The sequence below is a fragment of the Tachysurus fulvidraco genome, chromosome 19 (assembly GCF_022655615.1).
Source record: "Tachysurus fulvidraco isolate hzauxx_2018 chromosome 19, HZAU_PFXX_2.0, whole genome shotgun sequence".
NCBI classification, from domain to species: domain Eukaryota; kingdom Metazoa; phylum Chordata; class Actinopteri; order Siluriformes; family Bagridae; genus Tachysurus; species Tachysurus fulvidraco.
This window is the reverse complement of record NC_062536.1, coordinates 10,632,767-10,704,317: the sequence shown is the minus strand read 5'-3', so window position 1 is coordinate 10,704,317 and position 71,551 is coordinate 10,632,767. Positions and strand designations below refer to the sequence as shown.

General features: G+C 36.5%; 6 protein-coding genes across 12 annotated transcripts in view; 4 read left to right on the top strand and 2 right to left on the bottom strand.

Annotated features, from left to right (window-relative positions):
* LOC125139635 (zinc finger protein 35-like) overlaps positions 1-5,108 on the top strand; it is a 6,255-nt gene extending 1,147 nt beyond the window's left edge. For both annotated transcript variants that reach the window (XM_047804170.1, XM_047804171.1), the window contains exons 2-9: positions 448-650; positions 768-860; positions 994-1,089; positions 2,179-2,289; positions 2,387-2,507; positions 2,636-3,170; positions 3,271-3,299; positions 3,708-5,108. In XM_047804170.1, the coding sequence (XP_047660126.1) occupies positions 448-650; positions 768-860; positions 994-1,089; positions 2,179-2,289; positions 2,387-2,507; positions 2,636-3,170; positions 3,271-3,299; positions 3,708-4,942 (2,423 nt within the window). In that variant the 3' untranslated portion in view covers positions 4,943-5,108. The remainder of the gene's footprint in view (positions 1-447; positions 651-767; positions 861-993; positions 1,090-2,178; positions 2,290-2,386; positions 2,508-2,635; positions 3,171-3,270; positions 3,300-3,707) is intronic.
* A 623-nt stretch (positions 5,109-5,731) lies between these two features.
* Positions 5,732-13,148, top strand: LOC113645660 (zinc finger protein 37-like). The gene is made up of 9 exons (XM_027151382.2): positions 5,732-5,887; positions 6,941-7,140; positions 8,080-8,172; positions 8,357-8,452; positions 9,353-9,463; positions 9,965-10,085; positions 10,406-10,973; positions 11,085-11,134; positions 11,985-13,148. The coding sequence occupies exons 1-9, from the start codon at positions 5,884-5,886 to the stop codon at positions 13,025-13,027; spliced, it is 2,286 nt and encodes a 761-aa protein (XP_027007183.2). The 5' UTR covers positions 5,732-5,883; the 3' UTR covers positions 13,028-13,148.
* Positions 13,149-14,090: 942 nt separating this feature from the next.
* Positions 14,091-25,544, top strand: slc37a3 (solute carrier family 37 member 3). 4 transcript variants are annotated; one of them, XM_027151662.2, is made up of 15 exons: positions 14,091-14,194; positions 14,707-14,905; positions 15,547-15,661; positions 16,221-16,313; positions 17,359-17,442; positions 17,583-17,728; positions 18,569-18,665; positions 19,744-19,828; positions 20,389-20,597; positions 21,303-21,444; positions 22,354-22,455; positions 22,556-22,603; positions 23,776-23,927; positions 24,153-24,218; positions 24,320-25,544. In XM_027151662.2, the coding sequence occupies exons 2-15, from the start codon at positions 14,832-14,834 to the stop codon at positions 24,410-24,412; spliced, it is 1,506 nt and encodes a 501-aa protein (XP_027007463.1). In that variant the 5' UTR covers positions 14,091-14,194; positions 14,707-14,831; the 3' UTR covers positions 24,413-25,544. The 4 variants fall into 4 exon arrangements, with proteins under 4 accessions (XP_027007463.1, XP_027007464.1, XP_027007465.1 ...); XM_027151663.2 differs by having other exon boundaries at positions 14,098-14,194; positions 14,723-14,905; XM_027151664.2 differs by having other exon boundaries at positions 14,128-14,194; positions 14,830-14,905.
* Positions 25,545-28,472: 2,928 nt separating this feature from the next.
* cdkn1d (cyclin-dependent kinase inhibitor 1D) lies at positions 28,473-34,065 on the bottom strand. The gene is made up of 3 exons (XM_027151665.2): positions 33,623-34,065; positions 31,478-31,869; positions 28,473-31,143 (listed from the first exon to the last, which is right to left on the bottom strand). Exons 2-3 carry the CDS (start codon positions 31,863-31,865, stop codon positions 31,058-31,060), a joined length of 474 nt encoding a protein of 157 aa, XP_027007466.1. The 5' UTR covers positions 31,866-31,869; positions 33,623-34,065; the 3' UTR covers positions 28,473-31,057.
* Positions 34,066-41,876: 7,811 nt separating this feature from the next.
* On the top strand, positions 41,877-48,855 carry sapcd1 (suppressor APC domain containing 1). Of its 3 annotated transcripts, none has more exons than XM_027151234.2 (5): positions 41,877-42,115; positions 42,447-42,599; positions 43,666-43,782; positions 44,303-44,425; positions 47,530-48,855. In XM_027151234.2, the coding sequence occupies exons 1-4, from the start codon at positions 42,029-42,031 to the stop codon at positions 44,390-44,392; spliced, it is 447 nt and encodes a 148-aa protein (XP_027007035.1). In that variant the 5' UTR covers positions 41,877-42,028; the 3' UTR covers positions 44,393-44,425; positions 47,530-48,855. The 3 variants fall into 3 exon arrangements, with proteins under 3 accessions (XP_027007035.1, XP_047659649.1, XP_027007034.1); XM_047803693.1 differs by having other exon boundaries at positions 41,883-42,115; positions 43,630-43,782; positions 44,303-44,404; XM_027151233.2 differs by having other exon boundaries at positions 41,883-42,115; positions 43,630-43,782.
* A 2,285-nt stretch (positions 48,856-51,140) lies between these two features.
* LOC113645661 (achaete-scute homolog 4) lies at positions 51,141-55,755 on the bottom strand. The gene is made up of 2 exons (XM_047803722.1): positions 55,718-55,755; positions 51,141-51,699 (listed from the first exon to the last, which is right to left on the bottom strand). Exons 1-2 carry the CDS (start codon positions 55,753-55,755, stop codon positions 51,141-51,143), a joined length of 597 nt encoding a protein of 198 aa, XP_047659678.1.
* Positions 55,756-71,551: the final 15,796 nt, after the last annotated feature.

Below are 71,551 nucleotides of genomic sequence, written 5' to 3'. Positions count from 1 at the left end.
CCCGCCGACCCGTGTTGTCCAATTAGCGAGCTGCTCCTTAATACGAACTAGTGATTTATCCAATCATAGATAAGTAGGCGGGATTTCATTGGCATATGCATAGACGTGCAATAACGCGGTTTTAGGTCGTCAGTCAGCGCATGCGCATCATAATCTCTAGTTAATTTAGACGGATATTTAGTAAACGTTTTTGTTGACAGACATTGAGGAAGCCACAAAAACAGCATGGTGATGTCTGTGGCCACTGTGATCTATCTGAGAGATAGTTTGTAGGGTCAATAACATTCCTTTCCATTTATATCTGTATATGTATATACTATATTATTATTATTATGTATATATACACTATACTATTACTATATATATATATATTATGTATATAATGTACTATTACTGTATATATTATGTATATGCACATGTATATATATTGTTTTGTGCTCTTCCTAGGTTCCGTCCCACCGATTTCTTCACTGCGCTTACTGGTTCCACCTTTACGGTTAATGTCTGCCTTTATGTGGAAAATTGCCCAACAGCAACATCTGGAACATTATGGAAAACTAGAAGAATTTGTCTCCTTAGTCACAAGGCTCGTCCCGGAGGTGTTAACCACCAGACAGAAGGCCACTCTGGTAATGGGGCTCAGAGCAAAGGTGAGCAGAAACGGAGACCACAAGCGTATAGATTATTGTGCAGGAAGGTGACAGAGATGAGGTGTGGTGTTCAAGAAGATACAGATTTTATAGCGTGTTGCGTTTTTTTCCCCTCAGATGATTCTTGAGATGTGCCGAGGTGAACTACCGGCAGACCTTGAGACCGTCAAGTCACATATCCAGAGGATTCAATCTTCTCATTCATCAAAGGTAAGCGTGTTTTGAAAAAGTGTGCGGTAAGATGTTTTGTTGTGTTTTAACTTATGTGACGACTGAGTAATTTTGCTAGACAATATTGCCTTTGTTCGACTCCTCTTAATAAAAGGCTTTTTTGTGTTCTCAGGGAATTGATACAGAGGCAGACATCTTGCAGGCAAACCTTCTAACTCTTGTACTGGGTCTGCTGGAAGATCCTGCCAAAAAGGAATACTTCTTTCAGGTCAGAGCATGTCACATTATCACACTTGATTATTCACAGAACAGTTAAAGCAATACTGTCCGCGGGGGGGTGTCACATGCTCCGTTAGAAGCTGTAAGCAAGATATTTTTATAAGAAGAGTTCAAATATGGTGAGCCTGAATTATTTGACTTCATAGCCTAAGCTGAATGATTTTTGTAATGAGTTACAAAATCCTGTCTCTGGTCATTTATACAAAGTAACCTAGATAATATTTGGTAGGTTTTGTTCTGTCTGATAAAGAGGAAGGAGCAAGACATAGCACTATTTATTTTCAGTGGGTCTCTTCTTGGATTATTGAATTCTTTAGCTACTTCCTTCCTTATTACTTCCTTCCCTGTTTGTTGTATATGTGTGTGTGTGTATATATATACAGGGCATCTGCCAAATGCTGTAAATGTATTATTAAAAGATAAGAGGAGTAGTAGTACAGTAGTGCTGCTGATGTTTGAGCCGTGTGGTCTTGCTTCTCTTTACTATTAAGCATCGGAGGAAGTAGAGGGCCATAAATGGTAATTGCTAAATCAATACCTAATGTTTGTATTGCTTTTTTGAAACATGAATGTAACTGTGTATTTTTCCTCTTTACTTGCACTGTGAATGATCTGTTTTAAGACTCGTAATTGTTAACTATTTACAGCTCTTCTAATTACTGTTAATTGTTACTTCTAATCTCATATTAGAACCACAGGGTTGACCTTTGTGTTGAAATTGACTTGTAAATCAAAGCTGGGAACTGCCACATGGTACATTGCAGGTTTCACTGGGATCTGGAAAGTGAGTGTATCTGTTGCAGTGAGTGGTGTGTCTGCACACTCCATGTCTAAGCAGAATGTCATATACATATTCACTTGCTCACAATCACTTGAAAGTAAAAAGCTCCAATTTTCCAATGCACACCACCGCTCCAAAGACTTAGTGTAGTTATTCACCATGTGATGTCCACAATGACCGATTTTTCAGTATAGAAAATTATTCACTCTGACCCTGAGTCTACCATCCACTTTGTGTGGGTACACAGTTTTAGAAATACTGACGTCATTGTACTGTATTATATTATGTGTGTTCTAGGAGGTGTTCCCACATGAGTATGGTCCAGAATTTGATCAAGCACTGCAAGTCCTGGTTGGCCATTTTCTCTCCAGACTGGAACAGCTGCTTCCAGTACCCAGTTTTAAACAGGTACCCACCATGTTCACAACCTTCACTGTAGGTTTGTGCAATACACCACATTACTGTCATGCTTTAAATGTGTGAAACCTACATTATCCCCCCCCAGACTTCATCGTGGCTCAGTGCCTGCCCCTGGGAGTGGAATGAGTACCTGGAGTCTGTGTGCAGGACAGAGAGTTTATCACCCTTGATGCAAATTGGCATTTGTGGGACTTTGGAGGATAATGGTAAGGTTTACTCTGTCTATTGTAATTATCCTGAAAATGAATTCTTCATTTGTCATGCTTTAGTAATAAATGCTTAAGTGTGTGTATATATAACACATCAGTAATGCTTTTTTTGTTTACCACTTTAGCACTCCCATCGATTGTGGAGGACAGAATCCTCTCCTCATTGTCCCTAACCGACATGGTGATAACCACCCAAACCCAGCCTTCCTCCCAGGGGCCTCAGGATGTGGACAGGGAGAGTGGCCCAGAAGATGGTGTCCAGGATGAAGATGTCAGTTCAGGTCTTGATGGAGCTGTAGCTGTAGAATACATAGGAGCCAACGTTGGTGCAATGGAGGAAGATTCTGAGAGGCAGACCTTTGAGAGAGAGATCAAGGAGGCTATTAAACATTTGGAAAAGGAGAGCGATTTATCAGCCGAGGTGGCCGGGAGTCTGCAGAGCACAGAGGAGCCAGCAGTTGACTCCGAATTGAAGACTGCTGATGAAACAGCAGGTGAAATAACTGAAGCAGAACCTGCAGAAGGAGATATTGCAGCTGAACAGCAAACTGTGATTCCCAGAGTTGCACACACGAAGATCACTCAACCACTGGAAGTTTCACACACTGCAGCAAACAGAGGGAGTGACGAGGAGGGAAATGACCAATGTGATCCACAGCAGTAAGTCACTGAAACGCTAAACCTCTCTTAAGGAACTTTTATTAAACATATATCATTTTTATCATCATCAATATTGAGTCCAATGTTTGTCTTTTTGTAGGATTCTTTTGGAGGAAGCCACTCCAGGAGGTGGGTGCTATAATGTACTTTTTGTACACATTCCATTAACAGCACAAGAATTAGTGAAAGAAATATATTTAAAGGCCTTGCTAGAAGACACTCCTATAAAAGAAGAATAATGTCTAACTGACAACCTTTTATTCTTGTGTTCTGGGTCAGGCTACATTACACCACCTGAGTTATTTTCCCATATTAACATGCACTGTCATCTTTTATTCCTTGTGTAATCACTAATCTGGGGTTCCGCTAAGCCTAAAAATGAAATTACCCACTGTACATAAAGTCTTAACCACTGGAATATAATTGATTAATCTTTTGGGTATACATTAGACCCCACACATATGTATAGTGTGGCGATTTTATGTGTGTTTTGTACAAATTGACATTTTGTTTTGAGACCTGCCTTGTGATTTGCAGAAGAAACTACTGAAGCACCAGGATCAGAGCAGTCTCCCAGCAATCCATTGGCAGCTGACGCCCCAAAGATACCTATTAAGAGTTCTTATGTCATTGGCAGGCTTTTACACAAGTGTCTGAAATGTGGCAAGCGTTTTGCTTTTCGTTCCGAGCTCCATAAACACCAGGAGAGTCACCGACTTGCAGCATCCATCAAGTGCTGTGAATGTGGGCAAATTTTCAGAGATACGAAACTCCTGGCTCTGCACCGGCAGAGAGGCTGTCGTATGAGGACGTACAAATGCATCAAGTGTGGGGCAGCCTTCCGGTCTCTGTCAAACTGGTACAAACACCAGCAAGCCCACAAAGTGGTGTGCACACACAAATGCCCGGAGTGTGGGAAGGTGTTTCAGAGTCTTACAGGTTTAGTGGCTCACAGACGAGAGCACATGGGTCCTGCAGTAAACGGTGTTTACACCTGTGACAAGTGCGACATGACTTTTGGCTCATATCGAGGCAGGGTGCTGCACCAGAGGGTCCATACAGATAAATCCAAGCAGCCTTCTCGAAAGGAACGTGAACCGGGAAAGTGCCGCTTCTGCGATGAGTCGTTTGTCCTGCTCAGCGATTTGAGAGTTCATCTGAAAACTCACCCCGAGTACAGACCACATCAGTGCGACCAGTGTGGGAAGTGCTTTGCGCTCCACCACAGTCTGCTTGCACATCTCTCAAACCACACAGGAGACAAGCCATACCTCTGTACGCAGTGCGGCAAGCGCTTCTTCAGCAAGGTCCAGCTGAAATCGCACATGAGATGTCACTCAGGTGAGCGGCCACACATGTGCCCTCACTGCGGGAAATGCTTCTCACTGCTGGGCAACCTGAACATACACGTACGGATCCATACTGGCGAGAAGCCCTACTTGTGCCGTCATTGCGGAAAAGGTTTTATCTCTGCTGGAGAGCTGCAGGTGCATGAGCGTAGTCACACTGGTGAGAAGCCCTACTGCTGCAGCATTTGTGATAAAAGATTTGTGGTGTCGAGCCACCTGACGGCTCACAAGCGCGTCCACACGGGGGAGCGCCCATACTCCTGCACTCAGTGTAGCAAGACCTTCATACGGCGATATGACTGGAATAAACACATGTATACTCACTCAGGAGTGAAGCCCTTCCCCTGTACTATTTGCCAAAAGAGCTACACACGTCGCACACACTTGAACAGACACATGCAGAGTCACGGTGCAGGCCATTAGTAACATCAGTCTGAATGACCGGAGTAGATGTTGGTTGATGTGCGAAAGTACATAATTTGAATAAGGACATTCCAGTGCAAATTTTCAGAAGCACATTGCTTATGTTTTGTTTGACCAAATGCAGATATAATTAATCAATAAATGTTGGCCTTCTAGTTTATCAAAATACTGTGTATGTGTGTATGAATATCTGTTCATCTCTTTCAGGAATAAGAAATTTGAATGATAATGCTATAAATATGACTACTCTGAGATAAACATATAGATTTTTTCCTATTTTTTAACCATTTTCATTTGTTTTGCCAGCCATGATTATTTTTTTTAATTGCCAATGTATGCAATTTAAGTTGTAAATTTGCAGTAAACACACACACACTCTCTTGCTCTAAAAAAAAAAAAAGCTTTTATTTGCATTTATTGGCATAGGTTTAACGCCGGATTTTCTTCCTGATGCAACCCTACAATTTTGCAATGAGGTAATACTTCAGTGACTCATGAAGTGATTGAGTTACTCAGCAAATATTATCAGTAGAATAAAGACATGATGAGGCAGTAGAATAAGTACATGACAAGGCAGTAAAATATAGATATGTTGAGGCAGTAAAATAAAGACATTATGAGGCAGTAGAATATAGACATGATGAGGCAGTAAAATAGACATGATGAGGCAGTAGAATATAGATATGTTGAGGCAGTAGAATATAGATATGTTGAGGCAGTAAAAATAAAGTTACGTTGCAGTAATATTCATAAACACCAACACACAGATTGTGTTCATCTCCAACCCAGTAGATGGCGCTAATCTATACTTAAACTAGTTTTTTTTTTTTTTTTTAGTAACATTCAGTCAGGGGAAGAAAAAAGGGAACCACAGCAGGCGTAGTTGTGTTTCTGCAGTGATTAAAGTTTTCAGACAGCAGCTATACACTGACAACAACAGCATGGGTATGCACTAAAACACCTCACACGGTTTAGTTTATCGTATGTTACAGTACATTATATGCTGTTTTGCTTGCTCTTGCTGTTTAGCGACAGTTTAGCTTTAGCACAACAACAACGGAGAAGTTTGGTTAGCATGTAGGACATTACAAACACACTATTCTTTAGACTGCCTGCTAGTTTTGGGTGTTTCTCCCTTGTTTGTGACCTTATTTGTAGCGAGATAAACTACCAACACAGGGCCATTTCATGACAGCTCAGTTTGGCTGTGCAGGTTTGGGGATTTTAATGTCATTTCCTGTAAGAAGAGCAATTGTGTGATGAGAAAATTTAGAGCTGCCATTTTGTTAAACCTGTACCTGTTTGTTAAACAACAACAACACAACCTTAGGTTAGTCAAAGATGGCTTGTTGGTCTTTGCTGGGTTCAGGGTGGTGTTGGGGTGGTCTACGTGGTGTTTGGGTGGTCTACGTGGTGGTGGGGTGGTCTAGGTGACGTCGGGGTGGTCTAGGTGTTGTCGGGGTGGTCTAGGTGTTGTCGGGGTGGTCTAGGTGTTGTCGGGGTGGTCTAGGTGGTGTCGGGGTGGTCTAGGTGGTGTCGGGGTGGTCTATGTGTCGGGGTGGTCTAGGTGGCATTGGGCTGGTCTAGATGGTGTTGGCTTTGTCTAGTTGCTTGGCCAATTTGCCTCCCAGGATGATGGATGATGGTCAACTTGACTATCTAGAACCAGTCAGACCAACAAAGCTGACTGTCAAGAACCAGCATGTAAATGTTTAAAATCTTCAGTTAAACCACTAAACAGTTAAAATGCCAGCCACCTGACCCAGCTCACTGGCCTAGCAGGGTAGTCATACATTTAGTTGTGAGACATTTATATATTATTAGTAATATATAATGTTCGGTTTGCAAAATATACATCTCACTTTTATCGCATTTAGATTATAAACACTCTTGCAGTCCTGATTATTACATTCTGGCTTAGCAATATCCCGTTACAAACCACTATCTTCTGTGTTTTATGATGAACTTTTAAGTTTGAAGTGTAAATGCATGTTGCAGGCTCTCTCCCTCTGTGCTCTGTGCGGATGCTGGTGCCTCCGCTGCGTCTCATGTCCGCCTTCATGTGGCGAGTTGTCCAGCAGCAGAACCTGGAGTATTTTGACAAGCTTGAAGAGTACATCCTCTGTATAACAAGAATGGTCCCTGATATTTTGAGCGAAAGACAGAGGAGTGTGCTTATTATGGGACTACGAGCAAAGGTGAGATACACGGGGTGCTTCTCATATCTATAATTGATGCTTTCTTATTTCCTCTATATTACCTCTTTCAGCCTGTAACTTGTAAATTGTTACAAAATCAAAACATGTAACAGTTCCTAAAATGCAGAAGAATTAAGGAGAGAGATGTGTATCTTTGTTCGAGAAGCTGTTTGTTATTCCAAAGCAGTATTTTATTGTTGTAGCACCTGACAAACTATAAATGATATAACAATAATAATAAATAAATAAAATAATAAAAAAAAACCCCAAAATGTTACAATGCAAATAAAAAAGGGACCAAGAAAATTAACATGCCTTGAATTAAAAAGATAAACAGAGAAGTCATTTGGTAAAATATTAATATATAAGCATGCGATTAAATGTGCAATATTGTATTAAGCATGTAATAATTGTTCTTGTATATGCATCTCTGTCTATATGTCTCTATCTCTCTATCTATCTGTCTGTCTGTCTGTCTCTATCTCTATCTGTCTGTTTCTCTATCTATCTATCTATCTATCTATCTATCTATCTATCTATCTATCTATCTACCTACCTACCTACCTACCTACCTACCTACCTACCTACCAACCAACAAACCCAACTAACTAACACCGCTCATGAAAAGCCATCATTAAGTCAGTTCTCTACAGTCAGTTTAACATGAAGCTGCAGCAAACAAGAACGCCTCATTCAGTACATATGTGGTTTTCTCGACTCCTCAACCTCCTTGGTTCCTTTTCGAACATCTTTTCTCCACTTCATCAGTGGGCGGAACTAAGAAGAAGAGACATATAGACATATAGACATTGTAAAGAATTGAGAAGTAGCAATGATAACACTTTCAAATGAATTGTTGGTCTGTCATCATTCCATATGTTACTGGGCTGCAATATATCTCGTTTTTTTTTGTTTTTTTTTCGTCCTTTCTCCACACAGATGATTCTTGAAATGTGTAAAGATGAGATCCCGACCGACCTAAAGAGTGTCAGGATGCGTCTTCACACTGCTGAGTCATTCAATATGTCTAAGGTGAGGATGATCACTGAAAGTGCTGCTTCTTATCCTTAATGAGAGATGATGAACAGTTTCACTAGACTGCCTTTCTCTGCCATTTGTAATACTCCAAGTCTAGTATTTTTGTACAATTTTACATCTGGTATATAAGTGTCAAAAAATGAACATATAGATAATTTATTTCCTCCATTTTTCTTAGAGCACTGGTTCAGAGGTTGAAGTGTTACAGGGCAGATTGTTAAAGCTGGTCATAAGCCTTGTTGAGGACCCAGTTAAAAAGGAACATTTCTTTCAGGTAAGACTTTTGTGTTAAAGAGGAGAATTATAGAGGAAGTAAAACATGACACCTTGTTTTTCAGCTATACTCTGAAATCAGTTTATGGTTCAGAAGGAAAAATGATAAACTTTACAGCTAATGGCACAAAGTGTTCATGCTTAATTGACATGACACACATTGTAAAAACCAGTACCAAACAAGCTTTTTTTTTTCTTTCCTTACTTCTATACCGAACAGGGAAGAAATGTTCTGCCGATGTATGGTGGAAAGTAAAAATCTTTCACTTCATGTCGTAGAAATAGGGTTATGGTAAAGTGTGACACATTACGGCTCTCATCAAGCATACAGCATTTATTTCTTTATTTTAAGTGTAGTTTGTCTCCAGTGTCATTTAATGAAAATGTTTGACATTCGTAATTGAAAAAATAACAAATCACAATTGATCACAACTGTTTACCAATGTAGGAAACAAATGCTCGTTTTGTTCTTTCAAACGAACAGAAAAATGTAATCGTTTTCCTGTGATTTTCTTTTCAAGCCATGAATCTCTTCACATCATGTCTGTGACTCAAAACAAAAATTCTACCTTGTCATGTTAACTGTACTAACTGTACTTACATTTATAAACTCATAAATACGTTCGCCTAAACGTCTTAGCTTGTTTTTCGCTAGCAAATTCAACAAATATCTGATATATACGTTAATTGGTTATCTTCAGCTAAGTGTATCATAAATTATCAGTAATTTATAGCAGGTATTTGTGTGTAATTAACTGAGGACACAATTTAAATAAACTGTAATCAGACTAGCATTTTATTTGTTTGGAAAAAAAAACATCCAAACGAACCGATACAGGATAATGACTGCAAATTCATTTTGAATGTTAGAGACCAATGTGCTATGTCCCTGTTTCTGCAGGAGGTTTTCCCACATGAGTATGGTCCTGAATTTGATAAAGCACTGCAGGTCCTAGTTGGCCATTTTCTCTCCAGACTGGAACAGCTGCTGCCAGTTCCCAGCTTCAAACAGGTAATTGAGATGGAACACACTTTGGTGTATGCGGTTTTCAGAATGCTATCAAAAAGAAGATGAAAAAACTTATGATGGTTATTCTACAAAAACAGCATTTACTGTTTGCTGCATTTTCGCTGGTGGCAGCAGTGCGTTTTTAGACCCAACGAGACACCTGGGTGAAAGATCACTTGCAAGTGACGTACTTCCGTTTGGGAGGAGTATAGCGCTGACGTATGTGGCTTGAACAACCACATTCATTTACACCTGTCCAGTTTCATCTGAAATGCGTCCCAGACCACCTCCTGAAGTGGTTTGAACGATCGGATTTATATCTGTCTCGAAAATGTTTCGGAGGGCATTTACACCTGCTCTTTTTACGATTGGATAGCTATCTGATCACAGAAAACGCATGAAGTGACCAGGTGTAAAAACCCCCACCATGAAATTTATTCTGATTCAAAGAAAATGTGATTCTTGAGAATATTTCAGATTTTTTGTTTGTTTGTTTGTTTTCAGGCTGCCCAGTGGCTAGATACTGAATCAACAGGGTGGGAGGATTTAATACAGATGAGCTGTGATCCCACCCTCCTGCTTCCCCTGCTACAAAGTGACTATCATGGAAACTTGGATAGAAATGGTAAGGCATTTTGAGTCAAGCCTACACAGGGGAAAATATCAAACTAGCAAGTGTAACTAGTCATACATGTTGTTTGTGATTCTCTTCTGAAGGTGTGCAGTGTGTACTATTAAGTTGTTGCTTCTTGGTCTGCACTGTCTGGTTCTAATAAGATACAACTGGAAACAAAAGAACTAAATTATGTACTATTCAGTGTGAAAACCAGTTTGATAAATGCAGTTGGAAACTAGCTTTGTTGGAAGAATTCTTAGTGTTAAGTACAATTAAAGTTTGGTGTAATGAACATAATATATTTTTTGCTTGACACATTTTACTGTCAGGACTCCCATCTGTCGTGGAGGAAAGAATCATCTCATCTTTGTCTCTTGCTTCTTTGACCGAGGAGGACGTCCCAGGTGAGAGCAAGGCAGATGATCGATCTGAACCATCCGACAGCATGGACTGTGCCTCACAGACAGACCAGGATGTGATTCAGGACAGTAAGATAGATATTTCAGGCAACGTGGTTGTCACTTCAGAACAAGCCGCGTGTCATACTGAGACTGAGTGTGAAGACCTGGAATTACTTCCAAACAGCACACAAGAAGAATGGGATTTAAATGAGAATGGTGTTGATGAAAACAGAGAGGAGATGAAAAAATCCTCTCAGACAGTAAGTGAGGATGAATCATCAGCAGAGGTTGAAAGCTCTGAGCCAAATGCAGTGATCACTGATCTAGGAACTGTGGGTGAAGGAAGTGCTGAGAATTTATTCACTGGATCTGAGGGAAACGGTGGACAGATGCTTAAAGTGATTGTTCCAAAGCATCTGATACCTGCAATTAAACAGATCAGCCTGCCGTCTGTTTTACTCTCACGCTGCCCGAGCAGTGAACCAGTTCCACTTAAGTGAGTGCATCTAAAGCTTTGCTTTTCTGTGCAGAGTATGACTATTATTCTGACATTGTCTTTTTGTCATACGTGAATAAATAACCTGTTCTGTGCCATGTTCCTTGACAGAGTTGTTCCTGCTTCAGGCACCTCGTCCTCCCTGAATTCAGGTGTTTCAGGTATGTAACGTGCAAGATAAATGGAGAAATTTTGTGACCTCTTACAGAACTGGGGCAGAGTGTTGCTTACTTGTTGCAAAACTTGCTTACTTGTAAATCAGTTTTAATGGATGTATCTGTTAACCTCTGTCAGTAAGTTTAAAATAGGTCAACTTATTGTATATCCTGATTGATTATCATGACTTTCTGTAGACTCAGGTGTGGCTTCTGCTTGGTCGGAATAAAAACCTGTACCCACACCGGCCCACTGCTGGATAAGATCGGACACCTCTTAGGAATAAATGTATTTTATAAGTATTAGTTTTTGGGAAACTTCAGGCATAGACAAAGCATAATCTTTTGTAGAAATGTGAGGTAGTAATGTATAGTGAGTTCACTAGCTGGTTAATGGCATTAATCCAGACTACAGTTAGATGGCTTTGTGTTAGTTATTTTAATTAGTTTCATTAGTACATGTGCATTAAGTTTCAACATGTTTATAAAAAGTCAGTAAGTAGTAGAGTTTTTTCTTTTTTACGGGTTGAGGAGTCCACTTGTCTGTTTGGTAACTATGTTTAAAAAATCCACAATATATAAGGGACAAAACACTGAGGACGCTTTGAGCTTTACAACTATAAAGAGTTTTTACTAAAGAAAACATGAAAGCATTTTACAATAAAAAAAAAATTTAATTAATGTTTTTTAATTAGATGTTTATTAGCATATTCCACTAGGCTTCAGTTTTAAGCGTGTTTAGAGTAAAGAGCTTTTAGTCTGTGGTATTCTCATACATACGCTCCAGAAAAACAAAATGGTACGTGTGTTTAAATGTTCATTAACGGTTTTACCGTGACTGTTTCCCCTCCTTTAGAAAATACCAGAAAGTTGAAGCGGAGGCAGCTGAGAGCACAGCATACTAGTACAGGCAACTACAAATGTGTAGCCTGTAAAATGAGCTTTAAAACACATTTCCAGGCTTCTGTGCACCAGCGTAAAAGGCACAGGAAGTTAATTTATTCCTGCCCCAACTGTGAAAAGAGTTTTGAGTCTATGAAGGCTTGGACGAGACACCGAACAGAACACAAAGAAGAAAAGCCCCAGCGGTGCACTGACTGTGGGGAAGAATATGCGAGTCTGCAGGCTCTAGTGGCCCATTCCAAAACCCATAACCATGTGGTGAGCGAGAACATGCCGACTACTGAGAAAGCGGCACCTCCTCCAAAACCAGCACCAGGAGAGTGTAAATTTTGCGGGGAGACGTTTTCTCCGATAGAGCTGAGAACCCACTTAAAAACTCATCCAGAGTTCCGACCTCACCAGTGTGACCACTGCGGGAGGTGTTTTGCCAACCTGAGCAACTTGTTGGCTCACATTTCCAACCACACAGGAGAAAAGCCTCACGTCTGCTTAAACTGCGGCAAGAAGTTCTTCAGCAAGTCGCAGCTAAAGTCCCACATGAAGTCTCATTCGAAAGAGCGACCATACTGCTGCTCTTACTGCGGGAAATGCTTCCACACTGCTGGGAACCTTAACATCCACACCAGGATACACACTGGAGAGAAACCCTACACCTGCATTGAGTGCGGGAAAGCCTTCTGCTCGGCTGGCCGTCTGCAGGTTCACCGCCGATGCCACACTGGAGAGAAACCTTATCAATGTGATGTGTGCGGAAGAGGATTCATCGTGTCCAGTCATCGCACCATACACATGAGGTCACATACTGGGGTGCGACCTTTCACTTGTGAAATCTGCGGCAAAACCTTTTCAAGGAGGAACTGCTGGAGCGAACACATGTACAGTCACACAGACTTAAAACCGTTTCCTTGCCCCGTTTGCTCGAAGAGCTTTATACGGCGTAGTCATTTGAAGAGACACATGCAGAGTCATAGTGGTGACCAAAGCAAAGCTGTTTAGAATGATCGATCTATAAAAGTCTACAAACTGCTGTATAATTGATAGCTATGGAGACTGTTGGCTCCAGATTAACATGAAAGTACTACTTTATAGCAATAAATCTAATTTCTTCTTTAGAATAGCCTTGCCTCACACCTGTTACTTTGTGTAGAATAATGTATTGGTGTTTGACTGCATGTGGTCTAAGTGATGCAGGTTTCAGCGGTATGTCTCCAATTGCCTGTCTGTTGTGGCGGATTTTCATCATTCTATCACACAGTGAACTTGCATTTTACACACTGTTACAGAATGTAGCAAGATTTTAATGTTACAGTCTCATAGGGTGTGAGGGAACGATCGTAAGCCTGCTGAAATTGCAGTGGAGTGGAATTCACTGTTCCTTCACTGCTTATATTGTGACATAAAAACAACATATCTGCCCACAAAAACTTCTATGCTTTGCATTAGGGCAGTCAGCATGTACACGTAGTTGTCTCTTAAATCTAAATCATCACTCACTCACACTTAGCAACAAACTATGAACACGAGGCATCCATGTTTTCCCCCTATTTTGTATGCTGATTTTCCTGAGGTCAAAAAATGACATTTATGACTTACAGGTTACAATTTATGAGACAGTCATTCAGCATTAGCCTGCACTCGTTTCGAGGGTCTAACCGCAAACCCTTCCTTATGTTTGACATCATTGAGTACTTTATCATAATAAACATCATTGTAACTGGACTGGAAAGTCTCCCTGTGACCTCAGCATGGCACACGTCCTCTATTTCCTCGTAGGAATAACAAAAACATATCTTTAAAACCGACAGGCTATAATCAGAATCGCCAAATGCATCACAAATATTTAAAGTTAGAATATTTTCAGTTTAAGACTTTTTCCTTTTAATGTTGTTTATGTCCACAACATATTTATATCTTATATAAAGTTATAAAGCAGACAATTTGTCTACATAACACCTTAATTATGTTTTTAATCATGTGTGTGTATATGTGGTGTGTATATATATCAACACAATAACGTTACAAGGTTAATAGAAAATATATACTGTATATATGTTTATTGTGTAAACACACAAGCGTCGTGCTGAGGAGCAAAACAGTGACGTCACTTCCGGACATATTTTGTTCAACAGCTGGTGCCGGAAACATCGCACAGAGAAAATACAGGTAACTGCTGCGTGTTTATATGGCAATGTTTTGCTTATTCATTAAACAAGGCCTCAGGTGGTGAATACATGAACATCCTGAGAGTACAACCCGGATAGAATAACACACTGATTCTTAACTAGACATAATAATATGTCTTTCGGAGCGGGATGCTAACTCCACTAGCCGAGCTAATGCTAATTGTATTCATATAAGTCCCGCCTCCGTTGCTATGATTGGCTGGTTATTCCACCGTATCTTAGTTACGATTGGCTAATAGCGAACGTACGTGGTGAATATTTTAACTACAAGCCAATGGAAGTCGAGAAGGCTGGAGTTTATGGAATTAGAATGAGCTATCTATTTGTAGGTTTAATTCTAATAGTAATAATAAATCAGATCTTCTCAAAAAATGTATTGTTTCCTATATGAAAAAATGTTTATTAAATGGCAACTTAAAATTAAATATACTTGCATGCAATGTTTTAAAGCTCTTGTGGTTTGACCAATAAAGTTGTGTCCTGTATTATTAGTGCTGTGTGTCTGTAGCTCCAGATGATCCATTGCTGGAGAGTGAGAGTGAGCTGTGCTCCCTCCCTCTACTGAACACTTCCCTTCCCTCTCGCTTCTCCTTTTTCCTTCTCTACATCCATCAGTGATGCTTCCCTGCTGTTCCTGCCTCTCACGCTACACTCACCATCACCTGGTTGCCTTCCTCCTCACCTTCTGTAGGTAGGCTGAATGCTCTCCGTTGCTCTGTTACTGAATCATGCAGCTCATTTGCTGGGCAAATTTCATTGGGTAAAACGTAGCACTTGGTATGTGTTGCAGCTTCTAGTTAAGATGAATATTTAACATACACAGCATGAAAATGTTCTATTTAGGAATGTCTTAACACTAGAACATATTTATGCTGGAAAGGCACGATCGAAAATGTATGTGTTTTAAATGTTTGTAAAGCTTTAGTGTCAGATTTAATCCAAATTGATTCCTTTCAGTTCCTCTCTGAACTGAAGTTACAGTTTACAGAATGTTTGTTTTCTGTTTATGTCTGTTTCCCAATTGAAAGACTGGAGTGAAAATTTCAAATTTCCACAATAATTCTTCGGGAAACATTTCTGAATCATGGAAAAATATCAAGATATTTCCTCTGTTTTTGAGTACAGTGTTTTAGATCGGATGCTTTAAATGTTGTCAGAGTGTCAAATCGTACACTGTAAATCTTTTCTGGTACTGGCTTCCATCCGCACATGTCCATTCATGAGTCTTGATCTTATATCGTCATATATCATCATATGGATTTGTTCAGACAGAAATTCTATTGTTCATACTCACTAAATGTTTTTCTTTTTTGTTGTTTATTTCTCACACAGCTATGTGTTGCTGCATGCTTCACGTAAGACTTTCAGCAATGTGAAAGTGAGCATCTCTGCACAATGGACCCCTTCAGTGCAGAATGGCAGCTCTTCTGAGTTTTCCCCTGGAGAGGTAGGCACACACTGTGGCTTTATGTCTCAGCTTTTGCCTACTGAAGAACTAAGACCACGTTTGGCTCATGCAGAAATAAGGAGTTTTACAGACATTAATTCCTGGATTATGCTTCATGTAATCAGAAAACACTAACTGAAGTTTTTTCAAAGCTATGTTAAAACAAAATCTATCTGTCACATAGTGCCTTAAATGACCTTGTTGTCAGGACTTGTGGCTATGTCTAGGCAAAAAATAAAACAACCTTCACTAGAAAGAGATTAGATAAAAAATTGAACCACTTTTAGCAAGCTAGTTTCAAGAAGCAGGTTTTAACAACAAACCATAAATATTACAAAACTGACAAATCTTGGAGAATTTGTTTTCTTCTTCTTTTAAAGCTAGTGTAAAAATGAGTGAATGTATTGAAACAGAGCAGAATCAAGAGTTGATAAAAAGTTGATAATTGTGACCTGGACATGCATTACATAAGTATATGCTGCAAATATTCAGTACATGCAGCAGTCGTACAGAGTCAAAGTAAATTGTGTGCATTTCTTTTTTGTGTGAATGCTAACAGACATGGGAAGATAATCGTCTGTTTGCAAATGCTGATCAGGCCACACTGTTTCTGGGTGTCCTGGACACTGTATTTCTCTTCTCTTATGCTGTGGTGAGTGACACTAAATGAGTAAAATTCGACGATGTTGGGTTTAAAATGTTTTGCTGACCTCACAACCTTATTTTAAGCATTGATATTTTGTATAAAGTATAAAAAAGAGTAGATACAGGGCTGCACAGTTTATAACATTTTATTTTGCAATTACTTTGAATTAAACATGACAATTTGTACTGTTATTGAAAAATAATCAGTAATGAGTCATAGTTGGGTCATCACTGTAATAGTTACATTTAATGTTATGGAAAATTGTTTAATTTCTGTTTAATCATAATAATTAAATGTCACAAAGTTCTCCATCCTAAAACCTAGACTTAGTTACAGCTGTTCCTCAAACTGTTGCACAGTAATGACACTGATGTATTCTTAAAAAAATAATAAATGAAAAAACTTCACAATTATGCATGCTTTTTAAATTGTTAATATGGATCATTCTTTGTTAATGTCCTTTTTGTAAGTTGATACTATAGAGCCATTAGAACCAGTCTATTAATAAACCTACTCCAAGCTGCTGTAGTCAGAGTCTTCTGATCAATCAGAGTTGACAATTCAACGGTGTTGTGACATAATTATTTAACAGTAATGATTCATTAATTGTGACACCTCTGACAGGACATAACGCATAGTTAACAGGGTTATAATGTACCATGTAAAAGAAGGTGCTGTTCATTCAGTTGCGATTAACATATAATCTTAAATCGATGAATAATAGTACTGTTGTGCAGCTCTGTGTGTGAAATACAGAGTAGTAATTACACACACACACACACACACACACACACACACACACACACACACACACACACACACACACACACACACACACACACACACACACACACATATTCAGACATCCCTCACTTACTGTTACTTGCATACAGCATGTATGTACATGTATTTTCCTAATGAATGGACACACACTCATACACACTAACAGATACAGTAGCATGCTGATTCAGTACTCTTTTAATCATGTTGTTAAACAAGGCACTATTTAAAAAGTGTTTGGTTCTAAAATTGTGTTATTTTTGTCTAACAGGGTTTGTACATTAGTGGCATTATAGGTGACCGTCTGGACCTTCGGTATGTTCTCTCCTTTGGGCTGTGTGGCTCGGCTGTGGTGGTATGATAATGTATTCCTTACATTGTTTTCAAAGAGTTGTTAATGATTAATAGAAAGCCATTATGAAGTTCAAGGTTAATGAGATGAAAAGTTATAAAATACAGATATGGACCTGTGTCTGTTTTTTTCCCTCTCTATAGGAGTTTGTTTTTGGCACTCTGACAGAATGGCTGCAGTTTTATAACGTGTATTTCTACTGCGGTCTGTGGGTGTTGAATGGCTTGTTGCAGTCTGCAGTTTGGCCCTGTGTGGTGGCCGTCATGGGAAATTGGTTTGGCAAATCTGGGTGTGTGTCAGTGTACCATGATTTCTTATTTCTCTTATTTATAGAGAGATTACGTAAACATGACATGGTCTAGCAGCAAGGGCAAGCTTTAAAATGTTGCACAGCATTCTGAAGTCACAAATTTTATATGTGATTCCATAAAGCTTAATTAATATCTCTTTTTAAATTCTAGTGTAACATTCTACATTAATCTATTAAGTTCCACTTTCATGACATCTGACTAAAAGCTTATTTCTGTAGAATGTGGTTCGACTAAACATGACAAAACACCTGCTAAATTTTTTATACATTTTAAAGTGTTACATGCTAGAATTGAAAATGGGGTTGAATATTTTTTTTGCAAATGGAAGTTCATTGATTATTGCATTATAGCATCTCTTGTTTCTTCGCTAAAAATATTTATTAAAATAAACAAATTCAAAAATTGTATTTGCTATGAGTAGCCCTTAAATTTAAGTACACTCTGAGAAATAATTAGTATACCACAGAGTGCTGTACAGCATGCTTTTTGTTGTTGCTGGTGATAGCAGTAATGTCAGAGTGTTGTGCGTGGCCTAATCTCGCCTGTCTGGAGTCTGATTCTGATTATGCCTTTAATAACATTCTCTCTGTTTCTTGACCTTGGGCATTAACTTTGCTTTTAAAAAAGCTCAAAATAAAGAGCTCTGTCCTGCCTTTAAATATTTTATGATGAAAATACATGTTTAAAATGTCATTTATTCACACCAGAATATTTCTTGCTTATATTCTGCTGAATTTCATCAGAGAATCTTACTTAGACTAATCTTATAGATCTTTTAGTTCATTTGTCTGACATGTTTGTTTGTGTGCGTGTGTTAGGCGAGGCTTTGTGTTCGGTTTATGGAGCGCTTGTGCGTCAGTGGGGAATATTCTTGGAGCATTCCTGGCATCCAGTGTTCTGAAGTATGGCTATGAGGTTAGTGAATTTTGGCACATTCTTCATTCTCACAGGTAAAGACCTGGAAAAGCCTTTTTTCCCCTAATCTTTCCCTATCCAGTTAAAATACCTGTCTTAGCCCACATCAGTATGTCCATTTTCTTCTGTCCTCTACTATAAACAAGGTGTTTGCTAAAAAAATCTGTCACTCACTAAGTGTTTTTTAATTTTTCACTCCATTCGGTGTAAACTCTAGAGAATGTGTTTTTGTGTGTGAAAATTTCAGGAGCTCAGCAGTTTCTGAAATACTCTCTGCAGCCAATCTGGCACCCATGCCACAGTTAAAGTAACAGAAAACACCCATGCCACAGTTAAAGTAAGACGGGAACATTAACTGAAGCCCGTAGCTGCATGATTTTATGCATTGTACTGATGCCCCATGATTTACTATTTGGAGATCTGCATAAATAAGGTGAATGAGTGTTTTTAGTTAAGTAAAATGTGAATGTATTTAGACACTGTTTAGACACTTTAGGTAGATATGTACAACTGCACATTCACACAATTATCCAATCAGCTAATTATGTAGCAGCAGTGTAATTCATCAAGATACAGGCCAAGAGCTTCACTTTTATCTTCACATTAAACATCAGTATTGATGAATGTCTGGGAGAAATGTTCTTAGACAATAGGCTCCAGATTTGGATGGGTCAAAAAAACCCAAACATGCAGTGATTGGAAGATCTGCAGGTGGAAAAGCCGCCTTTATGGTAGTCAGTTAGCTATGTCAAGAAGGCAGAAGACGAATCCGATGCTACAGCAGGCACAGACCAGAGGCGAAACTGGACACAGTACAAAAAGACCAGGAAATATTTTGTCTTCAGCTGTTCAGGTTCTTCCAGATTTTATGGATTGCTCTGCTGCGACACAATTGGCTGAACAGACAATTGCACGAATAAGAAAGGGTAAAGGTATTCCCCTTTAAGTGGCTGCTGAGTGGGTATATATAAGTCATTCTCTCACCTTGTTTATGTATTAAGCAACAAGCCTACAGTTGTTGCAGGAAATCACTTGCAAAACAGAAAGAAATAAAAAATGTATGTGTCTTTCTTGTCAGTATGCTTTCCTGGTGACATCAGTGGTGCAGTTTGCAGGCGGAGTAGTCGTGTTTTTCGGTTTGCTCACCTCCCCAAAGGAAGTGGGTGAGTTTCAGAAAGAGGCTGAGCCTTTTTCGCTTTCTATATCTATATGCAGACATACAGTATATACATGTATACATATATACCTGCGGATAATCTGTGGGTTGGGTAATAAAAAATTACATTTTGATTCATTTCTGGTGTGTCACGGGTGGATGAGAGGCACAAGTCATTAATGATGCAAATATTAACAACATACAGTACTCTAAACATCATATATGTATATAAAACTATTGAAAATGTTTGTTGTTTTGAAAATAAATGCACCAAAGAGATCTTCCAAGTGATTATTTCTTCAAGACTTACTTTCCTACAAGTTTAACCTTACGTCAAAATTTAGACGATCAGCCAAGGCAAACAAGCTGTTTTTGATTATTTAGGATTGTATGTTTCTAAGTAAGTTTCAAACATAAAGAAGCTTTGAATGATGAAACACATTTGGGTTTTCATATCAAAAGGAAACTATTGATTTTATATTTATTTATAAGAAATGCCTTTATTACTGTGTAATATGTACTTTGTTTTTCAGGTGTTTGTGTGATACCTTGTTGTTTTTTTTTCAGGTTTGTTCGAAGGGACTGTAACAGGTCTAACAACAGTGGAGAGAGACCCAGACAGTCATCAGCCACTCATGAGTGACAATGAAGAGGATGAGGATGAAGTGGTGTGTGATGGAGGATACTATTCCATACAAAAGCAGGATGATGAACCGGAGCCCCAAATCAAAGCCATTGGCTTCTTCCAGGCCTTTTGTTTACCAGGAGTCATACCTGTGGGTCAAAGTCTTTCTGTTCTTTGTGACAAGCAGTAAATTTTTATTAATACGACAGTTTAAAAAGGTTGCTAAGTTATCTGTTTAATGACAAGAGGAGCAACCACATGCTTTATTTTTAAGTTTTCTAGCAACTTCTCAATCTTTGAGTGCCAACATATGCAAACATGATTGAGACAGAACAAACAGCGTATTGATGAGTTTTAGTTACTCATAGGTGTAATGAGCATCAATGCTGCATACTTGCTTTGCTTTGTAGCTACAGGATGGAAATTTACTTTGTTTTAAAAGATAAATTTACATCTAATTGAATAGTGATTTGAATAATTTTCAGTTAAAATGCATTTGTTTAACCATTGACCCAAAGCAGCTTTACAGATATCTGGATGTATATTTTGACCCTTGAGCAATGAGGAAGCCAGGGGTTAGCAAGGGGTTAGCAGGGGTTAAGAAAAACTCCCTCAGAAGAAATTAACCTTGAGAGGAAGACTTAAAATAAAGCCCTTGTCCTCTGGGTGACAGCAGATAGTCATGCAGTTGTAGGAGAGTCACAGTGTTGAGGGTTTCATGAGAGGGACGACTAAAAGATGCTTCAGGAATTGAATTGACTTTCTGAACTGCATTTTACCAAGTATTTAGTCAATTGTTGTGCTTCAGTCTGTGTTGAAACCAGTTCTGATTATTCTTCTTTCTCTGCTCTGGCAGTACTCACTTTCCTACGCTTGCCTGAAACTGGTCAACTATTCTTTCTTCTTTTGGCTGCCATTTTATCTAAGCAACAACTTTGGCTGGAAGGAGGCAGAAGCAGACCGGCTGTCTGTGTGGTATGATGTAGGAGGGATTGTTGGTGAGTGGCGGTGTTTTATCCACTGTATATGTGACATAGTTTTCTCGGTGCTCAGAAAAGAAAAGAAAACCTGTTCACTTTAATACTTACATGAGAGAATGTCTAAGGGCAGTTGAACTGGCAAGGGCTTTAGGATAGGATACATGTTCAGACAATGTACAAACTCTTGATAAATACAGTAAAAAAAAAGTAACATTGGCTACTTACATTGCCTTGCAATAGTATTCATACCCACTGAACTTTTCCATATTTTTTACACATTACAACCACAACAAATATATTTATGTGATGGACCCACAGAAAATAGCACATATTTGTGTTGTGGAAGGAAAATGATAAATGCTGTCCAAAATCCTTTACAAATAAATGTCTGAAAAGTGTGCCATTCATTTGTATTCAGCACCCCCGAGTTTCTTTCACTTCTCATTATTTGCCACTTTGTGATGGTCTATCACATAAAATCCCAATAAAATCCATTTTTGTTTGTGGTTGTAACGTGAGAAAATGTGAAACGGTTCAGTGAGTATGAAAACTTTTGAAAGGCACTATAACACTTTTCCTAAGGACTGACGGTGACCAGTTCCACATGACACTGCTGGTACCTCACGATCACAGATTCTCCTCTCTGTAAATGTAGTCCCATCCCTGAAAGGACTAATTATTCAGATTTAAATAGTTACAAATGCAAAAGATTTAACAAAAATATATATTTTACATAGACTTTTAGTGACTGCAATCAGCAATTTGCACTTGAATGTCTATAATAGTCAAGTTAATGTCAAGTCGACTTTAGCACATTACATTACATACGTTACTTTGAGATTAAATTCTTATTCTTTTTTATTGTATTCATCTTCCCTAACCCTTTGTGATCTTAAAAATGTATTATTTGCATACCCTTTATCTCAGGAGGAACAGTGCAGGGTTTGATCTCAGATTTCCTGGGAAAAAGAGCTCCTGTCCTGTGCGTTAGTTTGCTGCTAGCCATGGGAGCTCTAGTGGGATATAGCCGTGAGTGTAAACTGCAGGACACATACATAAGAGTCATATTTTTTAAATTAATCTATATATTCCTAGACATATTCCTCACTTAATTTATTTTCTTCTTTAGACTCTCCAAACGACCAAATTGTGAATGGAGTGCTTTTAGCAACTACAGGTAAGAGATTGTCTTTAATAAATCCAACTCATTCTTACCTCAGAACACCAGAAATTGAATATATCTTTTATTTATTTAACTCCTCATCAATACAACCTTTGTCAGCTTTTATATTAAATTAGTGTATATTTATAATCATACCCTCCAATGTCACCCAAATGAGGGTTGGTTCCCCTATGAGTATGGCTCCTCTCAAGATCCTTCCATCACCCCAGACTTGTTCATTGGGGATAAATACAAACATATTTAAATATATCTAATATTAACCCTTGTATGTTGTTCGTATTTTTGTTACTCAGCCAGTTTTCGTAGGTCTGGTGACCCGCTGCATTTTTGGGTTTTTAATTCAACACAATCAAAAATGTTATGTTAAAATACTCTACAGATGTTTACTTCATCCCAATTACAAGTAATATATACAGCATATATGGTTAACATTTGCCCTTTACCTTTTACATCACATTTTTTAATTAAAGTGCTACTCGTTTTTTGTTGTTTTTTAATAAAATGTAATAAAAAAAAAATCAAATAAAGTTATGAGTGGGGAAAAAAATCAACAAATTTACAAGGAAGCAAAGTTTTTCAAAACTTTTGATTCCACAGACCCAAACAACATACAATGGTTAATCTTGAATTATATTATTCTTTATATTATTCTTTATATTAACTTTTCGTATTATGTTTATGTTCTGTAACATAATGTAATATAACATTTATGTCCATTGTTAAAAACGGTATACAAATAAATTTATATATTTAATTATTAATGAGAGAGAGAGAGAGAGAGAGAGAGAGAGAGAGAGAGAGAGAGAGAGAGAGAGAGGGGAAGTTAAAAACGTTTCTTTAGGTTGTTCCTGTGGAGGCTGGTGGGGTGTCTTTCAGTTGCATAACTGAAACCAGCGTAACCACATGCAAAAATATTGTGTTGTGATTGAGGAACATGAAACACAGTTCAGGAAATTATGTATATAGAACTATATATAGTATAAAGGTTTGACTGTGTGAAGGGTATCCAGACCACCACACACATGTATATGCTTCACTCAAAAAACCCCAAAAGACTTGGGGTATTTGTGACCATTAATTTGCTTGTTATATTTATGTTTTAAAAGCCCAAGTTAGAGGCAGACTATCTGGATGAATATTTTTTAACTGTAGCTTTCTTTTTTCAGGTTTTTTTATCGGCGGTCCATCCAACATGATAAGCTCAGCAATTTCAGCAGACCTGGGTCGCCAGGAAGCTTTGCAGGGAAGTCAGGAGGCTTTAGCCACTGTCACGGGCATTGTGGATGGAACGGGCAGCATCGGAGCTGCTGGAGGGCAGGTGAGACACTAAAGTTCCTATTTTTCAACCTACTCCATTTTAGTGGATTGTCTCAGCATAGAAAATTTACCTAGTGCATCTTTCTAACTCTTTTGGGAACAATCAGAAAGCCATATTTTTATGTCAGTCAACCTGCCTTTCTTTGCTAAAGTGGACACTGGTACTTTATTGTACACATCACAACTACCTTCATATTAAACTTTCACTATTTTTATTATCTTTTAGTACCTGGTATCACTCATCGAGAGCAAATTCGGATGGATGTGTGTCTTCTACTTCTTCATAGTCATGGTAAGCCTTATCTTAATAACTCATGCTCTGATTGTCTGTGTGCTAAACTGTCATATTTGGAGCTACTTGTTTGATTTCTTGGTTGTGTTTCTTCTCTACAGACAGGTTTCAGCATTGTGTTCATCATCTCTCTTCTTGTTAATGATATACGCTCCATGTGCAGAGACAGTCAGGCAAGGACACATCAGCTGTGAGAATGCCTCTCTGTTCGTAACCTATCCTGTCTGGAGTTAATGTGGGGAAGCATGTCAACACATTCAGCAAGATGCTCGGTTTACGACTGTCTTCTTTTTAAAGCTGCTTTTAGTTACAATAGTGATATTGTTTTAAATCTTTTATGCTTGATTCCATCTATGCCGCTGGTATTAATATTAATATAATGCCAATGACAGCAACTGGTAAAATATCATCTGGACAGTCGCCATAACTAATCTGTTAACAGATTGAAGCATTTATTATTGTTTGAATTTTAGGGGGAAAAACATGCTTAATGTAGCCCAGTGCATGTCAGACTGCACAAGCAATTTGATCTTTATCTGATCATTATTTAAGTTCAGCGAAGTGGACAGTAATTATATCTGATAAAATGTTTGGTCATCCTGGTGCTGCCAGTGGCACATTAGCCTAACAGTAATAACACTAATTTAGACTGTAGAAATCCAGCTGTAATTATTTATCACTATGTGTTTGTGTGTTCTTTCATCACAAACCAGTTTGAGGAATGAAGATGAACGCTATTTAGCTAGGAACAAAAACACTACCAAAAATGTAATCATGGTAAAGTTTGAGAAAAGCCAGGATTGTGTGTTTATAGCTAATATAAGGATCAGGTAGCAAATTTAACTGACATAAATACAAAAAGCCAACAAATAGTAAACCATTAGACCAAAGGTTTGGACACACCTTCTCATTCAAAGAGTTTTTTTTATTTTCATGACTATGAAAATTGTAGATTCACACTGAAGGCATCAAAACTATGAATTAACGCTTGATGTTCTTTGTAACTGCACTTGGGGACACTTAATTTCAAAGTTTTCCCAATTTTTCGGACTGACTGGCCTTTCTTGCCATAATACAAATTCTAACAGTCTATTCAGTAGGACTATCAGCTGTGTATTCACCTGACTTCTCCACAACACAACTGATGGTCCCAACCCCATTTATAAGGCAAGAAATCCCACAAGGCATACCTGTGAAGTGAAGACCATTTCAGGTGACTACCTCTTGAAGCTCATCAAGAGAATGCCAAGAGTGTGCAAAGCAGTAATCAAAGCAAAAGGTGGCTACTTTGAAGAACCTAGAATATGACATATTTTCAGTTGTTTCAGACTTTTTTGTTATGTATATAATTCCATCCATCCATCCATCCATTTTCTACCGCTTATCCGGGGCCGGGTCGCGGGGGCAGCAGTCTAAGCAGGGATGCCCAGACTTCCCTCTCCCCAGACACTTCCTCCAGCTCTTCCGGGGGAATACCGAGGCGTTCCCAGGCCAGCCGAGAGACATAGTCCCTCCAGCGTGTCCTAGGTCTTCCCCGGGGCCTCCTCCCGGTTGGACATGCCCGGAACACCTCCCCAGGGAGGCGTCCAGGAGGCATCCGAAACAGATGCCCGAGCCACCTCAGCTGACCCCTTTCAATGTGGAGGAGCAGCGGCTCTACTCTGAGCTCCTCCCGAGTGACTGAGCTCCTCACCCTATCTCTAAGGGTGCGCCCAGCCACTCTGCGGAGGAAACTCATTTCGGCCGCCTGTATCCGGGATCTTGTCCTTTCGGTCATGACCCAAAGCTCATGGCCATAGGTGAGGGTAGGAACGTAGATCGACTGGTAAATAGAGAGCTTCGCCTTGCGGCACAGCTCTTTCTTCACCACAACAGATCGGTATATCGACCGCATCACTGCGGAAGATACACCGATCCGCCTGTCGATCTCCCGCTCCATCCTTCCCTCACTCGTGAACAGGACCCCAAGATACTTAAACTCCTCCACTTGGGGCAGGAACTCTCCACCAACCTGAAGGGGGCAAGCCACCCTTTTCCGGCTGAGAACCATGGCCTCGGACTTGGAGGTGCTGATTCTCATCCCCACCACTTCACACTCGGCTGCAAACCGTCCCTATATAACCGTCCGTATATAATTCCACATGTGTTAATTCATAGTTTTGATGCCTTCAGTGTGAATCTACAATTTTCATAGTCATGAAAATAAAGAAAACTCTTTGAATGAGAAGGTGTGTCCAAACTTTTGGTCTGTACTGTGTGTGTAAAGTGCCTTTATTTCCACCTGTATTTTGATTTTGAAGAAATTTCTGCATTTTGGTCTTATAGATTATTTCTCTAAGAGTACAGAGGACTTGGCCTATAGACACATTTATTTAGCTTATACAATATTTTTTCAATCAATGTAAAGAGAGATTACTGGGAACAAAGAAAGATAATCAATTTGGTAATGCTGATCTATGCTGATCTATGCTCTATACCAATAAATTTCATAGATCTGCTTAAGGTTCATTCCACTTTTTAAAGGGTGTCTTCTTGAATATTTGTATTTCTGTACTGTTACTTGATACCTGTGACACTTTTATTGAAAGGGATTTTGTTCAGTTTTTTTTTAACCAGAATTGTTGTTAAAGTTAATGTCAAGGCTTTGACCACTTATTTGTCTGCTTCATAAATTATCATAAATTATCTAGAGAGTTGCTTTCAGCCACTTAATAAGATTGTTCTACGTTATATCTAGAGTAAATACTTATTTTCTAAAGTACAACTACTATGTAAGTCAATTTGAATATGTAAAATTACTGACTGTAGACAATATGTCACTAAAGCACATCATTCCCCAGAGGAAACACTCCTCCACAGGACCTCTGGTGCTCACATTTTAGCTGGGTGGTGCAACATTCTCAGCACATCGATAATTGTGTTTGGCCAAACCCAACAACGAGGTGTTTAAGAACTTCACCGTTCAATTATATTAGTGCTAGTCTCATGGTGGGCTCGGGTCACTCACAATATGCAACTGTATGGTTGGATTACTTGATAAACTGGCAAATATTTGCATCTGTGAAGCAGATTTTGAATAATTATTTATGTGACATTGTATGTTGCACAAGGTGATAAAAGTTTTTAAGGTTTAATTTTTATCACGTATCTGTGTATATGTGTAACTGTAACATATGTGATACAACATTCTGTCTGCTATATTATGACCAAAATATTCAGACTTTATATTTACTTACTTTTTGGTGTGAACGTTTTGAACTGTTAAATGCAGGATGATATTGAACACAACATGCCGTGCCTGGCATGGAAAACCAATCTTTCAGAAACAAGAAATAGTTGATTTACTGCACATTTTATTTTATTTATTTATTTTCTTTTTATCATTTTCATAGTGCATGCTTTCAAATTTGTTTCTGCTAAATGAAACAAAAATGGAATCACTATCTCAGAGTGTAGATCTAATGGAAACTCAACTTGGTGTCATGGATATAATGAAATCAAGCTCAGGTTCATTAGTTAATGTTGTGATACAGGATCAGAGCTACAGTTTTAAGGTAGTCATTTTATCTTCTTTTCTTTTAATTGAAAGATTTAATTTTTGTATGAATGCTTCACATTTGCACTTCTGAAACATTTCTGATTTATGTGCCTGATGTTTACATGCTATTTCTGTTCTATAATGAATGCCGATCCTGTTTTAGATAAAGCTTTTAGCTTTTAAACTGCAAACACTTTGTATATAAAACTCTTGCAGACAAATGTATCATGTCATGATACCGAATTTTATCACTATATCTGTCCAGATCCTTGTTTACATTATAGTAAAAAGAATTACATTACAGATATTGTAGTATAAATGAGTGATTTCTGTAGTTTCTTTATGGGATTTCCTTTACTTTCAAAGCTCCTTCAATATAATGACAGAAACCTGTCTTCATGCTGCCTCTTGAAAGGGCACCGGTCTTGGTATTGTCCACAATAAAAAAATAAACGTTCCTATATCCTTAAATGATGACAAAATGAAAACTATACTCGTACACTAAGTTTATTTTATCCTTCCTTCTAATTCCTCCATCTGTTTTTCTTGTAGTTCCGGTTTTGCCGTTAGAACTTTTGCTAAAATGAATAAGGAAATAATTAATACTACATATTTTAAAAATATACATAATACTATTATATAAAGCATATAAAATTATATACATTTTTTATAGATTATTTTTCTGTGTTTTGCCTTTCAAAAGAAAAACAAACAACTTACAATTTACATAAACATGGATATCTTTTATTATAATTTGTGATTTAAACATGGCAACGTATTCACAATGTGAGATACACTATGCAAGAAAAGGAGAAACATTTGGTGGAACTGAGAAGAATTAAACAATACTTTTCGATGTCGATATCAATCCGTTCAAATAAAAATAATAAAACAAAAATACAATTAAATTAGGTATTTTAGATATTCCATGTATACATGGCTGCTTTTCACTTATAAATACAGGGTACTGATTTACTTTCATAATTATAAGTACTTTTTTGTGTCTTAACCCACAAAAATAAACCAAATGAATGTTTGTAATTAAGAATAAAAGTTCACACTGCTCACTCAGACCTGGCCTATGTTAATTCCTATTAATGCACCTCTTAACACGCTGGAGATTATAACACACTGCAATAATAATATTTAATAGTGCAAAGCTAATACAATTAAAAATTAGTTAAGTAATCCTTAAATGGAATTATCTTCCAATAAGTTAAACATTTAAGGTTGCTCTGAAACAAAAATGATGGGTACAATGAAAACAAGCATGGCACAGCACACTCAGAAAGACTATGGTAAAAAATAATTGGGAGGAAAAAAATACAGTCAAACCATTTCAAAGTGAGGTGAACGATCCTTCAGTGAACGAAAAACTACTGTCTTTAAACAAAATGTTTATTTGGAAGACAACGATGCCTTTAAACGTCTGCACGTGGCAGTATACAGTATCAGATGTCCTGTGTGGTGTAAATTTAGGCTTTGGCCAGTTCAATTAGTGTCGAGTCATTTCTGAGTATTTCTTGGAAAGCAGAGAAAAATTAGCCCCAATTCAAACAGGAATTGATTAGCTTAAGGCTCAAAAGCGAGGTGAATAAATCACCTGTTTTATTTACATCTGTGAGGTGATGGGATCAGGAGGGTTTCTGATAATACAATAAACACTTCATTGCTTGTGAGGTAGTTGACCCTCTTCAATAATATTTACAAATACAAAAATAGCTGAGCTACTGTAGGATATAGTGACTGTCAAAAAATGTGTGTGTATATATTTATATATGTGTTTAGTTCTAAAGCTGTGCCACTGCCACAAGGCCAAACGAGTGTTTTGTGAGCTTTTACCAGCTGGTTAAAACTAGTGGCTTTGTCCCTTTTCTTTTACAGCAGTTGGTCGTTGCTTATGTTTGATACTATTTGGAGCAAATCTTTGGCTATTTTCTTAAGCTGCCTTTTCAATCAATCAATGTGGTGGAATGAAACAATTACATACAAACACTCAGCAAACACTCTGTGAACAAACGATTGAAGATTCTTCCCTGCTATTTATATGCTAAGCATTGCTGTATAAGTCTGTTATAAACAGTTCTACATCCTCTTACAATTCAATCCACTGCGATCAAAACCATGCTTTCTTGAAATAGATTCTGAACCAAAATAGTTATAACAGAACTAAAAACTGAGCTAAAATGCTACACGATGAAATCTCAAAAATAAATGTATACAGTCCGAATAAGGTTTGTGCGTTATTGCTGTTAATACAACAGATATTATTCTTTGTCTATAAAAGTATACATTTCGAGCTAACTAAAGGCAAAAAGGCATAACTAATATTTGTACACTGCTAATAAAAGAAGGCCATATTGATAAAATGCACAATAAAAGTATTAAAAAAAAAAAAAAGAAAAGTCTTGCCATTTTACCCAATGCCTTCAAAACTATGTAGTTTAGAACTGGTATAATGGATAATACAAGGCAACTCTTCCCATGTAGGCAGTATTGGTTTCTTATGTAGTCAGTGAGGTAACTTGTAACTTTTGTAGTTAAATAAAGTCTGTTTGAGAGTCTTAAACAAATTTTGCACTGAACAGTGAAGTAGTAAAATGTTTACAAAGTGGAACTCAGGTATGCACCAGGGATCAGAGGTCAGGTCACATGTCTTCTAAAATTAGCTCAGTGACCACGTTGAGGTAAGAGTGATTATTACTTGACAAAACTTTTTTCCCCCATGAACAATTCTTTAAATCACATACAAAATAAGGCCATGGCTCAGATATACTAGTCTAGATCTGGTTCAGCTTTTTCTCAGGTGTTCTATTGATATGTTTCTTTCATGAAAAATAATAAATAAGTAGTAAGTAATATTCATCTATAGAATACACACAATAAGGCTCTCATTGTTTTGTTTTTTTTTGTTTTTTTACCCAAACAAGTACAAGATGCATAAAGCAAGTTTCAAAACAGCAAGACTAACCGTTTTAAGTCTGGATATAATATTTATCCTTGGTTGTTTCTCCTGAGGAGAGGTTTTATAACCAAATGAGCCGTAAGGCTTTGTTCACAAAAGTACTCAAAATGACCCAAATGATACTGGAATTTAGTACACAGGGTGGGACATAAAACTGTTGCAACTTGACTGTTGTCAAGTTATTAATGAAAGTGTCCTTTCTGGAGTGCATTTCTGTACCTTCACAGTATATTTTAAACGTCTTAACAATTTGTTGAAAACCCCATAGACCACTAATATCTATAACTGCTGATTTGTATGTACATTTACATACACAGTAAGGAGTTGAGATGATCTTCAGCTGCATAAGTGTCTACTCTCTTCTTGCTGCCTTGCTGAGACTTTAGAATGAAGAAACCTCCTCTTCTTGACGGTAAAGAAGTCTAGAAGAAAAAAGGTATGTTAGAAAAGTGTTGTTTTTTTTTTGTAAAAACCCCCAAGAAATACTGTCTAGACCACATTTTTCTGTTTTGTTCATTTTTTTTTTTTTTTGCTCTGCCACAACTGACCCAGATATACAGCATTCAACAGCTCCTGACTCCCTGGTATAATTGTATTAGGAGGAAGAATAGAAAAGATTAAGTCGACTAGTTTGGTGACCCTGAGGGGTGGAATGAAAACCTATGCTGTATAGCAAGTCTTATTCAAGCTTAGTGCAGGTTTAAAAACACACACTGAAGTGTATACACATTTAGAAGATTCTGGCTCTGGTCTCACCTGTGATAGCAGCTTGTCTGTATTTGACTACTCTCTTCTTCAACTCATCTCCTCTGTATGCCAAAGTTCCACCAGCACTGATAGGAACCTCTAGACTTCGTTTACCCGTCCTCACCACACAACTGTGGTAGAAGGCTGGCACATCCTGGCACTGCATCTCCTCCCACTCCACTGAGCCAGGGATAGGACGCTCGCTCTCGAAGTCAAAGTTCCAGCGCTGCTTGGCCACCTCCACACTCATGCACAAGAGCCTGTGGAAGTCCTGCTGAAGCTGCTGGTGGTCCACCGGGCCGAAAAGGTTCCGCCGCACAGTCATGCCCCGTGGTTTAACTCCCTCCTCCACTACTTCAAGCTCCATGCGGTCATACTGAGTTGATGTCGTAGCCATTTCACTGTTGACAAAACATACTAATTAGTTTGGGGTCTGTCTTGAATTTTACTGCATTGGGAGATATTTGTATTAAGAATATAATTTGCCATGGAATTTGAACCGATGTACATGTCCATCTGTAGAAGACACAATGTAAACCAGAAGATGCACAAGTCTAGCAGATTTCTCTCTTGAACTCAACATTTTAGCAATAATTATAAAAAAAAAAACATACATTAAATGTGAATAGTCTCTTGAGAGAGTGGTCAAAATCTACCCCAAAATTTTTTCCTGAAAATCTTTACCATTTTATACATATACAGAATATGGACTTTGTTTCTCCTGATATAGTCATCTATTTGGGTACATTGTAATTCTACATATAATTAATGCATAATTTGAACCTAGCCTATCAAGCTGAACTATATTGTGGCTCTACATTTTATGTTCTAAATGATCAAATTGAATTATAAAGCAATACCTAAACTTGTGTCTAAAACTCAGACACCAGCAGTTCTCTAAACAGCAACTCATCCTCAATCCGCTGTCTATTCATTGTGTGAATGAAAAGTTCAGTTGCTTTTATAGCAATCTTATCTAAACTAGATTACTTTAGATGGATTCTGATTTGCCTCCCTGAGGTTTACTTTTGCCCGGCACTGCAACCATTACCTCTTATCAGTAAACGCTTGGTAAGTGCTATAAAAATGCTTATAAAACACGTGATGTGATGTGAATGTGATTATAGACCAAAATCGAACAAACTGTATAGATGAACATGTACGTAGACCCAATTAAAAATTAATTAATTACTACATATAAATTTAAATTTACACAAAAAGTTTTTGGATAATTTATATTTACAACACATCTGTTCTTCGTGATAAAATGACAGAACTCAGCAGTAAGATGTTTCTCCACTCTTTTTTTCACTTGCAACCACTGCATTTTGTATGTGACAATATTATTCAAGAGAATTTACAGTATGACAATTTAATTCACGTTCTAATCCTAATGTGTATATATAGAAAATAATTTTCATTTTGTCTCAAAATATTTTTCTTTCCTCAGACCTAAAAAGCTCTAATTTCTAGACAACCTGTATTCATGCAATTTAAACACGTTCGTTCTTATTTTATTTTAGTGTTTTCACAGATCATTTTAATTATAACAGCATTTAAAGCCCAGATTTGTGATTTTAATAAATGTTCAGATTTATGAGTGGTCTTTTGTATTTTTTTAAGCTCCAGTTGTAAAAAAATAAAGTTCATATATCGGGAAAAAAAAAGTATATCTATTGTCCAGGAACTTGTTGAAATACCATTAAGAGACACTTTCCTGAATGTAACTGGTGCTGGAGTAAAAGGATGTTTGTGTATGGGCGAGTGGGCGTGGCCTACAATATGCGCACTGGATTACTACGAAAGGGGCGTGGCCTACAGTATGCATACTGAGTTACTACGGGAAAATGGGCGTGACCTAATGTAAGCATATTGAATTACGACGGAAAAACGGGCGTGGCCTGTTCACAGCAGCTTACTACGAGGAAACAGGTGGGGTTTGTACTTCTACGAAAATGGGCGTGATGTGCATAACAACATACACCACGATTCCCTTATAAACACCAAGCCTACGGGCTACTTTAATACTATTACTACTGCAAATAACGTATTCAAAAAAATAAATGCAAAAGTGATGTTAATGGAAGTTCAGCGAGGAAAAAAAACCACAACTATTAAATTGTTAAATTAAACACGTAAAAAAAAAGCACTCACCCGGAGCAGTAGATTCAAATCTGGTGTTTTAGAACAAAAAATCCCTTTTCAACAAGCTGCCGTTAAGGTAATGTGTCTGTCATCCAGACAAGCTGTAAGAAAGTGAACACGTCGCCTTCTGGTTTGTTTGTTATTGAGCTGAGCGCGTTAAGGACCGACCCACCGTGACGTCATCTTCACGCGCCACAGCTCGGTGTCATCAGACCTAATACACCGTAATGCATTCGTTTTAAGTGTGTCGGTGCGCTATGAGTTCGATATATTTTTATATACGCATTCATTTAAAGAAGTAGGTATCCTTGGTGATTAGAATCGCTAATAAACAAACAGAAAAAACATTAACATTCTTAAAACTCGATAAGTGTTTAATATTAATTATTCATCTTGCATAAGTTCTTTCGGCTTTGTTGTGTTTGTTTTTCGTTGCTCTGGTTGGTCTCACCCTCACACTGAGGTTATAACTGACTGAATATTGACTCCAAACCCCCACCATCTTGTTTTCTTCTCGCACGCGCGCGTGACCCACTTTTTGGTGTTTTGATTGCGTCACGGTTTTGGCACCTGGCCAGCAGCTTCAGTCACGTTGTAGGGCAACGTGACCTGAAAAGCGCGGGATTTCTCGTCCAATCACATTCAAAGTTGTTTATGTATATATACATATATATATGTTTATGTATATTTATATATATATATATATATATATATATATATATATATATATATATATATATACACACGTATATATATGTATACGTGTGTATATATATATATATATATATATATATATACATATATATACGTATATATATATATATATATATATATATATATACATATATATACATATATATATATATATAATCATCTCTTGATATCTCATATTTTCTGAATGTTGATTGTAGTTCACTTGATTTTCTAGCATACATACAAATCTTTGCTTAGACTGTTTCTATGTTCCGTATGTGTTTGGAAATACAGTTTCTTCTGTGTTGTCTTTCTCAATTTAATGTATTTTCATTTATTTTGAAGGACTGTGGTAATGTGCAATCTGAGGGTGGTTACATCCACTGGATAAAAGCTTCTTCTTGACTCAAAGAATGCATAATATGCATACTCAAAAATTAAGTGTGCATACTCGAAAATTAAGTAGGCATACTTAAATCGTAAGTGTGCATAGTATGCATACTCTAAAAATAAGTATGCATATTATCCATACTCAAAAATTAAGTATGCATACTTAAAAAAAAATATGCATACTCAAAAATTACGTTTTATATTTATATTTATTTATATATATGTACACACACAATAGTGTATAATTAGGGGCAATTTTCATTCCGTACCTAAACACTGGACAGACTGGATCAAAACAGACTGGATTTTTTACCTCTCCAGAAAAAATGTTATATGCATTTAAAGGGTGGCTTCATGGTTGGATTAAAGTATAAAATACAACCTGAGAGCAATCAATTTAGACTTGTTTATGGTGACTACATATAAGCATTGTGTTTTAGGTCATATTTAGCATGAAAATAAACATTGGTGTACCTGACACAAAGTAGAAGAAGGAAGTCCAGCCATTGGGCTAAAAAGAAGGACAACATGAGCGTCTATTCTGCACAGTTTTACTTCTGGGATCATCAGTTTGAGCTGAGCCAGGTCATCCATGTCCCTACAAAGGGACTGCAGTTGATTTCTATGCTCTTTAATAGGTGTTTAAGGCTCTTGTGTATGAACTGCAGTATCTGTATAAGGATCTCTTCACAGTCAACACAGGAGATGACTGAATCAGACACTCCTTTATGGTCAATGCAATCTGGTGCCTGTCTGTATCATCCAGAGTACTCTTTTGAGTAAGCTGTATTGTTTTTTAGTCGATGATGTTTCCTCAAAACACGTCTACCACAATTCACAGGGGAACATTGTGGGACCTAGAAGAGGCTAGGAGCATTTCTGTACATACAGTAATAGAACCAAAAAAAGAGAAAGAATCAAATGAGTCTGAAACCTGACTGATGCTACATACTCATACATAATCAGTAGGAAGAGCAACTGAAACACATCTGTCTCCACAGTGTCTGTGACTGGATTATGAAGTTCTGCTTGATGTCTGCTCTTAAAGTAGCAGTGTGTCATTTTAGAGCCCCCTGCTGCTTGTGAAGTGAACTGCAATCACAAAGAAAAATAAAAGCCATCATTCTCATCATTTAGAAAGATCTATTGCAGGGTAAAATTACAAATCATTACAAATTAAGTCTTTATAAACCTGTAGGTCTAGAAATATATAAATGAGTCTGTATGTGTGACCTGGTCAGAAACCACATGGATAAGACATTACATTATATCACAATATATAATGTATAATTGATTAAAATACATTCTTCATTCACAGACTTACCAAAATTTGATGCGAAGATGTGCAGTTTATTGTTACTTTCACAGCCTGGCAATGAGGATTATTTTCTATGTCAAAATGTCCTAATTTTGTGGCAGCTGGTCCTCAGTGCACACTTTACTGACTGTTTTAATTTTACTATCTTTCCCTTCTCCTTTATTCATTATTATTTTTAATATGTCCTTTCTAGAAGATTCAATAATGAATGCTCAGTGAATGCTAAATGTCTCTCTTTTTTCTTTTTTATTGAGTGATAAACACTCAATATTTAGTCAGAGAACTGCTTGTTTTCCAATAGAGAGATTACAACATAATCTCACATGGCTTGTACCAGCAGCAATAACAAGTCTACAGACGATTATCTATTTGCAAACCCTTTTCTGTGGTTTATGTGAAGTTTTCCTGTTTTGAATAGCACAAAATAAAATGCTGAACCCTGATGGCTTGTGATATTTTATTTGTATAATTACGATTCCTGTTTGCAAGAAAACGTGTCTCATAATTTTAACAAGTGCATTTATATAGGACACATGCATGAAGGGCTGCCAGATATGTGACCTGTTTCTTTACACCATGACCGCTCGGGTTATCTAGCAGTATAGTCCCCTGTGTTTATTATTTTGTAATTCTCTGGGTAATTAGTCTAGGAGGTTAGTGTGCAACACACAGAGACAAAACCTTGTGCAATTTATATGGCAACATAAACAGTTTCTAATGCGCTCATGCTAAAATCATGCAATTATATGCATGCATGTGTGCATACAGAGGTGAGGCCCACTGAGGAAAACATACAGGGAACCTACACCACAAAAACCGCAACAGTCTGCAACACATTTCAGGGCCTCATCTAGCTTTGTCTATTTGAATCATGCAGGCTTTCGCATTTACAGTACCACTTATGATCTTATTCCTCTTAAGAAATTGCATTATTAAAAAAATGTGTCACTTGTGAAAATGTCTTTTTCAATTGATTTTGGAGTGCGAGGTGCTCTGAAAGTTAACTATGCCCACCCCATTAAATGCAGAGGATTCTATGACATGGTGGAACGTACAAAGCCGAGTGTTTAGGAAAACAGGAAACGGGAAAATTTATTGTAGTGCCATCAAACAATATGAGTAGCTGCTGAATTGTTTTCAAATGTGTTCACATTTATTTCTTCATTATACATGTCTTCATTCTCTTCAGTTAAATAGTAGTTTGAACAGACACCTTAGGTGCTATCATTCATATTGTCCGTACCCCTTAAAACGTCCTGGTCGTACAAGCTCATGCCTGTAGATGGCACCAAGAACTCCATATAAGACTGTTGCACTGACCCGGGGTCACTAATATTTTTGTTAAAATTGATAGAAAAACAGATAGTATAAAACAAAGGAAATATAGAGAGCAGTGTCCTTTGCTGCTTCAGTGTATTGCTGTCGACCGTTACAGTACAAATTTAAATGATACTGTACATGTTAGTTATTGCAATGTAAAATCTTTTGGTACATCATTATCTGTCAGTACTGTAAAGGCTTTTCCATAATACCAATAAACACATTTAATTTTTAATAATGCTGTGAACAAGCTATTTTCTTGAGGAAATTACAGAGACACAAATAACCGAATAATATGCCAGCAATTTAAGTGGTTAATAAATTACTCAGCAGGAAGAATTTTGGATATGTGAATTTGACCAGCAGGGGATCAGGCACCTCTGAGAGGAGAGAGAAGCAGAAGGAAGAAAACAAAATTATTCCAGTGCTAGAGGCACTGGAGTAGGAAACCGTGTGGGTGCAATTACACATGAGGCCCCAAGCAGCTGAGTTTTGTCAGCATGGTACAGAGTGAGAGAGAAGAACTCCAGGATAAAAAAGACGGACACACACACCCCCACGGACACACACACACACACACACACCATCATACTAAGGTTTGACTCAAACTTACATAAACATTTAATTAACTTTGTTTTCTTCTTCGATTTGCCTGCTCTTTTTAGATCGTCCCAGTGTTGATATTTTTTAAGCAGTTTATATGTATCAGCATTTGCATACAAGGCATTGGCCAACATATTCATCTAGAACTATTCTTTAAGGCATGCATGTGTAATTTGTGGGAACAGTTTAGGCTATGCATGTTTAGAATGTGTGTGTACATTTAGTGTACGTGTGCGGGCATACTGTACAGAACGTGGTTGTACAACACAGTTGCAAACCAAGACTGTGTTTCTGGATTTCCATATGGAGAGGTGCAAGAGCCTACAAATGGAACAGGGGGCCACTGTATACGTATGTGTGTAGAATTATGTCTGTGTCTATGGAGTAGTGGGAGTGTATGGTGTGCATGGTGCCCAAACTTGAGGGTTCCAGCCAGCTGATTATTCTTCTTTCGCATGACTCCAAGTTGACTGTGAAACTTTGTTCTGCAAAGGCCACATTTGCAATATACCTCAGACTTGAGAAGATTGATAGACACACATGCCAGTCATTATTTTCCCCTAAAATGTTGTTTTCCTGACCCTCTTTCTGACTGTGTAAGGCTGTGTAAATAATGTGCACTGTATAGAACATTAAACAGTTATTTTACATAATGTGCACTCTGTAGTGAACATTAAATAGGTATTTCAGTACAATACTGAAATACCACAGTGATTCATAAAGATGTGAACCAGCTGATCCAAAGACCTAGATTTACATTCTGTTGTTTTGTTGCTCTAGTATATTGTGAGGAAAGTGAAAAACATGATGACTTGGAATTTCTTCATCGGGTACGTAAGTAAAGTGTTACTAAGAATGTAAAACTCTACAGTACAATGTCAACTATTAAAAATAGCTTATTACTAATTAATTAATTTATTTTACACTTTATACCTCCATTCATTCAATAATCATGTATAGAACCTGTGGAAGAAATGTCTTGATTTTTGTTCCATTTGCAATGTGTGTGTATATTTACAATACTATACATGTGTACATGATCTCACTCTCTTGGTAATTTTCAGTGTTTGTAAAAGTTGTGCAGGATGCTGGGGCCCACTGAGTCTGAGGTCAGAGGGGCTTCAGTTTCAAGAGCAAGACATTGACAAACATAAGGCAGAGACTTAGTGTTGTATGTACATGAGCATGGGATTTGCAAGAGACCTGTTATTGGCATATGTTGTTGTCCCTGGAAAATGTGCATAATTTATAATGTATCATTAAGAAATATTTCTGTTTTCAGTGAATAATTTGAATAGTTTTTTGTAGATTAGAAAAACATTTAGGGTGGGGGGGTCTGGGGTTGAGCATATTAAGTGTCATAGTGCTCTGTCGCTGAACAGTGTAGCACAACAGCAAATCTGAACTTAAGAGCATATGTCAATTTCCAACAGACATTGGACTGCTGATCAGAAGGTTGTGGGTTCAAATCACAGGCCCACCAAGCTGTATCTGCTGGGCACTTGAGCAAGGCTTTTAATCCTCAACTGCTCACTCGTATAAACCAGATAAATGCAAGTCACTCTTGGATAAGGACTTCTGCCAATTGCCATAAATGTAATGTAGCTTTTTGGCTAAATATCTGTTATTATTCTAAAAGGGGTTCTTCATGTAACCCTTTCTAAAAGGTAAACACTCTGTTATAGGTTTTCCCACTGAGATACAAAGAGATGCAAAAACTCTTTGCATGCATGTAGCCAGAGGTAAAACACCGATTTGTACAATGGTGTATTTCTGCTTAAAAGACCTGTTTTGTCAGTTTTTTTCAGCGAAATGTCATAAAAATATTTAAATACTTTTCTGGCAAAGATAAGTAATGCATTCAAGACAATAAAACAAGACATTTTATTTTATCTGACTTAACTACCAGTGTGACAGTCATCCAAATATCACACATTCACCACCCGATAAAGTCAGGAAGTAAAGAGTACAATAGTTGCGATAACTGTTGCTGTTATAGAGTCATCATACTTTTCTTCTCACTTTTCTTTATTCTTCTCACCTCATATAACTCAGAACTCATATAAACACTAAATGAATACAGAGATGTACATATCCTGCCCCTAAAGATGGTGATAGATTGCTCTTATCTCATATCCTGCAGTGAATGTATTTCAATACATTGCAAGTGTTTTTCTAGTGATGCACTACTGAGGCTAGTATTTCATGTTTTTCATGTATTTCATGTTTCTTGCAAAAACATTCTAGAAACTTTAAATTGTAAGGGCATCTCCTGTGCATAGCCTTCTTCAGGACACTCCATAGATTTTTAGTGCACAGTAAAATCTTTTTTGTATTCGGGTCTGGCCTCTGAATAGCACATTTAAAAACACTGATCTTCTTTTTGTTAAACTTTTCCTTAGTTGATTTGGATATATGCTTTGGATCATTGTCATGCGGAAAGGATGAAATTACTTTAGATATATAAGCTTATTAGCAGACAGCTGAAATCAACTGAAATGTTGAGATAAAGTATGTGCATCTATTCATGATCCCTTCCACACTAAATAAAAGCCCAGGCTGAAGAAACCCATGGTGATTTGGCATTATTTTGCACCAAACATATCTTTTGGAAATGGCCTCATCAGATCTTAACATATTGTTGTCACATGAAGAGAGCAATCAGTGCAATTATTCTTGCAGCCCCTCCTTTTCCTTACATTTTTAAATGGACACCCTGTTCTTGGCAATGTCACTGTGATGATCAGTGTTCTCTGTATGTATATGATGGCTTTCACAGTCCTAAGCTACAGCTAATGTTTTGGTCATTTTTAGATACCATGCATGCTCTGTAAGCTCTTTGTGGACAACAGCTTCAGCAGTCAAATGAATCAAAAGAAATATGAAAATGATAAAGGGAATATTTTTTCAAATACAAATAGTTCAAATATAAGTGACTGTATAAGTTACTGCATTACATAAAATACAATCAATGTTTCATAATTTATACATTACACAACATACAAGTAAACCTACAGCTCTATTTTAAGGCATTTGAGACTTTTTACTGCCACCAGGTGATAACATAGAATAACTGTTTGCACACCATTCATCATAAAAGCTCCAAAATAGTCCTATCCACTAGTCTTTTTACCTACATACAAAAGTACTAGTATTGAATCAATTCTGCAGAGAATGTTTGGCTACAGTTGATACAACCAGTTATGTTTAGTGGGTTAATTACTTTTTCACAGGGATGAATAAGGGATAGGATTGCATAACATTTTTCCTTTATCAAATGAAACGATTACTTAAAATTGTTTAAAGATGACTATTTCAGTGTGTATTTTGTATGACAGGAGCATATGAAACCATTTAGTCTGACAAATATGCAAAAATATTAAAGTACTTTTTCCATGGCACTGTACACCCTGCGGTCTAACAAATAACATGTTTTTGTATCTGTTTGTCTCCAAACTTAATGGAAGACACACCTCTTCCGTCAGTTTGAGTTTTATTATTCCAGTCCAGGTTTAGTCACATTCCAAAACATGTTAGGACAGAGACTAAGTAAGTGAAATAGAGAGAGAGAGAGAGAGAGAGAGAGAGAGAGAGAGAGAGAGAGAGAGAGAGAGAGAGAGAGAGAGAGAGAGAGAGAGAGAGAGAGAGATTTGTCTGTTCCCCCTACACCATATGGTTGGCACATGGAAACAGCTAGTATTTTTGGGACACTGTCTTTCGCATCACTTCTCTCTCCTGTCCCTACAGTACATAATCTGCTCTAAATCTCACTTCTTACTTACAGTACAGTACTCACTACTGCATTTGTCCCCATTAAAGTTCAATCTGCTGTCTCTGGGTTAATAAAGCAGCAGTCACACTGGACTGTGGAATTCTTCACTGGCTTTGCTCCAGGTTGCTGTTTCTCCTGTCTCATACACTCCCAAACTCTGTCCCTCCCCTTCGCTCCGAGCGAAACATTGCCTGCTGTGTCGATTGTGCTGTCACAGGATTTCTTGTGCTCTCTCTGGTCTATTCTGTGTGTCACTGTGCTTTCTCTGGTGTGTAACGTGAGAGCAGTGTGGACGTGGCGTCCCTGTGTGTATGCGCTTATGGCATGTAATGGCTCCTACACAGTGGTTATCTTCCCTCTGCAGAACAGCCTGTACAGCTCGGATGCCCTGCGATTCTTCCAATGGGTGAGGCTGTCTGTGTTTGTGTCTGTAAAAATCAAGGGTATGATATATAAGACAGAAAGTTACAGATCTAACTACATATAGCATGTGTGGGAAGCTCTTTTATACAAATAGTAGTCTGCTCATCTAATTTACATACACTGGCATCAGTACACCTGCTCACATGCTCTTCAAGTGTCTGCTGAAAAAACCCAATTTGTCTTCCAAACCAACTTTTATTAGCACAGATGCTGACTTTTCTACCATGTAACACTTATAATATAACCATTCTTCTCAGCCCATATGTCTTGAATGTTGTTGTAATGGATGATAGTTATCAGTGTATCTCTAACAGCTGAAGAAACTGCATGCTCTAGAAAGAGAGAAGGACAGTCTATGGATTGGACTGCAGGTCCTGGAACGGGCTCGGTTCTGGTATCAACATCAGCTCAATCTAAACTCCCAGAGAAATGCAAGGATTGGCACAAGAGAACATGACAAACAAGAAGTGCGTAAATCTCTCTCATCCCTCAGTATGTGATTATAAGCCGTAAAGTGTACAGGAATTAAGGACATATTTGGATGCATACATAAATCAATATACTTTTCTGTTGTAGTGTGCTTTAATTAGGTACCATAGGTTACACTTATTGTCCCCTGGTGGTCCAGTGGAAGAGATGCTCTCTTTGCTATGGCCTGGTTTTGATTTCTGGCAGGGAGCCAACCCATTCACTGAGGGGTTAATTCTTGGTGCTGGGCCCAAGCCCAGGATAAATTGCGTCAGGAAGGGTACTCAGTAAAACCAGTGCCAAATCAAATATGTGGACCAGATGATTTGCTGTGGTGTCCCCAAAACAAGGGATCACAGCTCTTGCAAGACATCAGTGACCAAAGTGAGGTCCACAATTTTTAAATTGGATTTAAGGGGCAATTGTAATTAGTATCTTTAACATTTTCCTACTTGTACAAATTAGATGAGTACCTAGAAAAAACTCACCATGTCAAAGACTTATAACATGACACAGAGCAAAAATAGAATAAACACTGGTAATGGTTTTCTAAGATGGAGAAATGAATTACTGGTCATTGGACCGGGGTTGGATGCACAATTACTAATTTTGCTCTCTCTTTTGATTGGTCACCATATAGTCCTTTTATGCACAAATACTTGCCTATGACACATGGATTAATTTTTTTTCTGCAATTCTAAGCCAAAACCCCTGACACAGTACTGACTGAATTACAAATACAGGACTCTCATAACTGCAGAGAAAAAACATTCTATAAATTATTTTAAATTATTTCAAAAGCTTAATAACTCCTGCTGATTTTGGTTGAACTGTGAACCATTTGAATTAATCCAGTGATCAAAAAGTATTGTAGCTCTAGTAATGGCAAGCAAAAAAATAATAATTTTCATTTGAAGGCCTAATTGTAATGGGAAAAGAGTTTGGCCTGTTAACAGGATCATTACATGTAATAAAATTCTCTCAGTGACCCAATTTAAAGTGAGTCCCTGGGTGTGTGTGTGTGTGTAGGACGGCTGGTCATGTGCATTGCGCTCCTCTATGCAGCGTGTGAACGGAAGTCTGGGCAGTTTGCTGAACAATGCATATGTGTGTAGTGCAGCACCAGATGAGAAGGACGGCTCAGACTGGTGTCTGCGCTGGTCAAATGCTATACTCACCCAGGTGAGAGATACACACACAGCAGAGCACCGGGCTCACATCTGGAACAAAATATATTGCACTTGTGTATTGTGTAGAGTTTAGTGCTAGCTAGAATTAAAGAATTAGGTGGTCAATTCTGCCCAGTCAACTCTGATTCATTTAAAGAATCTGACACTGTAACTGTGTGATAAAAAATATAGCCTCACTGAGGGTCCTAGAGGACAGCATTGGAAAACATTGATTCAGTTCACTTTAATTTACCACAGATCTAGGGCATCATGTTTATTGAGTTTCATGAAACCAATGTTGCCTATTTATTTATTTATTTATTTATTTATTTATTTATTTATTTATTTATTTATTTAACAATTCAATTCCAGTTAAAATAACTGATGTGACAGCCTGTGTGTATGAACAGATTGAAGAAATTTTGAAAACATATACTTAGTAAGGAATAATGCATGTTGGCATTTAAAAATACTATAACAAAAGACAGGTGTTAAGAAGGATCTGACGCTGTCTGCTGTTCTTTACTATACAGGAAGTAAGTCAAAAGAATGACAGGATTTCTATGTTGGAGTTTCAGAAAGAGATGCTCATTCAACAACAGGATGGAATACACTACGTCTGAGACCACATGCATGTACACACACATGCAAGTTGTGTAAGTTGTAAATTTTTAATGGTTGTTCAGACTTTATTAAATCAACTATTTGACCTTTCCTTGAGAAAAAATGACCCATTTTTAAAAAAAAACTTATATAGGAACCTTACGATTTCTTTTTTTAATTATATATTTTTTGACATAATATAACGTTATATGCTTGGCATATTTATACCATAAAATATTTAAACATGAAAAAAGGACAAAGCCCAATTCATATGAAATATTTCACAGGCCATATCTGGGTCATAGTGACAGGAGATTAAAATGAAATGAGGCCAACTGAATTATAACACAAAAATCACAAACAAACAAGCAACAATAAACCAACAAAACAACTGCTGATATACCCAAGCATGACTGTTCCCTAAAAACATAGACAAATTAACGTTTGGTCAATTTAAATAATTTTCTCCTCTGTCTCGGCTGCCTACAGTCAGTATAATCTCTGAAATGTATATTTATTTAAGTAGTGAAGGGAAAACAAGTGTTGTATAAAACTCATAAGCTTCTGCACTGCAACCCTTCAGCTTCACACTAGAGTGCACCAGAGTATATAAAAGAAAAGAAGCCACAGCACTTTCAACCCATGCATGTAATGTGCTGTAATTATATTTTATAAAGTTAAAAATTTTATTTCAGTTTCCAATTCTGCTGCAAGTACATCCATTAACTTTACTACAATATCACATATGAAAAAATGTTACTATTTATTTCTCATCACTTATAACATTTATTGGTCTGTTCTATAGCTGCCCTGTTCTACAGTTTAATAAAGTTATTTATTTACAGAAAAGAATAGAATGTACAGACTAAAAAGACTATAAGTGCAAAAATATTCATATTAAGAATTTAATATGATGCTAAACAATCTTATTTATCTATCTATCTATCTATCTATCTATCTATCTATCTATCTATCTATCTATCTATCTATCTATCTATCTATCTATCTATCTATCTATCTATCTATCTATCTATCTATTTATTTATTTAATATTAAACTAAAGTTATTACTAAAAGTATATGTATTACTAAACTGAAATTATTATCATTTACACTCCTACCTGTGCACAGACAGCTTCCATCTTCAAAAATCTAAAGAGAACATTTTGATAACATAGAGAAAAAAGCTTACGTATCACCAACAAATTTATTCAGATTAATAACGATAAGTCAGTAATGTGACAGCAGTGTGATGAATAATTAAATGCAGGTACGGTGCAAAAGCTTCAAGCATCAGAATGGGCAACAACTAGGGCATGGCTGATGCTTCCAGATGGGCTGGTTTGTTTATTTTACAATATGATAATGATTTCTATGCGAAACAATCTCAAAGTAAGAAATGTTTTCACACAGTTGTGTGAAACACAGTCATCTTATAGATTTGAGAGGTCTGAGAAGAATGTTTAGATTAATTCAAACTTACAGGAAAACCCTTTTTATCATTTTTTTATTCCATTACACAGTGTTTCGCAGTTCACTGAACATTTATGAAAACTAAAGTATCATAACAAAACTATAGGGCTAAAATAATGGAGTGAAAGAAATTTGGTATATTTCAAAAAATCTGTACTTTTTTGTTTTGTCTGCCAGTGACAAACAAATTAAGATGAAAGTTCTTCTAATGTGTGTTATTCATTCTAAGATTTAAATGTCATGTATTACTGGCAACAGTACTTTGGGTTGCTCCTGTGCTGCTTATGTCTCATTTGCGTTTGCTGACGAAGAAAATCGTGTCAGTACATGTTACAGTTCCTACCCTGGTGGTCCCCCATTGATCTCAGTGCAGTTGATAAGAACTATCTTCAAATCTTACACACACACAGTCTTCTATCCATCAAAAGCATAAACACACTTGCAAAGGTGTGCTGAGACTAAACACAAGTGCGCTTTGAACAGAGCATGTGGCTACAGGTTGCAACAACGGATCCACCTCACCATGTAGTTTAGACACAAGAAGAGCATTGTGAACACTGATATGACATTTATTTATTGGAGGTAGGTATATCTGATGGTCTTTACCATCTAATGTTGGTGAGATGGGAACTGAAAGCTTCATTTGCCCTTCCCTGGTAACTCGTTCCCAGGCATTCAATTTTGTATAAGTTTCAGTCATTTAAATTGCATCTTCCAGCTATAGACTAAAATCACTCATGTTAAGGTTTTAATATACCAGGAGCTAATGCTATCCTAGGGTCTTAGAATTACATTCCTTACTCGCATTACACAACATATTTCCTATTAGTTTCCTGACAGTTTCTGAATAATTCATAATGTACTTCATGACAAATAACTGAACAAGAAAGCATCAGAATAAACAGTCAATTTATTCAATGTATTTTCAAGTCCTTAGCAAAAAAACAAAACAAAAACCACAGATAACTGGGTAAATGATACATGATTACATGTAAAAATAAAACATGTGAAAATGCATTTTAATATTTTATGCCCTGAAATTGCAAATGTGCAAAAATAAACGAATAATGTATAAATAAAATCTTATGTGGAAATAAACAAATGACGCATGAAATACATGAAATACATGTAAATGTAAGTCTATGTGTTTGTGTTGTGAAACCTAATATGCTTAAAAAACAAATCTCCAAATTTAACACGTGAATTGTGATTATTAATATGTGATGTTTGGGTAACTGTTTTTACCTCAAATTCTTATATACCTAATTATAACCCAATGCAGATCCTTTAGTTGCTCTTCTATGGTGTAAGCTGATCATAATTGATACCCTGCAGACATTTGCATAGTTGATTATGACATTGTGTTTGCAAATGTAATGCATAATTATTTCCTGTAATCTCATATGGAAGACATCAGTTACACAATTGAATTTAATGACATCTACTATTATTAATTATTTAAAATATTATTTTTGTTTAATTTATAATTATTTTTTCCAGCCTTTGTGATTAATTCCAGCGATGTACCCAGCATAATCATTGCTGGCTCCTGAACTGTTTAATATTAGAAAAGTTCCTTTTTTGATTGTCCTTTCAATGCATTTTCAGCATGACTTAAACTTTCCAAAGAAAGACACAGACAACAGTTGCTGATTAATGCTTGTTGATGTTATTTGTATTTGCAGTGTGCGGCTTCATTGCTTCAAACTGCAAAAAGAAACCGCAGAACCCTACTGAGGAATTCAGAAGGATTTTCTAGCCGATAACGATCTTGTTCTGAAGCATATTGCCATCCTAATGCATACTTTAATGTGCGTAAGTCCCTGCAGGCCTGCCGCTGAACCGTCAAGGCCAGAGTACCAGCAACACCATTAATTACAGCCTCTTATTCACAAGGATGCAGTAAACAGCTTTTGTTGGATCTGTCACACTTCTGTGAGAGTTAAGATCATTCTTCCGTCCCGTAATGGTTCAATGGCGCTGAACTCTGCTGGTGCAACTTCCCTCCCTCCCATAATTCCCAGTCAACTTGGGGCTTTAGTGGATAGGGCGATAGATTTGCAATAGGAAATGCAAACCACATCCATGCAGGTCTGCTAAAGCGTGAAGGATAAACAGGTAGTGGAGTTAAGGAGGATGTGTGTGTGGGGGTGTGTGTGCATTTTTGTGGCTTGCATTAGTTTATTCCCCCACTTCCTCTGCTCAGAAGAGATGCTTACTTAATAAGTATACCAACAGCTATTACTGAACTTTTTGTGATGAGCACTTAGAGGGAAGTGGAAATGAGAAGGTGATTGTGATACAGCCATATCAAAACGATGCAGACACACAAAGTTAAATCTCTCTTTTAATCAAATACTGATAAATTTTGCTACATATTATATTGATATTAAAGACCATGTCCAAGTGTGAGAAAATATTTAATAATATCCATTGCCTACAGGAATTATTAACTAATTAGCTTTATCTGGTTGATGGAATTCTTGAATCTTCAGTCCATGTCTATTATAATACAAACTGTATTTACACAAAGCTTTACGATGAACATATATTATACACATACACACCACTGACATTTTAAATACTAATAAGTAGACTAGATATTAATCACTTGGTTAACGAGATGTTTATGACTTAATTATTCTAACTTTATTGTAATGAATTACTGCAATTTAATTTAACATTAGCTGTAATAACCTGATCTCATTGGGGCTCTGGCAGCTATTTGCTATACAATAACAATTCAAAATATCACACTGGAAAATCAATGATAAATATAATTATTAAAGCACACATGTGAGAACAAAATGCTCTGCAGTACTTTGCTACATTATGTTTTAATGATTTTCAATTGTATGTCCATAATTAACCCTTGAATTACACTGAAATTAATGCGTCTGATTTGTATTTAAGAGATCAAGGAATATGAATGCACCAATGAATGTAAGGTGTTCAAATGAATAAAATGCACCTGATGTAGCAGACTGCCATTGTGGTCGCGCTTACAAGAATGTATTATGGTGAGCAAAACTGTTTTTTCCTCTGGTGTTAAATCATATCCCAGTAAGAACCGCATGTGGCGTTGAATAGAGGTGTGATGAACAGATAACCAGTAGGAATATGAAAATTCAAAAGTCATAGCCTTAAGTTAATAGAAATATGAGATGAAACACTTTTTCCCCTCTGATACATTTCTCATTAATACATTAATGCTGTCATGGCTGTTTTATCACTTTGAAGTAAAATGAACATGGTGTTCATCACAGTAGAGGAGCTTAGCTAGAATTAGATACAACTGATAACCTGACACAGCTAACATGAATCATGGTGCTCTCAAATTTGTAAGAATAAAGTCATTATTATTATTATTATTATTATTATTATTATTATGGAGATTACAAGGGCATTGCTAGGCATAAGCGTTTACTGGGACACAAGCTAACATTTATTTGAGTCAACAATGTCAAATGAATCTATATAGTAAAACAGTAAACAAAAGTATTCTTCTGTAGGCCGAGTGCCTCTCAAGTCCAACGCTTGGAGTGTTGAATTGTACCGTCGTTATTTTACTCTCTCTAAACAGTCAATCAATTTACGGCGGCTCAATTTACAACACTCCTCCTTCTCAACTGATAAAACAGCTAGATGGTGAAGCTTATCTTGCCCCATTGTGCACTTCAAAAACATGTGGAGCCGTCTCAGCACACTGAATGTTCACAACTACACAGTACTACAACATGCAAGTTTATTACATGCTAATTGCTCCTTCAGTTAGCTTTAATAATTATCATTAAGAATACATTTACCTAATATGGGGTAAGGAAAACGTTTCCTTAACTCCCATATCTGTTTCTTGTCTCAAGTACAGTAAGGAGTGTCAAAGTTAAAGGCAAAACCTAGTCATATTTTGCAACCAGCCACAGACCTACAAAATTGTGAGCAAACTTGTGAATGTTTGATAACTTGCTTAATGAACCTGACAGCTTACCTTTCTCATGCTAATCTTGGCTCTTTGTTTTTCTACCTCTGCTTGGTTGAAAGAACTTTCTACAGGATTCAGTAATAAAGTATGAATAAAAATAGTTTGCCTTGTTATTTCCATGCCGATGCACTGATTGCAGGTAGCTGGGTGCATGCGGAGTGCTCTAGTTCACCTGAGTGGTCGCTATGATAATTGCACCACAATGAGACTGACTCAGAGCTTGTTTTCAGAGAGGTAATGTAAGTGAAGGTAGTGCTGCTTTGACAAATTTGGAACATATTAAAACTCAAATAGAGATTTTATTTTATTTGGGTACAGCAGATAATTATTGGGACACATGCCTCAGTTAAATTGGTCTAGCGATGACCTGGTCATCAGGTTCTTGTGTTCTCTCTTTTGGGGTATCAGACCTATAACCTGATCTAACAGAATTTCATACCCTGTGCCTTCAGTTTAGTGAAACAGCCTGACCTTGTCATACATTCTTGCCTACATCCACCTAGTTTAGTTAATTATAAACATTCTCATTAACGTTGATTGAAACAACAGCAGCAAAAACTACCCTGACTTTTTTCATAACTGATAAGCAATGAAAAGTTTGACACTCATGAGTTTGTGTGTTCTTGATTGTGAACTAGCACTTTCTCCCCTGTTAGTCATACTGTATGTGTGTATTTTAAAAACAAACAAACCAAAAAAAACAAACAAAAATAAAAAACAAAACTTTTGAACAGTGTTTTAGACTCATGGTATCTTAAGGCTGTAACCTAGTGAACCATAGTTAACGTATGCAATGATAGAGACTTAAGCACTTTTATATATCACTCTGGATAAGGGCATCTGCCAAATGCTGTAAACGTAAATGTAAATGATTGTGGATACATGCTTTACTACAAAGAAAGAAAAATTAAAATGAAATGGAACTTACAGAAAATTGACTGTAAATAAGTTTAACTCTGGTTTGAATCCCATTGTTTAATTATTTTCCTGTATTGTGAATGTGACCCACAAAGTGCATATCAGTCTTGGTCATTTTATTTACTTCAGTTTCCCCCCCAGATTTACTTACATGGCACTAATGCTACAACAAAGTGCATGTTAAGAAAGAACAAAATAATTAAAAATTGGATTTTCATATTATTCTTATTTTGATACAATCCACAGTAACTGCATAACATTATCAGGAAAATATATTATAAGAGCCATTATGCCCCACAAATTTTTATTCGTGTGCTGTAACAAAAGAATAGTCTATCATCACGGGCTTCATATGGACCATGCTGCTATTTGTGCTCACTGTATGATGGAGTCTGTTCAGTAGCATGGTTCCCCGTTGTCACTCAGGCTGTGTTTAGACTCTCCATCACTGTTACACTCTGTGAGCTGCCTCACAGCTTCACTTCCTCTCGTGCTCCCAGGTGACAGCTCCATCATGGCATCTGGCAGCCGGAGCTCCAGGAGATTCTGCAGATGTTTGATGTAACTGATGGCTGCACGTAACGTCTCCACCTTACTCAGCCTTTTATCCTCAAACTCTTGAGGCAGGTGCTCTCTGAGCCGTGCATAGCCCTCGTTCACACAACGGACTCTCTGCCTTTCGCGCTCGTTGCGTTTACGGATGAATGCAGGTTCAAAGGAGTAGTCGTACATGCTCAGGTGTGTCGGGAAGTGCATGTAGGAGAAGCACCCACTGTATCTGTGGCTGTAGACCGGCTCTAAGTAAGTTTGCTCAAAGTGGAGGCTTAGAGCATCTCTGAACGGAGCATGCTGGTGCATGCACAGGCCAAAAGATAAAGGCTGCACATAGGACCCTTGCTCTGCAATCTCTTGCAAATGGTCAGCAGCCATTTGTCTGCTAAGAGAAATATTATACCTTTTGAAATAAAGATACTTTCACAAATTTCACCAAAAGCTAATTAAATCACACCATCACCACTGACAAGAAAAGTTGATCTTACTTTGCAACAATCTGCTATCCAATTCTTGCAGTTGTTCTTGGATTTGATGTAAATCATAGATACATGATCTCCAGACTCCTTAGTCTCCAAGCTAACAAGTTGTTCCGCTCTTCTGGAATTTTACATGACGGGATACTATGTAGCAGTGGGTGTGGTCTTAACAATAAGACACATCTTTATGGCGTAACCTGCTCATGTCTGGGTACAGATGATATGATGACTTGATAAGAGAAATACCTGCACTACAGTGGGAGGAGTCCATCTCATTTCTGCAGGCTTACTTGCATAAATCTCCTGAAACGTCACACTTCTCCTGAATGTTCTATTTTCAAGCACACACAGAGGCATTTCTGATACAGATGAACAAAAAAAAAATGCCAGGGGGCATTTTGAGAGAAGCCACACTGTGCCCTATGCAGAGAGAGAAATTTGTTGCCTTTGGCAAACTGGTGAATCTAGAACTGGGAGTTCTGTAAGATAAAACCTAAGAAAAATAGCACCATCTGTTGGCAAAGACGAATTTCTACCTCATATACTGTACATATACTGTACATATGACCTGTACTTACAGGTCATATGTACATATGACATGTACATATGACATATGTACATATGACATGTACTTATGTCTCCAATACATAAGTAACATTTGGTTCCTAAATCACATTGGTTACATAGATGTGAATTGTGTGTGATCATGATTTTAATTAGATTTTTTTTTATTTGAAAAGAGTTTTCATGTCAGAAGTACCAAACAAATAAATCAATACAAAAATACTTGTACAAACAGAAGTGCTCACCACTTACTATACTATATTTCTTTGAGAAAATGTTGAAAAACGACTCTATTTTGAGTGCACGCAAGATGATGTTTTGTTTTTTTGAGACTTTTTATTATGTATGTACATTAATGGTATTTTATGACAAAATAATAGTACGTTGAGTCTTCAAAAGCATTTTTTTTCAATGTACAGTATTTGTCACCACGCTAAATATAAATAAGCTTTTTCATTCAACTAGTAACAAATTATAAATGTGATCAATTAATATAAGAAATAAGAGCTAAAACACTCTAAATCTAAAACCTATGCCATATAACGTAAACAAGAATAAGTCAAATAAGATAAGTCAAACCCAATTAAATAACAAGCTCACATAATTAAGTGCACACCCACAAAAGGCAGATCTGGTAGATATCTCTACCACAATACTATCAATATGAAATCTGTAACCTGAAACCTGAAAAAAGTATGTAGACATGATTACAGACATCTCTCTATGAACCAGCAGTGTGCTTAAATTGTTTTTTAAAGCAAACGAGAGGAGCCTATTTGCTTGTGTATAGCAGCAGCACAGTGGAGAAGGTGGCGCTATGGTTTAGTAGGAGTCAAGCAGCAGGAAGGTGGAGTGTGGCATATCTGAGCCCCCCTATATTCCCCGTATATTAATAACATTTCTCTCTTCTTGATGTCTTTTTCTGAGCAGTGATGTGGGTGTAGCTGTGAGCAGAGCAAAGCAGAAAGCAATGAACAAGCTAGAAAGCTTTTTTTTCAAATAGAAAACTATTTTCTTTTACTGACTGACCCCCGGATCTGTTGTGTGCCACACCTATAATTTATTCATTATAACCAAACCCTTTTTTCACAATTATGCAACTCTGCATCAGCATATCAGCAGCACCAACTCCATGATCTTGTTTGAGTTTGCATACCGATAAAGAAAATAGGGTCCTGAATGCTGTTCATACTGACACATTTGTGTATTATCTTTTTTGTATTGTCTTGTAATTTTTTGTCTGCACTGTCATTTGTCTTGTCTTGTCTGTCTTTTTCCATTTTTTGGTAACACTGAATATATAAAACGAAGGCAACTACTGTTAGTCAGTAGAGAGTCACTAAAAGCCTTGCCTGCATGTCTTTTGGTGAACTTTTTGTGATTAAACATACTTTCTCTAAGTGGCTATGTGAAGACAAGTGCAATTTTCTCTGTCTGCACTTTTGCTTGCTTGGCTCCTCAATGACCTAACTTTTAAACTTTCCTACTTAGCACTAGCATTGCCGAGGAGATTTAAAGACTCAATGTGAGGACCTGGGATGTCTTTTCCATTTAAGTAGAAGATAAATGTGTAAATGCCTCAGTCTTCTTTATTGATCTACATCAAGATTTAGTCCTCCAGAAACCACAAGATTGTACATTTTAGTTCTTGCCAAGAGCATATATCACCCAACCACTGTACAGAGTGCAGCATGGTTGTTCTTAATGACCTGACTCCATGAATTTCACTAGGATGAGATTTAAAAAGTTTATATGGGAAACAGCTAAATCTCAAACAGATTTTAACATCACTAGATGTCTTTGAATATTATACAACCTTCTTATAATACACTATACACATTTATCCTTACTGTCATTTCTGTACTTAAGATTTCCTTACTTAAAAGAATTTAAGTAAGAAAATATCCAGTAGGAGTTCTGGAGTGCCTACAGTGACTTGTCCATGGCAACATAAACATAATGATATAGATCTTCTGTATTACTACATATTTACTCTTATTGTGGTGGTGAACCAGCAGAGCCACTGGGCATATATTGACATGTTATTAATTTATTCATGCTGGTATTAAACAGTTTTGCATGTTGGCATCACACAAAGACAATTTACCTCAAATTACTTTTAGATTTTAAAGAAGGCAAAGATTTATTCAGCCTATTTCCTCCACCACTAACTGATAGGCATCATCTGCTTTACTGTCCCCTTCATGTTCCCAAATGTCCATTGCAGTAAATCTCTGTGTTGGAGGTACCAAGGCCTTTCCATCTTTTCTATTACCTATGGATTCTAATTTCTGGAAGAGCAATTCATTTCATATCTCATATTTTATTCCCATCTCTGATTTATGACCATCAGCAAAGTGCAAAAAAAAACTGCACTGATGCTCTGCATACTAAAGAAAACAGACAAGAAACATACTAAAAAAGTACAGAGTCACTGACTTAAGACCAAAAGTAAGACCGCAATTTAATAGGTTTTGAGGCTACAAGATAACTATCTTGTAAACACAATGATTATGTTCATGTTGAACCAACAACATTATGTATGATTATGAAGATATGATTAACATCCATATCTTAATCTGCTGGCTCCAGTTAATTGTTTTTTTTTTTTTTACAGGTGAAGGATGAAATACACTTAAAACGGCACAGGCAATGTTACAAGCCAGAGACTCCAGTATATCTTCAGCATCATTCCAAGATTGTAATAAAGCATAATATCAGCAATACTTACACACATTGGTTCTCGTGGACACAATACGAGAAATGTAACTAATGACTTTAGTATAACTTAAATGTTTAAAAAAAGGTCTTAATAACTGTGCAAACAAATATGTCTTCCACATGAACATTAAACGGAGCACAGAAATTACTGACTAAATAAGCCAGAGTAAATTTGAATGTGGCAGGTGTCATCTGTTTATATCGTGTTCCTGTTTGTTTCTGCCTTCTGTTATTTTACTTTCTGTTTCTTCAGCTAAGCCCTGAACACACCTTTCTTTCATCGAATGAAATCAGGAGCACATCACTTCAGATTCAAGGCTTCTAGATTATGATAAGGAATTTACTTTACCGTTTATCAGTGTTATTCATTATTAATAGAAACATTCTAAATAAAGTCTTGTGCCATATTTAGATTTCTCATGCAGGTGTGTGTTAATCTGTTTATTTCTCATTGGGTAAAGGAGAGAAACTGGGAAGTCAGATTGAACTCATTATGTTGATGAGCTGTTATTTAGAAAATAATATTATTCAGAAAAATCCTTTAAATAAACAATGAGGAGATTAAAGGGATGCTTACCATCAGATTATGAAGCAACCACACAATAGTAAGTATAGTTCTGCATGTAAATATATTTTACATTATTTTTAAATTCGTACCTTCCCTTAATGACAACTTCATTGAGCATAAACCTCATGTGTCCTGTTAAATACTATAAAACAACTGTCATTAAGCAAAAACTTGTTATACACGACATGAGATTAACTTATAAGAAGAATAATTTATCTTAGTGGGGCAATGAAAGAGTTGTTTTTTAAGAACTATAGCAGAACTTTAGAAATATGAGAAATACATATCAAAACCAGGATTCTATATAAAGTATTTAGACGCATTTTTCTCTCGGTGAAGTATCTTCATAAAGGTTCATTGAGATTAAAGTATGTAAACATGCACTAAACTCATTATATGTCCATGTTAGAATGCAATTAAAGGAGTGTGATAAAAAATAAAATAAAATAAAAAAAAAAACAGAAAAAAAACCCCAAATATGACTGCAACAGCAGTGGGAAAAACACTGCTTCACATAAATATTGTGCTATACAGTATATTAGAAGACATTTAATAAAAGCAGTAATAAACTAAATGAAAGTATTCTGAAACTTTTTTATGCTAGAGCCCAGTTTAGTCCTTAAAAACACACTAAAATAAAACAACCACGAACAACAACGAGAAGCTGGATTACTTTTAGAGAGCATCTGCTTTGCCAGAATCCTATATTTCTGTTTTTAGACACAAGCTGATTTAGATAAGAAAACACAGCAGGGATGAGTAAGCTGTTGTAATAGAATTCAATCAATTTCACCATCTATTACTCCACAGAAGTTTACCCAGTGGGATTTGCTGTTGTTTTTCTATTTCTCATGAGTTCATGGATAATATACTAAGCCTTTGCTACTTTTTTTGGTACTGTTTACCAAAAACTGTTTTTGCTACAGTCAAGTAAACAACAGACACTTAGCTCCTGCTTTGAATGTAGTAGTCATGCGGAGGTAGAGATGTAGTTGTTTAGAGGAGAACGAATGGGAAGATAAAATAGGAATAATTGGCTAAATTGGGGATGAAGGAGAAAGAGATTGTGTTACTGTCTGCTTTAATGAAGACTCAGACAGAGATTAATGAGTGTGTGTCTGTGCATCAGACACCCTTGACGGATTTAAATTAATAAATAACCCTGAGAAAATTGACCTAAAGCACACAAATGGTGCAAGACAATTAAAAGCAGAGGACCAAGTCAGCTGAATGTTCTCCCAAAAGAGGTTTTTAAAAGCATTGTCTACTCTGTGATAAAAGAGGAGTGCCAAATCCACTCCAGCTGAAGAACAGCAGGGTTACTTTAAAACATCTAATGCCATGTTTGCAATTAATCTTAGGTCTTACAGCTTACTTTCTACTTGTGATAGTGATTAATGATCTGATGCCATTAATATTACTCACTAAACCCCTAAACAACAACGCATGTGTGCATAGCTGAGGTATGCAGGTTTGATATTAAAAACTAAATCTAAAATGTAACTGTAGTAAACATGCTGTCATGGTCTCATGCTTCTTGATTTGCCCGATGAGCTTGGTTTTATGATCCCAAAAATACATGGGAAAAATAGAAGTAAATCTGCCTTTTCATTTCCATAGCTCTAAAACCCACCATAAAATATGCATTATAATCAATGTTTGCTAGCTATTTTTCTGCCATGCACTGTATCTACATATTTTTTTGCAGTTAAATGTAAATCTCTTAAAGAAAATACTTTTTCATTGTAAGAAACAAGGAAACACACAGTAACTAGCGCTTATTTGGAATTAATTTTGGGTAAAGGATTTAAAGCTCACACTTTTTTCAGACAATTAATTGTTTATTACATTATCGTTATTCATATTATTCATTCAGTGCAAAATTTAGAGGCAATTAGAGTAAGAATTTCATATGCTTACTCACAATATTTCTATTTACACCTTGCCACGAGGGGGAGTATTTTCCTTGTTGCATTTTCTTTGTGAATTTAAATGAGCATCAATGTTATGCACAAATCAGAAAGCCCCAAACTAGTGTCATTATATTTCACTGTCACAGAAGCTTGTCCACCAGTTGAATAGTAGGTCTCCATTACAAAGTGCTTATATATAGTTACTTTACCTGATAAAGTACCCAGTGTTTATAGGTTAATTGTATAAAGGAAGTGTAGTCGATTAACCAGCATTGTGGCCCTGATGTGCAGTAATTAGTGTGCAAATGTATACATTGAATGCACAAACAGTGAGTGTAATGAAATGCTGTGAGGAATTTAATATATTCCCAGAACAAAGTCACATCTGTGGGTATTCACTGAGTTGGAGTGCATATGATCATATTTTGCATTTCACAATTTCTCGCAGTTACCTCTTGAGATCAAACTGAAAGCAAACTGTAGACACAACTAGGCATAAAAACTTTTAAGTCAGTAGAGTCCCATATAAAGACCACTGAGTCAGTCTGTCTGTCACTTATGAATACGATTTTGATTCTTGCTAGGACTACAATGGAATTATTCACCATACTTATTCAGCCTTCTTCTGCTCTCTCTCTCTCCTCTCTCTCTCTCTCTCTCTCTCTCTCTCTCTCTCCTCTCTCTCTCTCTCTCTCTCTCTCTCTCTCTCTCTCTCTCTCTCTCTCTCCCTCTCTCTCTCTCTCTCTCTCTCGTCTCTGTAGTCCAGGTTTATGAGGTCTGCGAGCTGATTTTACACACTTTTTTTACACTCATTGTCAGCTGCTACAAATGCAAAAAAAAATGCCACATTGTTGAGTGTGTCATGCTGTGTTTACTTTAATAACTTTTGTTGCAATTAAGTTAAAACAGTAGGAGAACATGAGGACTATCTGCATGTAGTGTACAAATTGCATGTGACACCATTTAGTCTGTGTTAGTAGGGCAAATAATGTGCCTGTTAATTGCTGCTGTTAAATCTCACTTCATAAATGCATGCAGATGGTGAAAACTGGGATATATGGGATGCCTAGTTTTCTTTTTTGGAAACACAGCAATTTAATGGACATATTTTGCACACCAGCTTGATCAAGGCACATTAATGTGTTTCTCAGCATTTTTTTGCAAATTGGGACTGTAGTAAATCTTAATTATAGCTATTTCTAGAGTCATTATTATGCTATGTGGCCAGCTCATTAGCGATAAATATAAATTAATTTGAAATTCTGTAAAGCTGCTTTGAGACAATGTCTATAGTTATAGAAATGAAATTTAATTGAATATCAGTGTACACTGTATTACGCAACAGTGCAACAGTAGAAACCGCACTGAAACCGTATTCTGTGTCCAAAAATGTATTCCATTCCTTTTTATGCTTGAATAGCAGACAGACGTAAAAAGCATTTTACTGCATGTCGTACTCTGTATGTATGTGAATGTGACAAATAAAATTGATTTAATTTTATTTGATTTGAAATGTGTCAATCTTTTGTGGTTGAAGACAAAAAAATGATTCAATAAAGCATCAAAGAGCTTCAAATCATGCAAAAAAAAATTGTGACAGGAGTGTAATATGGGTTCAGTAATAATAATAACTGCTAACTAGTGTGAATTGTCTGTAGGCAGTTGTTAATCAACATCTTTTTTTTTTTTTTGCATGCTGCTAGAGCACTTCCTGGCATCCTGGCTGGTGAATTGACAGATTTGACATTGACTGAGGGCTCTCAAGACACGGCTCAGTCTGCAGTTAAATGGAGTGCAGGGCCTGCTACTGCCTCTTAAGCAGCAGTGGAAAAAAGTGGAAGCACCCCCATGGACCGGATTCTGAGATTGCCTTTAACAATATCCTGGAGCTAAATTACTGGGTACCATGTTGTGTAAACTGAAATTTGAAAGTGCAAAATCAACTTAAAGCAGGCATTGGGTAAGATATTTTTTGATTGTTGTATGAGTAATCTGTCTCACAAGTACTACACAAAATACAACGATCAATGACTAATCACATAAAAAACAACAGACTTTGGGGATTTAAGACTTTGGATTATTGTTCAGTCCTTGCAACCAATGGAGTAGAAAATCTCTAGCCTCTGGTTTACGACAGTCCACCAGCTGTTCTTGGCAAATGAAGCTTTTTAAAACAAAGAAGTAGAAATAAAAAAACACAGACAGTTTCCTCTTTGTGCCATTTGTGTGTACCAGACTATTTAACACATTAGTCAGAGACTGAATATTTTGACTGTAAAAATAAAGTATACATTAAATCATATTTTAAATAAATATCTAAATACAATGCACACTTGTGCAAATATGACCATTAACTTTATCGGATGAGCAATTCTCCATTTCCTGTGTAATACAATTTTGTTGGGTGACACAAACAAAATAGCTGTTGTAAATGAAGTTGGATTATCAGGAGGAAGGATGATATACTGAGATTTGTCCATGGAACAAAGCAAGTCAAAAAAGTTCAATCTGACAAGCTACGTCTTTGACATTTCAAAGTCTGATGCTCACTGATACTCTGACATTAAAAGAAAAGTGTGAAAGAGATGAAGAGGGAGACAAAAGCACAACTTGGCTTTCAGTAGAGCCAGGAATCAATATGACAGGACTGTTGCACATCCTTATGGCTTGCGACAATTGAATAAATATGACAAAATTAATCATAACATAGCTTAAAAAAATGGGAAGAGGCTATCCCACTTGAATATTAGCTAAGGAACGCTTAGAGTAAACCTGCAGTAGAATATTGAGAGTTAACAAGACTTGAATAAACTTGAATAGAAAAGCCAGCACATACTGTTGGCACAGATGAATTGTCTAAGAAAATGTACATCTCTGTTGTAACCTTGCTATCTTACTCTTTAATTTGCTTTACTTAAATAAATTTAACTTGTTGGAGAATTGTTCATAGCTATTTAATCTAACCATTCATGGTTAAACGTGATTGTTTCTGTGTGCTGATAATTGCACTCCAAGGGCACATCAACAACTTAGCTAGTTACTTAGCTGTCCAGATATCAGTGTACATCAAATTTGCTAATTACATCCTTTCTAATCAAAGAAACTATGGACTAAAACAATAAAAGTGTTAATTTGGTAACTGTTGTTCAAATGGATATTTTCTTCTAAGAAATGTGTTCAGCACAGCATTTGTGGTTCCAGTCACTACTTTCACAGTGTGTGGGAGAAAATTCAGAAGAGGTAATAGCATGAACTCTCTTGAACCCCACTCTTAAATAAAACGTTAATCAAAAAAAGCATGGAACAGCGTAATTCCTGCCCCAATGGGTCTCTATGTACACAACTGTAGTTCCCATTTTTAGCATTATGTGTAATAAAAATAGTTTGCTAATAGACTGGGCAAGACGAAAACACCATCCAGTGATACAACATCTAGAAAAGTGACCTGACATTAGTTTGTTAGTGGGATTTAAAATTTATTAAGCTGTTTGGCTCTGTTCCACCTGCCTCTATGGCTGAGCTCACACTGCCTTTTCTGAACCTGAACACCATAAAACAGACACAGAAAAAGAATTCTAAAGATAACAGCAGTGGATTAATGTTTTTTAATGGTTTTAACATGGACAAGAAAATCTCATTCAACATAAGTCATGCAAATTGTTACGAATTTGCACGTGAGAGCATGTTGCAGTGTATATGCCTGCATTATAAGACATGAAATACTCTGGTGTTACTCTTGTTTTCTGAGACTACAGTCAGTAGAATTGACACAACTCAGACTTGACCCAGGCTCCAGCTGTAAAGCTGTAATGTAAAAGCAGTGGTTTATTTACCTAAGCTGACCCAGCTATTCTAGGTTTATTCTTAAATTTTATCTATGCAAGTTTTATAATCTCAGCCTGAATTTTTTACTTGAGCAAAATTGAGAAGAATAATAGAAAAAATTGAAATGGTTATATACTGTATGCTATAGCTGCTTTTTTTTTTGTCTTTTCTTGAAAAGCAGTAAAGAAAAGTGGAGGACTGTTATGTTAGTTATGAATCTCTATGGTCTTAGAGTTCAGAACTAGTGAGTCTAGGGATTAGTCACAAGTAAAATATTTTGAATGTTGAACAAAATGTCAGTTTAATCCTTCAGACATAGTTTCAATAAAGAGCGATATTGACTTTCCTTTTTTTGTAAGAGCTGATTCAAGAATTTATGTCATGTCTTTTCTGCCTCACTGCCCAATCTTGACCATTTGTACTGTTGCCTGGTTATTGTTATGAACACGCAAAGAAAGAACAGCATTCAGTTTACTGTAAGAATCACCATAACAGAGCACACTGCTGTAATTTTTTTTTCAATGGCATTTAACAGTCAAATAAGACATTCGGGCAGTTAAACTGCACATATTTTAATGCTCTCCATATAGTAATAATACTGCAGTAAATTATTAGATTAGACTATCAAGTAAATGAAATAAAATTCTGTATTTTTTTTTTGAATATACTGAATATGATATATTCAGCTTTTATTTTGAAAAATTTGAAAGAAATATAGCAACACATTAAAATTTTCTACTATCTATTATAATTATTATCATTTTCTAATGATCACTTCACTGATAGTTAAAGATAAATTTTGCTACATTACGTTCAGATGCTTTTCTTCATTGTGTCTTTAGATCTGCATTCTAAGAAGAGCTTTATAATCATATATTGTGTTAAACATGTAAGGAATGAAACATAATGGGGTTTGTTGTGTTCAGGTGAAGCATTTCCTCTTATACCACCAAAATATTTCCACAATAATAGGTGGTCATACTTGTAATCATTTAAAGTATTAATTATCAGTTACTTTATAAAAGTTTCTCATAAGCACTTTTTAATTTCCTGTGCTGAATTTTCAGTATCTCAAATCTCAATGTTATAGCTTTTTTGTTACAGTTAACCACTGACACTGGAGACTCAAAATAAAAATTCTAAATAAAAATCTCAGAGCAATCTTCAGCATTTCAACAGTTACAGGTGAGAACACTTCAGGTCTACCATACAAGTCATAGCAAGACATAGCATTATTAAAATCTATTGAAAACCAGCACATTAATATAAATATTTGCTCTGCCTTGCTGGATCTACTGTTAAAGCTGTGATATTGCAGCAGATTTTTCAATACCTTCAGACAGCCAGATTTTACAATTCAACATCACTATGTAATGGTCTGTCTTTTTATAATATACAAGATACAGATATATAGATTCATATCTGTTATGCGGTAGCTGATAAATGTATTGATTTTCCATCATGACGATTCTGTTGACGATAAATAAATGATAATGGGAAGCCCACAGAACCCAGGTGGAAATTCACAGGTAGGACAAAATCATCATCTTACATTTCACACATTGTGTATAAACCTCTATTTCTGTTTCACACACATATTAAACATTGATTGACAAACACAAGTATGGAGACAGGCACACTGCTGGGTATCAGTGATTTTTCAGCCATGAAATAACAAAACAAATTGTGGTCTGTTTTGCTATGAAGGTGAGAGTACAGTCACCTTCAGGACACAAGGAGGAAAAAATGGATCACATTCTTATTTGGGTTTAAGATTACAGTCTTCAGAAGTAAAAAAATATATATATTTTATATAAACCTACTTGTAGTATAACAAGTAAATTGTCCTGCTGTGGAAAAATAACTGATCCATAAACCATTTTTTTTAATTTTCTGAAGCAAGTACACAAAAATACAAAATATTAAAATGTAATTCTTTATTCCCTCTAGCATGACATTAGCTACACTAAATTTATGCTTAATGTAAGACTTTTGCATTTCAGAAAATCCCATTTTTTACTAAAACACCTGTAATGAGAGCCACGATTTGTGTAATAATGCTGTAAAATAATTGACCTAGAAAGTAATATTTTTGTCCTTCACTATGGATCTTTAGTCTAACCGGTCTAATTAGTCCTGTGTTCAGTGGCAGCATTGTTCTACAAAAGTGCCATTTTGTTATGCATCTAAGAGCTACACTGATATCCATAAAAACCACTTGTTCATGGCAGTGCCACTTGGAGCTTGATGGTCAGAAGATTACTGGATTGTGTCCAAACCTGCATGTGTGCTTTTCTTGCTGTGAACTGATTTACAGTGAAGCCAGAACAGAGAAAGCCATGAGAATCAACCTTTGTGTTTCTGCACACATGTGGGTGGACCCCAACTGAGCTCTAGGTCAATTCGACATTAGGTATAATACGTGATGGTTTCCATGTGACTGAATAAAAGGGTATTTGTAGATATTCAGAATGCGTAGGAACTGTAAGAGAAAAACACAACAGGGTAGTTGTGTACAAATAAACATCTTCATTTTGACTTTGATTGAAATTGATAGTTACTCTTATCAATGTACAAATTTAATAGTAAAAATTGCTAAAAATATACTGTATATGCACAATTGGAAGCACATTTGTCAGGCTGATTTGTCAGTTTGTTGGCAATCAAGAATGTCATAGCTTATGGATACCCAATAATAAAATATCTTTGGAATAATATAATAATTATGATTATTGTCAGTGTACAGTTAGCTAGTGTTGTTGCATTTGTAATACTAGCATTTCTTGTAAGATGTAGACTAATGTTATATCATAACAAAACTTTAATCTTTGGAAAATTAAGTACAGCTAGCTCATATTGGCGTATGTGACAAAAAACATGACAACAAACAGAGATCTTTGCAATAAAAACAACAGTTTGAACTTCAATTTTTGTCAGACCTCTGAACCAAAGTTTGGTCCATGAGCACTTTCTGAGTTTTAAATTTGACTAAAACTTAAAAACAAGATTTTCTGCACAAACTCTATATTTAACTTCTTATCTTAACTTCAATCATTAGTCATGATTATAATTTAATCATAGTTTAATTTTCACTAAATGACAAATGCTTTCTGTCCAGTGGTAATTCTTCTAAGCCAGTCAGTGGTAGCTATATTATCTTTTTTTTTGTCTCTGGACATAGATTCATATTTTGCCCCACTTTAGACTTGAAACCCAAAATAAGCACTGGGATTAAGCATGGCCACCCAAATATTAAAAAAGTATTTATATATATTTTTTATAATTTATATAATATTTATTTCTTTTTATAAAAATGATGGTTTGAATAAATCTCATACAATATTATATTGCATACTTAAACATATTACGAAATCTACGTATTTTGCTTAGTGGGAGACCAAACAAAGAAATCCATTGTAACTTTGTAGTAACTTTGTTTGTAATGGGAAAAACCTGCATACAAGCTTGTTCACAAGCAGAAAACAGGACCTGGCTTTGTGCTCCCTAAGAGTCAATAACAAAGATTTCTGAAGTTTGCATATTGGATGTGAGTGTCTGCATGGTAAATGGATTTAAATCACCCTTCACCATTTGTCCATTTCAGCAGATTCTGCGATATATATGTCTCCAAGTTTGGATACAAATCAAACATTAGCAGAGCAGGGTTGATGCTAATATATTTAAAAAAAACAAAAAACTGCGGAACACGAACCAGTAGTACTGTACATCTACCAAATTAAACCCAGGAGCTCAATTCTGCCATCCTACTGCTTCTCAAGTAAAATGCACAGAACCCAAGTGTCCTTAAAATGAGCCAAATGCTTATTTTACTGGTCATTAACATGGTGTAGTCAGGAGACTGTAAATGGATGTTTGCAGGAAAACCAAGTGTCTTATAAAAAAATCAATTCTTAAAATACAGGATGTGGTTTTAAACTTAAGTGTAAGAAGTTTTAAGAAGTTCCTTGAGCCAATCAATTTTACTGATATGCTGACATGCCCTGACAGAAAATGTAATTTCCTTATACTGGGATCACACTTTCATACTCTGATGCAAATCTTGGCTGAATGTACTAGATGAATGCCCATGACTCAGCTATAGTCAACTATATAGTTAATTCATGGAATTATAAGAAAATAGAACATTTAATAGTCCTGAAAAGAAAAAGGGATGATACACATGGGAAAAATATATTTTCCAACACTGTGAGCCTTCCCTGCCATCTCAGCCAATAGTCTGGCATCTTTGAAGTTCAATCTCAGTGATTTGGCAGCTCTAAGATGCACACCATTTGTCTGGCATTGTTGATGTGAAGAATGATGGCATACCCAAAACTCAGAGGCACGACCTGGCAAGATTTAATTTCAGAGCAAATGTTTGGCAGTACTGTATTTTGAACATACTGTGACTAGTGGTCACATGGTCTCAGTAGATTTTTGAAAAGCAGATTTAGTGCTTTTCCCAGAGGCTTCCCATTCCTTATCATTGTGATCAGTGTCTGATGTGTGCTTGGTAACAGGTACCAGTGGGTAGCATTGTGGTTTTGCAGGGTTTTCTGCAGTTTTATTTTGAGCTCTGCATGTTCTTATTGTGCTCGCAGAAGTCTCGTCTATGTTCTCTGGTTTCCTCCTTCCTCCCCAAAATTGGGACAAAAATTGCCTGAACAATTGCACAAAATTACACAAAAAAAATCATACAATTATGAATGAATGCTTTAATGTGTGTGTTTGGGGCCCTGTAATTCTGTCTCTCAGATATGCCACCTGCTTCAGGATCTGGTTGACTGGTTGCAGTAGAATGCATAATGCAATAGACACCATCCTAATAGCCCAGCAACATTAAGGCAAGACTAAACATCCACTCAGGTTTCCAGCACACCTGTAACGGCTTTTAGAGGGAAATTAAAAGTCACAGTATAAAGAACTTCCTTGTACTTGGCAGCGTGTTAACATTGTTCCATCTTCTCTGAACATCACAACTATTTGCAAGTAAATTGAGGACAATTAATTACTCACAGTACAAACCTTTAATCCTGGTCTATTCATGAACATGTTCCTTGTACTTCTGGTCATGTTGTTTTATCCCTCTAGAATTACGTGTACTGGTGTCCTGTATTGTTATCATCCTTGTCTACCACCTTAAGACTAATAAGTATTTTTTTTTAAACTGTGAATGTGTTGTTTGTCCTAAATGCTTTTATTACTATAAGTTGTCAAGAGGCTCCTGTCAAGACTCCTATAGCTCTAGGACATAACATGGTGTCACCATGATTCATGTTTATATGTTCAAAATCACTGAAATCTCAATTTGTGCAGTTATAGAGTTTATGCAACCACAATAGCTAAAGTCTGACTCACTCTGAGTATTAACCAATCACTGAATGTTTTCTTACCAAATCCATGACATGCTGTTGCATATCAAATGACCAATAAGCCCTATGGATGTGACATGAATTTTAAACTACTCATTATGTATTTTCTTGTTGTTTTTCTGGTTTGTGCGCTTTTATGAATACAAATTACAGATGTGTTTACTGCAACTCTTTCCTATCTGCTTATGTTTGTATATAAGTGCAGAAGTAAAAGGATACAATACCGTACATGTGCTGGCCACTTGAATAAACTGGTAACTGCAAAAATCATGAGATAGAGAAGTTACCCTGATAAACACACTGTTGCTTTTTCTTAGTTAAAAAAATCTTGGCTTCATCTGTTTGTTAATTTGGACCAGGAGGGATAAAATGCAAAGATAAAATTTTTTTATTGTTCCAATCTGAAGTCAGACAGTAGGTTGTTAATGTTTGTGTAGAATACAATATAAGCAAAAAGGAAACATATTATGCCATAAAAACAATTTATTTTTTCTGTCATAAAGCAGACGTCACTGTGATCGTTCACAATAGATACCGATTGTTAAGTTGATGATGGCGTGGCATAGATTTTACAGACCCAAATGCATGGATAGAGACGAATCATGGTTTATTAGACGAAAACATAACAAAAGACAACCGAACTTGAATAAACAAAATATAAGCCAAAACAAAGGGGGGCACGGTGGCTTAGTGGTTAGCACGTTTGCCTCACACCTCCAGGGTTGGGGTTCGATTCCCGCCTCCGCCTTGTGTGTGTGTGTGTGTGTAGTTTGCATGTTCTCCCCGTGCCTCGGGGGTTTCCTCCGGGTACTCTGGTTTCCTCCCCCGGTCCAAAGACATGCATGGTCGGTTGATCGGCATCTCTGGAAAAATTGTCCGTAGTGTGTGAGTGAATGAGAGTGTGTGTATGCCCTGCGATGGGTTGGCACTCCGTGCAGGGTGTATCCTGCCTCGATGCCCAATGACGCCTGAAATAGGCACAGGCTCCCCGTGACCCGAGAAGTTCGGATAAGTGGTAGAAAATGAGTGAGTGAGAGAGTGAGCCAAAACAAGAACACTTAGAAACTACATGACATTACAGACAAAAATAAGGTTACTTAAAACATGGAAACAAAACATAAACACCACAGCACACAATGACAATCACAGAGCACGTTGTGAACAATGACTCGCCAAACAATTGACACACGAGAAAGGGTATAAATAACCAACCACATTAAGAGTAATGGGAAACAGGTGAACTCCTACAAGACATAATCACATGACGATAACATCAATTCACTTGCCAGTGCCCCCAGTGCTCCCACAGGAGTCCCAGTCTCTGACACTGATACTATCATTTGATTGTATATTGGATTCAACATGAACATTAGAGCATGATATAAGGCAAGCATTGGTTTTAAGTCTGCCATATTAAACTTTTATTGTGGATGACACTGATGCCTTCACCGAAAACAACAAATCAGGTAGCACCAGAGGTGATTGACAAAAAATGAAAGGAAAACATTCAAGAGTAATGTTACAAAAGAAGGGAGCTAAATAATACAACAAGCCAAACAAGAAACCTGTAGAGAAGATGAAAAAACTAAAGAATGCTGGGTTTCTAACCAATGTGAAAATAAGAGAAAGTAACAACATATTTTTAACACATTGAAGAAATTGACAAAGACACAGCATCCGACAATCATGGAGTCTGAGGATCGAAATGGCTGCTTTCTAAAAAAAACAAAACAAAAAAAACCTTGTTATACACAGATAGTTAAAGTTATATTATTTAAGAGTATTTAAGAATATTTAAGAATTATTTAAGAATATTTAAGAACATATGCATCAACTACAATGTTGAAGATGTCCCATATCTGAAAAAGGAGCAAAAAACATTATTTGATAAATGTGCAATGATGATTATGTATTTATATATCTGTGTATTTATAAATCCATAACTGTTTATGCATGCCATTGAAGTAACAAGCTTTCAGTAACAATGTCTGCAGAATTGCACAATAGAGAATAAGGATTTGAATATTTTAATTCTTAATACAGGATAGAAGATAGGAATCTTCAATCTTGAGGCAAATGTTTATCATTTGCCCTCTAGTTTAATTAGAACAAATAGGCTGATGTGAATTAAACATTAATGGATCATTTAGCATTGCTCTCTCAATCATTACACACTGTAATAGGATTGATACAAAATGTATTGTTAGCTTGAAAATTAAATAACAAAAAGTAGAAGCAAGAATGGTTAATGTAATAAGGGACAATGTAATATATGACATTTGCAGAGATAGAGTTTATTTGTACTGAATGTATGTAACATCATATATACTATATAATATTAAATTGGTCTGCCCTTAAAGGTATTTTAACTGGTGTATGTTAAAAGTAAACTAGAGCATAACAGTCATGCTTTACTGTGTATGTATGTCAGTTGTAAATAGTCCAGATTTAGGCCCAGTAAAGTATCTAAGACAGTCAGAAATAAAGGTTATTTTACTTTTCCATGTCACTGGTGGTACCATGCCTTGAATCTTAATGTATACATTTAAACTAAAAACATTTTAAAATAATTTATGGTACATGTTTACTCTAAATCTGTTAAATAACTCTAAAAGTTAATTACTTGCTTAAGAGTTAATTAAATGTACAAAATGTGCACTTTTGGTACCAACTCAGTGACAAGGAAGAGTGCAGTTTGGTCATCAGAGTGAATTTTATATATATATATAAAGTATATATATATAAGTATATAACTTATGTATTGTATCAGAGCTGATAAAAAGCTGATATATGAGACAAAATAATGTAGCTCAGTGGCTCAATTCTATTTGTATTCTATCCACTAGCCATATCCCATTCATTAATGCAATTGCTAAAGGCAGTTCATTGGACTAGAGGGTACTACAACTACATGGCTAGAGTTGTTATATCAGTAAGGGAAGAGTTTTCACAGACGTTCATAGATTTCATTTTTTGGCCTAAAGAATTAGATTTGTTTGAAGAAAAAGGAATACTAAGACAGAATGTTGAAGACAGATGGACAAACTATGCATTTATTTCCCCCTGTATCAGTGGTACATGCACCAACATGAAACAAAACATAACCACTTTAAATTGTCTTTATTTATAACCATGAACTAATAATTAATAATTTAATATTAAATTGCAAATATTGTCACAATTCAGTCATGGAAGTTGCTTTTCTGGACCTTTGTATGCTAGGAATTTTGTATAACCTGATCTTTTCATGTCAGTACCCCTGATGTATGCTAATGTGGAGCTGTGTGTCGTGCTGAAGATGTGAAGCTCTTCATGACACAGAAACCAGACACAGACTTAAGTAAAAGCTACAGCAAACCAGCAGTATAGGTTAAAGCATATTCTGACATTTGGCCTTTTTTGATGATTCATAACCAGACTGACTTGTCTGTAGCTACTGTATTTGTGTACGAGAGTGAGGGCTTGTGGACACTCGTGAATATCAATTCTGACTGAATGGCGTGTTTACAATCTCTCTCTCATTATTACCAATATGGAGTAGAGTAAACCAAGCGGTCTCATTTCTCAACCAACAATTAAATGGAGGGGGTGAGCTGAAACTGAAAGGTTAAACAAATAACGATTTGGCTGCAGTAGGAACCTGCCACATGGCGTCATTAGCAATCTGATAATAGGCATGATTGATCCTAAGTGTTCATTCTCCATTTTAATGAGATAGTTCCTATCGAAACAACATGCATGCTGGTGACAATTCAGCAAAATTGTTATTCTCTAAGAAGCATTAGGTTGATTAGTTGTGCAAACACAGCAACAAAACCAGACATCTTTTCATTAATAACCAGTTTAATTACTCAGTATAAGAAAGTGGAAAAGCCTTGTTAGCATTATTAGACTTTCTATGATTTATAGCATAAAAGAGGGAAAATACTTATTAATGGTGCTATAGGATACAAATCTCTTCTAGAGACAGCCAAAAATCCAATATTAAAAAAACATATTTTAGATTAATAAGTGATTTTATTCATAGGAGATCATGGAGTGTATATAGAACAAATTAAGAGGGTGGGGTGGGCGGTGGGGGTGGGTGGGTAAGATGGTGGTAAATGCAACCAAGTCGACAATCTACACGGATGAAAGTACAGGAGAAAAAAAAGAGTTTTTACCGTTTTTTCCTTCATACAGATAAAATTATGTCGTAGTAGTTATAGCTAAAGAACCATAAAAAGCAGAAAAAATGCTCATATAGTGGAAAAAAATGCTTCACACAGCAGAACATTTTAAAACATGGACCTATTGCAGTAATGTCTGTTTGTCCATGTTGGATGTTTGCTGTTTTTCTTCCTCTGTCTCAGATAACTGTATAGATATGCATTGGTAGACATTAAATAAATTCACACAAGCCACAAAGAACTGTAGCAGGGTAACAGACAAGATAGAACAAAATGAAAAACTGTTTAATTTTATTTAGTAAACTTTTTACATAGGCTTTATTAAGACCTAAGTCCTGACAGCTGTGTTTGAGCAGATAAAGACAGTTTCCGGAATCATACTGTTTGTGCATCAGCATGTATCTAGCTATGAAATATCTCCCAATGTAGCTATAAAAATAAGTCCAAATGTTCTTACAAGGTGACAATATAGTTATAGTTCTCTTTAAAAATGCTCATACATGCTAGGAGGCAAAATGCAGTCTAAGTTAATACTTATAATACTTATTTGTACTGTACACTGCACTGAGAAGCAAACCTGGGTATCTGTTTGACAGTATCACACTTTAACCTACTCTGGATTTTTTTTTTTTATTTGCATTATT

What these genes read in the sequence shown, in the direction of transcription:
- cdkn1d (XM_027151665.2), bottom strand. Translation starts at nt 31,865, where the DNA reads ATGGCTACGACATCAACTCAGTATGACCGCATGGAGCTTGAAGTAGTG. An exon ending in CAGACAAGCTGCTATCACAG is followed by an intron (nt 31,144 to 31,477) that starts GTGAGACCAGAG and finishes TTTTTCTTCTAG; the next exon opens with ACTTCTTTACCGTCAAGAAG.
- LOC113645661 (XM_047803722.1), bottom strand. Translation starts at nt 55,755, where the DNA reads ATGAGGTTTATGCTCAATGAAGTTGTCATTAAGGGAAG. An exon ending in GAAGTTGTCATTAAGGGAAG is followed by an intron (nt 51,700 to 55,717) that starts GTACGAATTTAA and finishes TTATTTCAAAAG; the next exon opens with GTATAATATTTCTCTTAGCA.
- sapcd1 (XM_047803693.1), top strand. Translation starts at nt 42,029, where the DNA reads ATGGCATGTAATGGCTCCTACACAGTGGTTATCTTCCCTCTGCAGAAC. An exon ending in CCCTGCGATTCTTCCAATGG is followed by an intron (nt 42,116 to 42,446) that starts GTGAGGCTGTCT and finishes TATCTCTAACAG; the next exon opens with CTGAAGAAACTGCATGCTCT. An exon ending in CAAATGCTATACTCACCCAG is followed by an intron (nt 43,783 to 44,302) that starts GTGAGAGATACA and finishes TTTACTATACAG; the next exon opens with GAAGTAAGTCAAAAGAATGA.
- LOC113645660 (XM_027151382.2), top strand. An exon ending in TTATGGGACTACGAGCAAAG is followed by an intron (nt 7,141 to 8,079) that starts GTGAGATACACG and finishes TTCTCCACACAG; the next exon opens with ATGATTCTTGAAATGTGTAA. An exon ending in AGTGAACCAGTTCCACTTAA is followed by an intron (nt 10,974 to 11,084) that starts GTGAGTGCATCT and finishes GTTCCTTGACAG; the next exon opens with AGTTGTTCCTGCTTCAGGCA.
- slc37a3 (XM_027151662.2), top strand. Translation starts at nt 14,832, where the DNA reads ATGCTTCCCTGCTGTTCCTGCCTCTCACGCTACACTCACCATCACCTG. An exon ending in TTCTGAAGTATGGCTATGAG is followed by an intron (nt 18,666 to 19,743) that starts GTTAGTGAATTT and finishes CTTTCTTGTCAG; the next exon opens with TATGCTTTCCTGGTGACATC. An exon ending in TGATGTAGGAGGGATTGTTG is followed by an intron (nt 21,445 to 22,353) that starts GTGAGTGGCGGT and finishes CCTTTATCTCAG; the next exon opens with GAGGAACAGTGCAGGGTTTG.